At 38.3% G+C, this 72,089-nt stretch overlaps 1 protein-coding gene and 2 non-coding genes across 3 annotated transcripts; all 3 read right to left on the bottom strand.

Moving 5' to 3' along the window:
- Positions 1-20,675: 20,675 nt before the first annotated feature.
- On the bottom strand, positions 20,676-26,506 carry LOC130941119 (uncharacterized). The gene is made up of 5 exons (XM_057869517.1): positions 26,168-26,506; positions 23,961-26,022; positions 22,022-22,174; positions 21,636-21,752; positions 20,676-21,445 (listed from the first exon to the last, which is right to left on the bottom strand). The coding sequence occupies exons 2-5, from the start codon at positions 25,509-25,511 to the stop codon at positions 20,837-20,839; spliced, it is 2,430 nt and encodes an 809-aa protein (XP_057725500.1). The 5' UTR covers positions 25,512-26,022; positions 26,168-26,506; the 3' UTR covers positions 20,676-20,836.
- A 4,301-nt stretch (positions 26,507-30,807) lies between these two features.
- LOC130947578 (small nucleolar RNA R71) lies at positions 30,808-30,911 on the bottom strand. Its single transcript, XR_009072718.1, has one exon. It is a non-coding gene; the product is annotated as a small nucleolar RNA R71 (small nucleolar RNA).
- Positions 30,912-66,155: 35,244 nt separating this feature from the next.
- LOC130954087 (small nucleolar RNA R71) lies at positions 66,156-66,263 on the bottom strand. The gene has a single exon (XR_009076177.1). It is a non-coding gene; the product is annotated as a small nucleolar RNA R71 (small nucleolar RNA).
- Positions 66,264-72,089: the final 5,826 nt, after the last annotated feature.

The raw sequence follows: 72,089 nt of genomic DNA, 5'->3' as shown, positions 1-72,089 counted from the left end.
GTTTGACTGAAGAAGTCAAACCAACCCGGATATGTCTTCAACTTGCTGATGGCTCCATTAAATACCCATCAGGCGTGATTGAAGACATGATCGTCAAGGTTGGGCCATTTGCCTTTCCTACTGACTTTGTGGTGCTGGAAATGGAGGAGCACAAGAGTGCAACTCTCATTCTAGGAAGACCTTTCCTAGCAACTGGCCGAACCCTCATTGACGTCCAAAAAGGGGAAGTAACCTTGAGAGTCAATGAGGAGGAGTTCAAGTTGAATGTTGTCAAAGCCATGCAACATCCAGACACCCCAAATGACTGCATGAGTGTTGATATTATTGACTCTCTGGTAAAAGAGGTCAATATGGCTGAGAGTCTCGAATCAGAGCTAGAGGACATCTTTAAAGATGTTCAGCCTGATCTGGAGGAATCAGAGAGAATAATAGAACCTCTGAAAATCCCTCAGGAAGAGGAGAAACCTCTTAAACCCGAGCTCAAACCATTACCACCATCCCTGAAATATGCATTTCTGGGAGAAGGTGATACCTTTCCTGTAATCATAAGCTCTACTTTAGAGCCACAGGAAGAGGAAGCATTAATTCAAGTGCTAAGGACACACAAGACAGCTCTTGGGTGGTCCATCAGTGATCTTAAGGGCATTAGCCCAGCTAGATGCATGCACAAGATCCTATTGGAAGGTGACGCCAAGCCAGTGGTCCAACCACAAAGGCAGCTGAATCCAACCATGAAGGAAGTGGTGCAGAAAGAGGTCACTAAATTACTAGAGGCTGGGATTATTTATCCTATTTCTGACAGCCCCTGGGTAAGCCCTGTCCAAGTTGTCCCTAAGAAATGTGGCATGATAGTGGTTCACAATGAAAAAAATGAACTGGTTCCTACAAGAACAGTTACAGGGTGGCGTATGTGTATTGATTATAGAAGGCTCAATACAGCCACCAGAAAGGATCATTTTTCTTTACCATTCATAGACCAGATGTTAGAAAGACTAGCAGGTCATGAATACTACTGCTTCTTGGATGGATATTCAGGTTATAATCAAATTGCAGTAGATCCCCAGGATCAAGAGAAAACGGCATTCACATGCCCATCTGGAGTATTTGCATACAGAAGGATGCTATTTGGCTTGTGCAATGCACCGGCAACCTTTCAGAGGTGCATGCTCTCAATTTTCTTTGATATGGTGGAAAATTTTCTGGAAGTCTTCATGGATGACTTTTCAGTATTTGGAGACTCATTCAGCTCCTGTCTTGACCATCTAGCACTTGTTTTAAAGAGATGCCAAGAGACTAACCTGCTTTTAAACTGGGAAAAATGCCACTTTATGGTGACTGAAGGAATTGTCCTTGGGCACAAAATCTTAAACAAGGGAATAGAGGTGGATCAAGCTAAGGTAGAGGTAATTGAAAAATTACCACCACCTGCCAATGTTAAGGCAATCAGAAGCTTTCTGGGGCATGCAGGATTTTATAGGAGGTTTATAAAGGATTTTTCAAAAATCGCCAAACCTCTGAGCAACCTACTAGCTGCTGACACGCCAGTTGTCTTTGATAAGGAATGTCTGCAGGCATTTGAGACTCTGAAAGCTAAATTTGTCACAGCACCAATTATCTCTGCACCAAACTGGACATTGCCATTTGAACTAATGTGTGATGCCAGTGACCATGCCATTGGCGCAGTGTTGGGACAAAGGCATGACAAGCTTCTGCACGTCATTTACTATGCCAGCCGTGTTCTAAATGACGCATAGAAGAATTACACAACCATAGAAAAAGAGCTACTTGTAGTAGTTTACGCCATTGACAAATTCAGATCCTACTTAGTAGGATCAAAAGTGATTGTATACACTGATCATGCTGCTCTTAAATATTTACTCACAAAGCAGGATTCAAAACCCAGACTTATAAGATGGGTGTTGCTTCTGCAAGAGTTTGATATAGAAATCAGAGACAGAAAAGGGACAGAGAATCAGGTAGCAGATCACTTGTCCCGAATAGAACCAGTAGAAGGGGCGCCCATCCCTCTTACTGAGATCTCTGAAAACTTTCTGGATGAGCAACTATTTGCCATCCAGGAAGTGCCATGGTTTGCAGACATTACAAACTACAAGGCAGTAAGGTTCATACCCAAAGAGTACAGTAGGCATCAATCAAAGAAATTGATCACAGATGCAAAATACTATCTTTGGGATGAACCATATCTCTTCAAGAGATGTGCAGACGGAGTAATCCGTAGATGTGTGCCTAAGGAAGAAGCGCAGAAGATCCTATGGCACTGCCATGGATCACAGTATGGAGGACATTTTGGAAGTGAGCGAACAGCCACAAGAGTCCTCCAATGTGGCTTCTACTGGCCTACTCTCTATAAAGATTCCCGAGTGTTTGTACTTAATTGTGACAGTTGCCAAAGATCTGGCAATCTACCTCACAGTTATGCCATGCCTCAACAAGGGATCTTGGAGATTGAGTTGTTTGATGTATGGGGTATTGACTTCATGGGACCTTTCCCACCATCATACTCAAACACTTATATTCTGGTGGCAGTAGATTATGTATTCAAATGGGTGGAGGCTATTACAACACCCACTAATGACACTAAAACAGTGTTAAAATTCCTCCAAAAACACATCTTCAGCAGATTTGGTACCCCTAGAGTATTAATCAGTGATGGGGGCACTCATTTCTGCAATAAACAGCTTTACTCTGCTTTGGTTCGTTATGGAGTTAGTCACAGGGTAGCTACTCCATATCACCCACAGACTAATGGGCAAGCTGAAGTCTCAAATAGAGAACTCAAAAGAATCCTGGAACGGACTGTAATTAACCGTAGAAGGGATTGGGCAAGAAGCTTGGATGATGCTCTGTGGGCATACAGAACAGCATTCAAGACCCCTATAGGGACCTCTCCATACCAGCTTGTGTATGGAAAGGCATGTCACTTGCCAGTGGAACTGGAACACAAGGCCTACTGGGCAACCAGATTCCTAAACCTTGATGCCAAGTTAGCTGGAGAAAAACGATTGCTCCAGTTAAATGAGCTAGAGGAATTTAGACTCAATGCTTTCGAGAATGCAAAAATTTACAAAGAGAAAGCGAAAATATGGCATGATAAGAAATTGTCATCTAGAGTCTTTGAGCCGGGGCAGAAAGTTCTGCTATTTAATTCTAGGCTCAAATTATTCCCCGGGAAATTAAAATCCCGGTGGAGAGGTCCATATGTGATTACAAGCGTATCACCATATGGATACATAGAGCTTCAGGATAATGAATCCAACAAAAAGTTCATTGTTAATGGACAGAGAGTCAAACATTATCTTGAAGGCAATTTTGAGCAAGAATACTCAAAACTGAGACTTGATTAAAAGCTCAGTAATAGTCCAGCTAACGACATTAAAGAAGCGCTTGCTGGGAGGCAACCCAGCCATTCACAAAATTTAATTTTATTTGTTTTTGCTAATTAATTGATTTTTACAGGCATATGTCAAAGTATCTCCAAAAGGTAAAATAGCAATTGATTGAATTCACAGAGTTACAGGGAAATTTGGAAGCTCACTGGCGTGAAAAAGCCAGTAAGAAATATTTTGGGCGTTGAACGCCCAAAAGAAGCACCCACTAGGCGTTCAACGCCAGTAAGGGTAGCCATCTGGGCGTTAAACGCCAGAAATGAGCATCTTCTAGGCGTTGAACGCCAGAAAGAAGCACCTTCTGGGCGTTTAACGCCAGATTGACAGCGTCCTGGGCGTTCAGAAAAATACCCAGTGACAAAGGACTTCCTGGCGTTCAACGCCAGAAAGAAGCATCAGCTGGGTGTTGAACGCCCAGGAGAAGTAACAATTGGGCGTTAAACGCCCAAAACATGCAGCAGTTGGGCGTTTAACGCCAGGATGGTGGGGAGGAGGTAAAATTCGTTTTTCTTCACAAAATTTCTAATTTTTATGTTTCAATTCATGATTTCTTGCATAAACATGTTTCAAAATATCATCCTTCAATTCCAAAATTTTTAATCTTAGTTTCTAAAAATCCTAATTTCTAAAATTCCTTTTCAAAATATCAAATGTAGCTTCATACATAAACATAAATTTTTTCAATCCAATCAAACTCTTTTTCCAATTTCTTTTCAAACTTAATTATCTTTTAAAATCTTTTTCAAATTATAAAATTCAAATTTATTTTTAAATATCATTCATATTTTTTTTTAAATTATATCCTTTTCTTGTCATAATTATCTTTTATAAATCATATCTTTTATCTTATATCTCTTTCTTATTTTCGAAAACCCACCCCCCTCCCTTTATATTCACTTTCGGCGCCCCTCTCATCATCCACCATTCTACACTTGCTCTCCTCCTATTCCTCTTCTCTCTTTTCTTTTGCTTGAGGACAAGCAAACCTCTAAGTTTGGTGTGCTTATCCGTGATCATAAAAACATTCTCACTTTGATCATGCCCCCTAAAAGAAAACAACCCAACCCAAGAGGCAAGAAAGAGAATATTCCAAAGCCACTTTGGAATCAAGGGAAGTTCTTAACTAAAGAACATTCAGACCACTACTACAAAATAATGAATCACAGATCAGTGATCCCGGAAGTCAAATTTGACCTGAAGGAAGATGAATATCCGGAGATCCAAGAGCAAATTCGAAACAGGAATTGGGAAATCCTAGCCAATCCTGAAACGAAAGTGGGAAGGAACATGGTTCAGGAGTTCTATGCTAATCTATGGCAGACAGACAGGCAAAGAATAATTGGAGCTGCTCTCTATGATCATCGGACCTTAGTCAAAGGAAAGATTGTTCATACCCATCCTGACAAAATCAGGGAAATCTTTAAGCTTCCTCAACTGAAAGATGACCCAGACTCCTTTAATAGGAGAATGATGAGGGTAAATAAAGGCTTGGACAAGATTCTAGAGGATATATGCATCCCTGAAGCCAGGTGGACCACCAACACGACTGGCATTCCAAATCAACTCAAAAGAGAAGATCTCAAACCAGTAGCCAGAGGCTGGCTGGATTTCATTGGGCGTTCCATATTGCCCACCAGCAACTGTTCTGAAGTTACCATTAAAAGAGCAGTGATGATTCACTGCATCATGTTGGAAAAAGAAGTAGAAGTCCATCAACTGATCTCGTGTGAACTATACAAAATAGCAAACAGGAATTCCAAGGATGCCAGATTGGCCTATCCAAGCCTAATTTCTATGCTCTGCAGAGATGCTGGAGTGAAGATGGGAATAACAGAGTATATCTCAGTTGAAAGGCCAATCACTAGAATATCAATGGACAGACAACAGCTGCAGGATGATCCAATCAAGAGGAGAGCACAGGAAGTCCTCCCAGAACTTCCTCAATTCGAATATTGGGAACATATTGAAGCATCTATTTCCAAATTGCAAGAAGCTATGAACCAAATAAAGGAAGAACAGAACAACCAAAGTAGCATGCTTTGCAAACTGCTTAAGGAACAGGAAGAGCAAGGGCGTGATCTAAGGGAGCTGAAGCGCCAGAAATTAATCCTTGAAAAGCACCCCACAGATTAGAGGAACATCTACTTCTCAAAACACAGGTTGTTGAGTTCTAATTTTAGCTTTAACTCTGTGATAGTGTTATTATAGAAATTTACCTTAGGAGATATATATAGTAGTAGTAGTAGTAATTAGTATATCTATTCTGATTTTATTTCCAATTAAGTTATAATTTATTTTTCTCATCATCATCAGGCATGAATAAAATAGTAGATAATTAAAATAAAGAAGTAATTTATTTTTTCGAGTTCTTAATAATAAAAATTATAATTAACTATATGTGGTGGCAACACTTTTTGTTCTCTGAATGAATGCTTGAACAGTGCATAATTTGTATCTTGAATTTCATGAATATTAGCTCCTAAAAGAATGAGGAACACGAAAAATATTATTGATGATCTGAAAAATCATGAGATTGATTCTTGAAGCAAGAAAAAGCAGTGAAAAAAAAATTTACAAGAAATCATTGGATCAAGAAAAGGAATAAAAGCCAACAGCCCTTAAAACCAAAAGGCAAGGGTGAAAAGGATCCAAGGCTTTGAGCATCAGTGGATAGGAGGGCCTAAGGAAGTAGTTCCAGGCCTAAGCGGCTAAATCAAGCTGTCCCTAACCATGTGCTTGTGGCATGCAGGTCCAAGTAAAAACTTGAGACTGAGTGGTTAAAGTCGTGATCCAAGGCAAAAAGAGTGTGCTTAAGAGCTCTGGACACCTCTAACTGGGGACTTTAGCAAAGCTGAGTCACAATCTGAAAAGGTTCACCTAGTCATGTGTCTGTGGCATTTATGTATCTGGTGGTAATACTGGAAAACAAAGTGCTTGGGGCCACGACCAAGACTCATAAAGTAACTGTGTTCAAGAATCAACATACTACACTAGGAGAATCAATAATACTATCTAAATTCTGAGTTCCTATGGATGCCAATCATTCTAAATTTCAAAGGATAGAGGGAGATGCCAAAACTATTCAGAAACAAAAAGCTACAAGCCCCGCTCATCTAATAAGAATCTGAGCTTCATTTAAAACTCTAAGATATTATTACTTCTTAATTCTTTTCATCCTATTTTATTTATCTAGTTGCTTGAGGACAAGCAACAGTTTAAGTTTGGTGTTGTGATGAGCGGATATTTTATACGCTTTTTGGGGGTAATTTCATGTAGATTTTAGCATGTTTTAATTAGTTTTTAGTAGAATATTAGTAGTTTTTAGGCAAAAATCATGTTTCTGGACTTTACTATGAGTTTGTGTGTTTTTCTGTGATTTCAGGTATTTTCTGGCTGAAATTGAGGGAGTTGAGCAAAAATCTGAGTTAGGCTGAAAAAGGACTGCTGATGCTGTTGGATCCTGACCTCTCTTCACTCGGAATGGATTTTTTGGAGCTACAAAAATCCAATTGATGCGCTCTCAACGGCGTTGGAAAGGAGACATCCAGGGCTTTCCAGCAATATATAATAGTCCATACTTTGCGAGAGGATAGACGACGTAACTTGGCGTTGAACGCCAAGTACATGCTGCTGTCTCGAGTTAAACGCCAGAAACACGTCATGATCCGGAGTTGAACGCCCAAAACACGTTATAACTTGGAGTTCAACTCCAAGAAAAGCCTCAGCTCGTGGATAACTTTAGTCTTAGCCCCAGCACACACCAAGTGGGCCCCAGAAGTGGATTTCTGCACCAATTATCTTAGTTTACTCATATTCTGTAAACCTAGGTTACTAATTTACTATTTAAACAACTTTTAGAGACTTATCTTGGACCTCATGACATTTTCAGATCTGAATTTTATACACTTTGACGGCATGAGTCTCTAAACTCCATTGTTGGGGGTGAGGAGCTCTGCAGCGCCTCGATGCATTAATGCAATTGTTTCTATTTCTCCACTCAAACGTTTGTATGCTCCTATCTAAGATGTTCATTCGCGCTTAATTATAGAGAAGGTGATGATCCGTGACACTCATCACCTTCCTCAACTCATGAACGCGTGCCTGACAAACACCTCCGTTCTACATCAGATTGAATGAGCTTCTCTTAGATTCTTTAATCAGAATCTTCGCGGTATAAGCTAGAATTGATGGCGGCCATTCTTGAGGATCCGGAAAGTCTAAACCTTGTCTGTGGTATTCCGAGTAGGATTCTGGGATTGAATGGATGTGACGAGCTTCAAACTCGCGATTGCTGGGCGTGATGACAAACGCAAAAGGATCAATGGATCCTATTCCAACATGATCGAGAACCAACAGCTTATTAGCCGTGCTGTGACAGAGCATCTGGACCATTTTCACTGAGAGGATGGGAGGTAGCCACTGACAATGGTGACACCCTACATACAGCTTGCCGTAGACGTGCTTTACAAACAATTGAGTTGAATATTACATTACAGAAATTCAGAGGACAAAGCATCTCCAAAACTCCAACATATTTCTCATTACTGCACAACAAGTAACGATTTTATTTTCTTTTATTTTTCCAATCTAATAATTCCAACTGATAATTTTAATTAATATCCTGACTAAGAATAATAAAATACACATAGTTTGCTTCGAACCAATAATCTCCGTGGGATCGACCCTTACTCACGTAAGGTATTACTTGGACGACCCAGTGCACTTGCTGGTTAGTTGTACGGATTGAAAATTCGTGCACCAATGCCTCTGTCCTAATACTGCACCAATGGCATAGTAACTGGCATCACACATTAGTTCAAATGGTAATGTCCAGTCTGGTGCAGAAATGATTGGTGCTGTGACCAGCTTAGCTTTCAGAGTCTCAAACGCCTGTAGACACTCTGTGTCAAAGACAAATGGCGTATCAGCAACTAGCAGATTGCTCAGAGGTTTTGCAATTTTTAAAAAATCCTTTATAAACCTCCTATAGAATTCTGTATGCCCCAGAAAGCTTCTGATTGCCTTAACATTGGCAGGTGGTGGTAATTTTTTAATTACCTCTATCTTAGCTTGATCCACCTCTATTTCCTTATTCGAAATTTTGTGCCCAAGGACAATTCCTTCAGTCACCATAAAGTGACATTTCTCCCAGTTTAAAACCAGGTTAGTCTCTTGGCACCTTTTCAGAACAAGTGCTAGATGATCAAGACAGGAGCTGAATGAGTCTCCAAATACTGAGAAGTCATCCATGAAGACTTCCAGAAATTTCTCTACCATATCAGAGAAGATAGAGAGCATGCACCTCTGAAAGGTTGCAGGTGCATTGCACAGACCAAATGGTTTCCTTCTGTAGGCAAATACTCCAGATGGACATGTGAATGTTGTTTTCTCTTGGTCCTAAGGATCCACTGCAATTTGGTTGTAACCTGAGTAGCCATCCAAAAAGCAGTAGTATTCATGGCATGCTAGTCTCTCTAGCATTTGGTCTATGAATGGTAAAGGAAAATGATCCTTTCTGGTGGCTGTGTTGAGCCTTCTGTTGTCAATACACACACGCCACCCTGTAACTGTTCTTGTAGGAACCAGTTCATTCTTTTCATTATAAACCACTGTCATGCCTCTCTTTTTGGGGACAACTTGGATAGGGCTCACCCAGGGGCTATCAAAAATAGGATAAATAATTACAGCCTCTAGTAATTTAGTGACCTCTTTCTGCACCACCTCCTTCATGGCTGGATTCAGCCGTCTTTGTGGTTGAACCACTGGCTTGGTATCATCCTTCAATAGGATCTTGTGCATGCATCTGGCTAGGCTAATGCCCTTAAGATCACTTATGGACCACCCAAGAGCTGTCTTGTGTGTCCTTAGCACCTGAATTAGTGCTTCCTCTTCCTGTGGCTCTAAGACAGAGCTTATGATCACTGAAAAAGTGTTATCTTCTCCCAGAAATGCATGTTTCAGGGATGGTGGTAGTGGTTTGAGCTCGGGTTTAGGAGGCTTCTCCTCTTCATGAGGAGTTATCAGAGGTTCTTCTGTTTTCTCTGATTCCTCCAAATTAGGTTGAACATCTTTAAAGATGTCCTCTAGCTCTGATTTGAGACTCTCAGTAATATTGACCTCCTCCACCAGTCTTTTGATGTGTCTGGATGCTGCATAGCTTTGACAGCATTCAACTTGAACTCATCCTCATTGACTCTCAGGGTAACCTCCCCTTTTTGGACATCAATGAGAGTTTGTCCAGTTGCTAGGAAAGGTCTTCCTAGAATGATAGTTGCACTTTTGTTCTCTTCCATTTCCAGTACTACAAAGTCAGTGGAAAAGGCAAATGGCCCAACCTTGACAATCATGTCTTCAATTACGCCTGATGGCATTTTAATGGAGCCATCAGCAAGTTGGAGACATATTCGGGTTGGTTTGACTTCTTCAGTCAAACCAAGTTTTCTAATAGTGGATGCAGGTATTAGGTTGATACTTGCCCCAAGGTCACATAAAGCTGTCTTGGTACAAGCACCCTCTAATGTGCATGGTATCATAAAGCTTCCGGGATCTTTAAGCTTTTCTGGTAAGCTTTTTAAAATGACTACACTGCATTCTTCAGTGAGGAAAACTTTTTCATTTTCTCTCCAATCTTTCTTATGACTTAAGATCTCTTTCATGAACTTAGCATAAGAGGGTATTTGCTCAAGTGCCTCTGCAAACGGAAGCTTTATCTCAAGAGTCCTGAGATAGTCTGCAAAGCGGGCAAATTGTTTATCCTGTTCTGCTTGGTAGAGTTTTTGAGGATAAGGCATCTTGGCTTTATATTCTTTAATCTTAGTTACTGCAGGTTTATTTCCTACAGAGGTGGTTGGAGAAGCCTGCTTAAGGGGGTTGTTATCAGCACCTGCAGGTGTCTGATCCCTTATTGGCATTTGAACACTAGGATTGGGGGTTAGATGGGCATTTAACGCTAATTTTCCACCCTTTTCTGCCATTTGGATGCCAGAATTGGCCATTCACTGGGCGTTTAACGCCAATTTTACACCCTTTTCTGGCGTTTGAACGCCAGAATCTTTCCTCTCTGGCCTCTTACTGTCATCAGAGAGATTTTAGGCAATGGCTTGGTCATCCTCTATCAGTTGTTCCTTTCTTGGCTTCTTGCTACTTTGAGTTGAGGCATTTAATGTCTTTTCACTCCTCAAATGAACAGCTTGGCACTCTTCTATTATTTGTTTAGATAATTGCTGTCTTGTCTGATCCAATTGTGCTTCCATATTCTTGTTAGCATTTTGAGTGTCTTGTAGCATCTCTTTAAATTCTGCTAACTATTTTGTTAGAGCAAGTAATTGCTGATTGAGTTCAGCAACTTGTTCTGGAGGACTAAGTTCAGTGGATACTGCTTTAGCCTCTTTTTTCATGGAGGACTCACTACTTACGTACATATGCTAATTTCTAGCAACTGTATCAATGAGCTCTTGAACCTCCTCAATTATCTTTCTCATGTGTATAGATCCTCCAACTGAGTGGTCTAGAGATATCTGGGCCTTTGCTGTAAGCCCGTAGTAGAATATGTCTAACTGCACCCACTCTGAAAATATTTCAGAGGTGCATTTCCTTAGCATCTCTCTGTACCTCTCCCAGACATCATAAAGAGATTCATTATCCTCTTGTTTAATGCCTTGGATGTTCAGCCTTAGCTGTGTCATCCTTTTTGGAGGAAACTCTTGATTCAGGAATTTGTATGACAAATGTTTCCATGTTCTTATGCTGGCCTTGGGTTGGTTGTTTAACCACCTCTTAGCTTGGTCTTTTACAGCAAATGGAAATAGCAATAATCTGTAGACATCCTGATCCACTTCTTTATCACGTATTGTGTCAGCAATTTGTAAGAACTGTGCCAGAAACTCAGTAGGTTCTTCCTGTGGAAGACCGGAATACTGGCAATTTTGCTGCACTAAAATAATAAGCTGAGGATTTAACTCAAAATTACTGGCTCTGATGAAGGATATACAGATACTACTTCCATATGAAGCAGTAATGGGGTTAGCATATGACCCCAGAGTCCTTCTGGATTGTTCATTCCCACTTAGGTCCATGATGGAGAAAGGAAAATGATGTGAATTATGAATAAACAATTTTCTCTCCCTTTTTTTATATATATCGAAAATAAAATAAAATAAAATAATTAAAAAAATTGAATATATGTTCGAAAAATGAAGAGAGAGAAAGTGGCTAGGATGTTTTAAAAAAGATATTTCCTAAAAAGATATATGAAAATTACTACTTGCAAGATAATAAATAAAAGAAAAGATTTGAAAAAGATATGATTTTAAAATTTTAAAGATTGAGATTTTCTTAACAAGAAAACACCAAACTTAAAATTTTTCACTCAAATTAAGAAAGTGGGAAAAGGAATTCGAAAAAAAAAAGAAAGAGGATTTTGAAAAATTTTATCAAAGATTTTCGAAAAATAAAAATAGAAAAAGAAATTCGGAAAAGAATTTGTTTTGAAAAAGATTTAAAAAGATAAATTTTTAAAATTGAAATTTTGACTTGACTAATAAGAAACTACCAAATTTTAAAATTTTGACTAAGTCAACCTAAGGAATTTCGAAAATGATGAGTAAAATAAAGCAAAAGATATTTTTTGAATTTAATGAGGAAAGAGAAAAACAACAGAATGACACCAAAATTATAATTTTTAGATCAAAACAAAGGAAACAAACAAGAAAACTTTGAATGTCAAGATGAATACCAAGAACAGATTTTGAAAATTTTTAAGAAAAATAAAAACACAAAGGACAACAAACTTAAAAATTTTTATACTTTGGACACTAATAATTCGAAAATGCACAAGAAAAACAAGGAGAGACACAGAACAAGAAAAACTGAAGATCAAACAAGGAACACAAAAATTCGAAAATATGAAGGAAAATAAAAACATGCAATTGACATCAAACTTTGAACATGAAACTAGACTCAAACAGAAAACTCTAAACCAACAAAAATAAATTATTCCTAATCTAAGCAACAAGATGAACCTTCAGTTGTCCAAACTTGAACAATCCTCGGCAACGGTGCCAAAAACTTGGTGCACGAAATTGCAATCACACCTTTGCAACCCCGCACAACTAACCAGCAAGTGCACTAGGTCGTCCAAGTAATACCTTACGTGAGTAAGGGTCGATCCCACGGAGATTGCCGGCTTGAAGCAAGCTTTGGTTATCCTGTAACTCTTAGTCAGGAGTTTAATGATAAAAAGAGTTTTGTTTGCAAAAAGTAAAAGAACCTGAAATAAATGATACTTGTTATTCAGTAATAGAAAACAGGTTGGGGTTTCAGAGATGCTTTGCCCTCTGAATTTTTGCTTTCCAACTGCCTTTTTCTTCAAATGCACATGGCTCTGTCTATGGTAGGCTTTATGTTGGTGGATCACCGTTGTCAATAGCTACCATCCGTCCTCTCAGTGAAAATAGTCCATGCACAGTTTCTGTACATGGCTAATCATCTGTCGATTCTCACTTGTGTAAGAATAGGATACATTTATCCTTTTGCACACTGTCACTGCGCCTAACAGTCACAAGTTTGAAGCTCGTCACAGTCATCCCTTCCCAAATACTACTCGGAATACAGACGATTGGATTTTTGATGGTATAGAATTTTACAATTGAAATCTCGTCGAAGTATAGTCTCTAAACCAACAATAATCCTCTCATACAAAAATTTGTTTGTCACAAGTACAAACCCCTAAAATCTATAAACCGAAGTATTTAAACCTCGGGTCGTTCTCCCTAGGATTTACAATAAAGTGTCTTGTTATTGGTTGTGAGTTATTTTGGGGTTTTAGATGAGAAACATGAATAGTAAATGGTAAGAAAACTTTATTAACAAAATGGTCTTGGCAAGATTTGGTTGTCAAGGGTCTTCATCATTATCACTAGCCACAAGTATGGTAGTTGCAAGGATTAATCCCACTTAGTCATCCTTAAATCAATTAACAAAGGAAAGTCAAGTGAGTTATATCAATCCTAGTCCATAAGTCCTAGCTTTCCACTAATTGGATTAATGAAGGCTAGAGTTAATGGCTATCAACTAGCAATCAATTGGACACTAGTGACTCAAGAAATCCTAAGTTACCTTCTCAAGCCAAGAACATAAAATTCTAGTCTAACATTCTTCCAAGCATTTCATCAAACACTTGGAAGGCACAAAAGGAAAGTATAGTAAACCACAACAAGAAAGAATTCTAACAACAATTGAATACAAAGAATTAACAACAACAATCAAGGAAATCACAATTATCATGAATTACCTCAATTTGCATTATTGGAAGAAAACAAAAGAACAAAAATATCTCAATTATAAAACCTACAAACAAGATAAGAGAAATTACAACAAGAGAAGAGGGATAGAGAGAAGAACCAAAGTGTATCAATCACCAATTGAAGGTAGAAGTAGAAGGAGACTTGAATTAAACCTAGAATTATGAGATCCTAATCTAACCCTAATTCCTAATCCTAGAGAGAAGTGAGAGCTTCTCTCTCTAAAACTAACTCTAACTCCTAAAACTAAGCTAATGATCAAAAGTATCTAAAGTATCTAAAGTATATTGATTCCCCTTCAATACTTGACTTAAATAGTATCAGAAATGAGTTGGATTGGGCCCACAAGGCTCCTAAAACCGCTGGGGACGATTTCATTAAAGTGGGCCACAGACAGAATCGGCGCGAGCGCGCAAAGTGCGCGTGCGCGCCCCTGAACGCGAAGCAACATATGGCAAAATTTATATCATTTCGAAGCCCCGAATGTTAGCTTTCCAACCCAACTGGAACCGCATCATTTGGACCTCTGTAGCTCAAGTTATGGTCAATTAAGTGCGAAGAGGTCAGACTTGACAGCTTTTTGGTTCCATCATTTCTTCATGAGTTCTCCAACTTTACATGCTTTTTCTTCATTCCCTTGATCCAATCTTTGCCTCATAAATCTGAAATCACTTAACAAACATATCAAGGCATCTAATGGAATCAAGGTAAATTACATTTAGCTATTTTAAGACCTAAAAAGCATGTTTTCACTCTTAAGCACAATTAAAGGAGAATATACAAAACCATGCTATTTCATTGAGTAAATGTGGGTAAAAGGTGATAAAATCCCCTAAAATCAATACAAGATAAACCCTACAAATGGGGTTTGTCAAATACCACAGACAAGGTTTAGACTTTTCGGATCTCAGGAATGCTGCCAATTGATTCTAGCCTCTACCACGAAGATTCTGATCTCACAGATTTGAATGCTCTGTTGTTAGGAGAGGCAATCAAACTCATGAATCAGGAGCCTAAGAGATACGCACTCAAGCTGTCGCCCAATGACTACGTTGAGCTCATATAGAATGAAAGTGGTTGTCAAGCACGCGTTCATAAATTTGAGAATGATGATGAGTGTCACGAATCATCACATTCATCATATTGAAGTACGAGTGAATATCTTAGAACAGAAACAGCGTGATTGAATAGAAAACATTAGTAATTGCATTAATCCATCAAGACACAGTAGAGCTCCTAACCCCCAAACATGGAGTTTAGAGACTCATGCCGTCAAGAATACAATATGAAAAGTAAAAAATGTCATGAAGTCCAAAATGAATCTCTAAAAGTCGTTTTTATACTAAACTAGTAGCCTAGGTTTACAGAAAATGAGTAATTAAGTGCAGATAGTGCAAAAATCTACTTCTGGGACCTACTTGGTGAGTGTTTGGGCTGAGCTTTGAAGCTTTCACGTGCATAGGCCATTCTTGGAGTTAAATGCCAGCTTTGGTGCCAGTTTGGGCGTTTAACTCCAGTTTTGGTGCCAGTTCTGGCGTTTTACGCCAGAAAAAGGGTTTCTGGCTGGCGTTAAACGCCAATTTGGCCAATCAAATCTCAGGCAAAGTATGAACTATTATACATTTCTGGAAAGTACAAGATGTCTACTTTCTAACGCAATTGAGAGCGCACCAATTGGGCTTCTGTAGCTCCAGAAAATCCATTTCGAGTGCAGGAGGGTCAGAATCCAACAGCATCTGCAGTCCTTTTTCAGCCTCCGAATCAGATTTTTGCTCAGGTCCCTCAATTTCAGCCAGAAAATACCTGAAATTACAGAAAAACACACAAACCCATAGTGAAGTCCAGAAATGTGATTTTTGAATAAGAATTAACAAAAACACAACAAAAAGTGAATAAAACATGCTAAAAACTATATGAAAATACTACCAAAAAGCGTATAAAATATCCGCTTATCAGGGGGGTTGAGGAAGTAGTGGAGAAAGATCTTATCGAAGAAATGAGGGAGATGGATCATCTGTCAGAAATTGCGTTGAAACAAAGGGTGGCCTTAAGGTACAAAGCCAGAGTGCTAAAAAGGAGTTTCAAACCAGATGATCTGGTGCTATAACGCAACGATATTGGGTTACCAACCCCAGGAGAAGGCAAAGTAGCAACTAATTGGGAAGGACCATACAGAGTAAGGGAAGTACTTGGTAAAGGGGCTTACAAGTTAGAACACTTGGACGGAAGCGAGGTGTTGAGAACGTGGAACGTTCTTTCATTACCATGTTTTTTCTTCCATTTTGCTTAGTTGTCATATTTTGTCAAAAATACCATGAACGTATGTATTACTTATGTTATTTTGCCAACGTTGCAATCACATTGCTCGTACTTCATTTTTCTTTTTACAGTTTCCGGGACTGATCACCTCAGAAACCAACGCCGGTGCGATAAGTACCAAACAAGCAATAATCAGGGCCTACCAGTCAAACGATAAAACTATGAATATTTTCTAAAGGCAACTCATCGGCCCAAGAACAATATAAAAGCAAGTCGTGATGATAGTCTTACAAAACAAGGGCATCACATCAGCCCGACAAGACAAAACAACAGAAATTAAAATAACGTAGAGGGGGGTCTTCACAATCCTGCCGTCCTGAACCATCTTGAAAGCCCCAACCAAGGAGGTATCAAGATCGGGAGCCAGGATAGAAATCTGGGCCATGATCCCGTCCTCGGTGGCCTTAACGACCTTTCGGGCATCCTTCACAAGGTCTTTATTCTTCTTCTTCTGGGAAGCAGACTCCTGTTGGGCAGCTTGGGCCGACCTTATGACCTCGTTGTGTTTTTCCTCCAGCTCTTTAACCTTGGCTTCAGCAGAAACAGCTTGACCTGAACAGTGTTCAACTCCTTAGAGAGAGAAAGGTCACCTTCCACCAACCTGTTGATCTCGGAGGCATCCTTCTCTGCTTTCTTCTCTCTCTCATCAAGACGGGTCTTCAGGGACTCTTCCCGAGTTTTCAACTCAGTGATGTCTTTTTGAGAGGCCTGAAGTTTCCCCTCCAAAACCTGACACTGAGCTAGAAGGGGCTTGACCTTCCAAGCAATAGCTACGGCTCGGAGGAGGCTACGATAAGTCCACCTCGCTTGAGCGGTGAGGTCCTCCTCTTGAAAGAACTCCTTAGTTCCCAAGAGAAGTTGAGAATCGATAAAATACCCAGCATCAAAATTCTTCTCCATCACTGTCAAAGTCTTGCCAGCAGGACCTTTTGTTTTCTTGGGGTTGGTCACAATGATTAGGTCGGGGTTAGCATCAAAACCAGGCACCTGTTCCTGAATCGACTCTTCCACAACAACATCCTTCGGAGGGTGCTCGGGCTGGGCATTACCAGAAGGCTGAGAATCACCTTGATCCTCAGCAGGAGCCCGACTACTCCTCTCACCGATGATGTCAGGACCCGGGACCTCTGAATGAGTTGTTGAGGAATTGTCGTCGTCACTGCCAGTAAGGAAGTGGGCCATCAGCTCCGCCATCGTAGTCTTCCGATCATCCATGGAAACCACAAGGAAAATGCAAGTAAAGAAGTCAGCAACCCAATAATTAATAAAAAGCTCAAGTGGGAACAAAAAGGAAAGACAAATCGAGGAAATGGGGAAATAGCTTACCGACATGGGCTTGACCAATTTTCCGATCACCTATTAAGAAGTGAGGATTAAGGTTTCGAAGACCAAAGATCGCCAACAAGATGTCGGTTATTCGGCGGTCCTCCTCATGTAATGCATCGTAAGTCACTTTTATTAGGTAGTCAGAGCCAGCTCCAAAGCTCCAATAGGTCGGTATCCTCCTCTCCCCTTCTAGGTTCAGCCAGAAGGGATGATGGTCATGGACCGGCCTAACCTTAAAGAAGGTACTTTTGAAGTCGTGGAAGGAATATTCGAAAAGTCCAAAGATCCTCCGGCCTTGCACAGCCTGAAAGGACATGTACCCTTTTTTCGTCTTACCCTCTCGGGAAGGGTTTGTTAATAAAAAGAGGTAAAGAAACACGTTTACGGAGACCGGGAGCTCCAAGTATCCACACACCAGCTCAAAGCAACGAATCGCGGCCCAGCTGTTAAGGTGCAGTTGCTAAGGAGCAACATCGCAATGATTCAACAAAGACATGACAAAGGGAGAAAAGGGAAGCCAGATGCCCAGGGGGTCGCCATGTTCTTATGGCAGACATGTTCCCACTTGTCCGGGACGAAGACCTGGTAATTGGCTTCCTCTGGACCCCCTACACACAAGGACCCGGAATCCTGAAGTGCCTGTAAATCTTCTCGGGTGACCCGGGAAGTCGTATCCTTTACGTCAGAAGTCACCCAGATGTAGCGATCAACAACGTTTGGCGCTACGGGGCACTGAGCCATACCTACAGTGGGGGCACCACTTAAGTTAACCCGGAAGGTCGGAAGCATGGAAGAAGATGAAAAAACAAGGAACAACTACGCTAGGTCATTTGCACTAATCTAACGGCCACATCCAAAAAGCAAAGCCCTAATGATACCCTTTACTAGCTATCTAATTGATGTTATGTCAAACTACCTAGTGTAAATCAAAGCAAGGAATATCGCATGGCGATCAACAAAAAGGCAGGTACGACAGGGATAAAAAGAACAAAGGCAAATGCTTACCAAAAGAGATGCAGCAGATTGAAGGTGCGTATGAGAGAAAGGCAGAGAATCCTTTAGCAAATCACGAACAAAAGGCAGAAGTAAGGAGAGAATGCAGTACGCCAGGAGGAAATTGGTAAATGAAGGAATGAAAGATATGAGAGTAAAGGAATGAAGGGTGATAATTCTCGGTGGGAAGCACGAAAGGTCAGGTGAAAAAGGGTTCAAATCGGCCATAATGAGCATTAAATGCTCGACGCAGGAATCGAGGCGACTCTTCCAATGACGAACGAAGGTGACTCGTGCGTTGCGGTCACGAACTCTAGAATGGACTCTCGAACTCGAGAGACCTTAGCCAAGTGGCTCGAAACGCACCAGCCACGAGCTTCTACGCATCTGGCTGGAACGTTAGGAGCACTGTTCCACCCCAGCCCGTTAGTGACCCGGGTTCAAGCGAGATCAGCCGACCCGACGGGTCGCTCGACCCAAACCAAGAGTTGATCCGCACATCACCTCATCCACATAGAATCTAGACAGCTAGCAGAAGCTTCCGAAAAGTTGGGCCTGGTCACAGGGGGCCCACCCGAAGTACGGACTATAGAAGGGGAGGGACCTACCCCTCCCGGAGGTACGTCACCTGCCCTAACCCTAATAACCGCCTTTGTACGGACATTGACTTGAGTGTTGGAGTCCTTGCAGGTGGTCCTATCGCATCGTCACCCGGCGAGTCTCAACAGGCGACCCTCTCCATTTCCTTACACCCAGTTCCTAACCCCCTCAAGCCTCTGCTCCATCAAGCGAACCAGCCTAATCTGTTGGACCAACGAGAACCCGAGCAGACAAACAAATATTTTCTTCCAAAATTAATAAAATCCTTTTCTAAATTCTCTCATTTATCTCTCTCCTTTTTTTTCTATTTCTCTCTACCCTTCTCACTCTATATATAATTTATAATTTATGTTTTATATTGGTAAATTTGAAAAATCAAAATATGTCACTTGATATTTTTATTATAATAAAAATAAAATTTTTTTTTTCAAAATTAACAAATTCTCTCTCTTAGTCTTCATCTTTATCTTTCTCTCTCTTCTCTCTCATTCTCTATTTTTTTCTTTTTGTTCTACAAAAAAAAAATTTTAACAAAATAATATAATTCAAATAAAAGATATTATTATTATATACATATTTTTTTAGTTTTTTTATTTAGTTTTAAATTTTCAGTACTTATCTTTTTAATTTATATTTTTATTTTTCTTCTTTCAAATATTTATTAAATATGTAGAGAAAATACTAATGTTATGATAAAAGTTAGAATCAAATATTCAATTGTTTAAAAAAAATTAATTTTGAGTTAATTTTATAACTATCAATATAATTTCTTTTATACTAATATCTAATTATATTTTTATATATATAGAGAGAAAAAAATATTATTTTTAAATTATAAGTATAAAAATTAATTATTTATATTTGTGCAACAGACTTAACACCTAATTAAAAGTATACAAGTTAAATCGTTTCAAATTTTAGATAACGAATATTGAAATAATTATTAGTAATAAATTAAACTCTATCATATTAAAATAATAACTAAAAATTTTATTATCTAATTTTTTATCTATGAAAACCCTAGTCTTCTTAGTCGACGGAGACTTTTCTTCCCTACAATCTTTTTGTAAAAATAATTTGATTCTATAAATTTTTTGTATCATAATTTATAATATTAAAACAATCAATATAATTTTAAAAAAATTATATTTCTGTACTATAATCACGGATAAAAATACTAGTGGGACTCTAATTTCCTTTCATATCCTCATTCTTTACTCTCCATACACATATACAAGGCCCATCCATAGAAACATCTATCCATACATATCGGCTCATCTATAGAAACATCGTCATCTCAATTTCACTGAATTCTTGTTCGCAATTTGCCACCAGCACTTCATAAATTTAAAAAGTTTAATTATTCAATTGATCTCTATAATTTTGTAAAATTTTTAATTATGTCTTTATATTTTTTTTTATTTAAATTTTTATATCAATTTTTTTTTTAATTAAATTCCTATATAACTAAAAAAGACTTAATTGAAAAAAAAATTAATGCAAGAACCCAATTAAAAAAAATATAAAAATTTAATTAAAAATTTTACAAAACTATAAGACCAATAGAATAATTAAATTATTTTAAATTTATGTTTTCCTCTCATAAATCCCAAAACACTGCGAACCAATCTCAATACAAAAATTTTTATATTCTTAGAGACAAAATTTAGAATTATTAACCATAAAGTAAAATGGAAAATAAATTGGATTTGCAACTGCACATACCCTTTATAGAAGGAAGGACTGAATTTTTTTCCTTTTTTTGACTTTTTCCTTTGGCCAAACAAAAAACTTATTATTTACAGAGCAGAAACTGAAAAAAAAAAAAGGGAACAAACCTCGGCACTTTCTACACTTCTCTGTATACCAACATCCAATTCATATTCTTCACTACATGCTATACAAAACTCGTATGATTTTTTTCAATATGCTAAATGAACCATATAAAACCAAAACCATTACAAATTTCTTGGAGGCCAGTACCCTTAGGTTCACCCTCAGACCACATCTTCGCATCAAACCCAAACAGCCAGCACCAACAAAGAAAAGCCAAGACACAACTGCGCAGAAAAAGACCTTCAGGGCCTCCGAAGGGCCACAGACATGGGCAACATCAGGTGTAAATTCCACATAGGGGATGGCGGGGCTTATTTGAGTCCCCTCGGCCGCTTGATTCAGTCCAAGACTCTCATTCATCCAATCAGACAACCTAATCAGCACTTTTGCAAGCCATGCAATCTCGTCGTTCGATATTGGACGTCTCATCCAGTCGCCTTTATACTTAACATCTACATACGCATGGTTGCCAGCTCTTCTTGGCTTGAATATGTCATCACGACATTGTTGATGATGGATTGGCTCTGGGGAAGTTGGGGATGATATCATTGTGTGTCCATCAAATAAGTACCCCAACTTTTCCTTCAATGAATCTATGCATTGAAGGCTTGATACATGCCCAGACATAGCTTGCAACTCAGCTTCTGCACGTAGTATAAACAGCTGCAGGGACCCAAAAAAAAGAACAAAGGATGAAAACCTAGTACCATCAACTATATATATCATTTTAGTTTGAAACACGAGTCTGGTTGACTTTTTTACCCAAAAAAAGGTACAACTTAGATAAATACACTTTTGACTGTTGTAATCTAGTTAGATAATATGTATATATTTGATAGCAGAATTAAAGGACCTGAAGAAGCTGTTGTCCGCCATCCTCCCCCTCCGCAAACAGTCGCAAATCCTTGTTCCAATTCTCATGTAAGAATGAGCCATCAGCATCAGTCTCACATAAACCATCTTCCCAGTCCTGAAAAACCAGTATTATTCTTTTTAACAATTGTAAAGGTAAGAGGTCAAACTTAATACAGCGCTTAGGTGAGAAGCAAAATTGATCAAGTTCAGATGCACATGACAAAATATATTAACTGTGGGAAAAGTCGCATAATTCAAAATAGTCATCCTATACCAACAGTAAGTATAGAATAAACTTTTAGCTCAAACAGAGGGCAAATAACTACTAAACTGAAAGATGCTACTTGCAGGAACTGTAAAAACAGAACAAAAAAATAAGCCCACCTGCAACTGCTCATGGATACTAGGAACATATCTGTACAAGTTGTTCAACATTGGTTTGCCTGGTCCAGGTCCAGCCTGTTTGGAGTGGAAAAGCGTATCCACATTCTTCAGAAGGTCGATGAGCTCTTTTGATGACGTCAACATGTCTAACACCTGAAAGTTCCAGTCAAGTAGACATAAAAGATATATTATCACTATAATAAGATCCCATAAGCCTCAAAAGTCTACAATAACAGCAACAATACACACATAAGGGAAAAACTTAACTAGATCACAGAAACTTTCTAAATGTTATAGCAGCAATCTAAATGTATTTTCAACAGTTAACCAGTTCACAGATATTACTACCAAAACACTAAATGGATTATTTTCCTTGTAAACTTTCACAAACTAGATAAAATATTTACTAGCAATTTCATATATGGTTAGGTGAATAGTATTCTGTGCCTCAGACCAAAATGCCAATTAAACAATAAACCATTGCATTTACTTTAGATGCAAGGTTTACAGTTACTAATATTACTAGAACAACAACAAACAATAACGAAAACAAAATCTTATCCTACTAACTGGGGTTAGCTTTATCGATCAAATAATGCTATTGCTTCCTATGTATCACGTCTGAGATTGTTCATCAGAAATTTTGCTTAAAACACTTCACACAAAGCCTCTTTAGATCTTTCTCTACCTCTAACTATTGGTCTATCTTCCATATGATCCACTACTCTCATCGGATGTTCTAACGGCCTTCTCTCCACATGTCCAAACCACCTAAGACAAGATTCCATCATCTTTTCAACAATGGGTGCTACCTATAACTTTCTCTTTTATATTCTCATTCCTGATTTCATCCATAAGTCTATGACTAAATCCATTGAAGAATCTTCATTTTGGCCATCCTGAACTTGTGTACAGGTTCATCCTTTGCCGGCCAAAACTCCATTGCGTACAACATAGCTTATCTAAACAGTGCAATAAAAATCAGGAAAGACCAGCAATGATTTGGAAACTAAAATGACTTGGTTAACCCATGCATGCCACTGCTAGAAACTATAAAGCCTTGCCAATGTGTTGCAGGGCCGAAGGGAAAATTGACATAGACTTCAACATCAGTTAATAGCCATGTTTGAATGCATCCAGCATTCCTAGATTTTAACTTCCTACTCACCCCACCCACTGGGCCATGCCGCCAGGGATGGGGGCGGCATGGTAAAGCAAGAAAATTGAAAAAGACTTCCATAACATCTAAAAGCACCACATTTCAATGCTTCCAATATTCCTATGTTTTATATCACAATCATGATGGACAAAAACTCCTGGTCTGAACAAACTTCATTGCACTGAGCTGTAAATATTATTTACCACCGGGGATAATTCATACAGATCCAACTTAGTAGCCACTTTTAAAAATCTGATTTTGCTATGAGACTATAACATGCAAGGACCTACAGCCATTATAACTAAGAACATGCAAATCACCCAGTCACTCACTACAACCCGTAAACATGAAACAATGGAATACAATTTTCTGTAACATGAAAGGAACCGAATATAGCTTGTTATACAGTTGCTAGTGTGCTCAAGAATCAGCTGCAGTTTCAGACTTTCAGTTCCACCATATGTCCTAAACATGAAACACTCTACAAGTAAATACCCACCTCCCTATCAAATTCATAAGCAAGTCAAATAAACATAAAACATCCCACCCCACAACATTGACTTACGAAAGAAAGGCATAGATGGCCCAACATTGTCCTAAACATGAAACACTATACAAGTAAATACCCACCTCCCTATCAAATTCATAAGCAAGTCAAATAAACATAAAACATCCCAGCCCACAACATTGACTTACGAAAGAAAGGCATAGATTGCCCAACATTGGAAATTCTGACAATATGGAACAATGAAAAACATAAAAGAAGGTTGAGAAAGAAACCTTGAGCACCATCTGGATTATAAGCTCAACATCATTATGAAGAAATCTGTGAGCAAATCCAATAAAATGCATAACCAGGGAACTGAAGTATAGGTAGTTAGACAGCACATAATCCTGCCACTGTGGAGTATAACCACGGCTTCTGGCAACATAATTCTCCTTCCTTTCATTCACCAGAGCAGAAGCAGACCCATTGGCAATAGCTTCAAGCTCAGAGAGCTCATCCTCAGTTACATTCCAAGGCTCCAAGTAACTAATCCAGACCGAGAAAACCTGAGAAACATTCTTCACGGAAGCTGCCACAGGGCAGAACAAGAACGTTCTCAGCAGGTATCTATACAGAGGCCTCTGCACCCATGGGTTCCAACACCGCAGAGAATTGTACTTCGAAACCAATTCCTTCGCCCTCACTGCATCAAATGAGGAAGAAGAACCCAAATTCCTCCATCTAGGGCTCCCACAACACTCGCTGGCACCTCCACCGTCGCGAGCTTCAATCACCGCTACGGTGCTCAAATTCAAATACCTCACAAAAACTTTCACCACCTCACCGAGCCCTGGAGTCGGTGGAGTCTCTCCCAGCACCGACCGGAGCCGGAAAGAGACGCCAAGGAACTTGCAATCTTTCAAAGGAAACGGCGAGAAATCGTTATCAACAAGCCAGAAATGAATCAAGGCAGAAACCAGAAACTGAGCACGCGCCACAACCTTGGCATCAAAACCGCCAGCGTAGTGAAGGATCGAGCTACGGTAGGGTTGGTGTGCGTTGAGGTCGTAGGTTGGGACATACGCGCTCAGATACGACCGTAGAATACGTATATACAAATTCGATTCAGTTTTCTGTTCGGCATTACCAGAACGTTTAACGGCGCTGGCAAAAACTGGAATCGAATGAGCCCAATTCTCTAACCGAAACTTTTTCACACTCTTAACCTCGACAAGGTGTGAATTCTCCGATTTGCCCCTGCAAACAGGGTAATACGCGAACCAGAAGAGGAAGTACTCGAAAACATTGAGCTGGATTTGGGAAGAAGGTGGTGATTCTTTAACCCTAGATTGGAAGAGAGAGGGGCAGAGTTCGGAGAGTGCGCCGGGGCCGCCGGAGGCTACACCGGTGGGAGAGGAAGAGGAGGAGATTAGAAGGAAGCGGGCCCACTCCGGAAGGCGTTCGGCAGGGAAGACGTATTTGACGAGGGAGAGGTTGTCGACGGCGGAGATAGCGGATGAGAGGGTTCCGGCTGGGGAGAGGAGACTGGAGAGTGCGGCGGAGAGGTCGGAGTCGTTGGAGGAAATGGCGACATCGATCCAGCCAGCGGGGGAGGGAGGTTTGTTAGGGTTGCTTGGGTCGTCAAAGCCGAAGAGTTTGCAGATTAGGGTTGGGAAGGCGAGGGAGAAGAAGTGGCGGGACTGATCGGGTGTGTGGGAGTGCAGGAAGGAGTCGATGGAGGCGCAGGTGGAGACGATTTGGGAAGGTGTTGATGCGGCGGCGATGGTTGAAGCGAGGTCCTGGGATTTAGAGTGGGAATCGAGGGTGTAGGAGTGAGGGACCATCGTAAGGGGTTACGGTGGGGGCGCGATAAGACCGATTTGATATCGAGTTTTAGGGTTTTAAAGGAAAGAGAAGGGAGAAGCAGGGTTTTTTGTTTGTGTGATTGGGTTTGGGAAGTTTTTTCAAAATGAGAGAAGAGGCAAAGGCAAATGGCGCCCTTTTATGGGGGTGAGAGTGTGTATAACGTGGCGAAGTAATAGAGTCACTGTGATCGCATACGGTGGGGCACTCTTTCATTTGATTTGAAAAATTGTAAAAAGGAAGTGGACATAGAAGTAAGAAAGAGCTCGAGGTTCTTTGGTGAGTTTTAGGAAGTGCCTGTCACAATGAGGCGCAGCATTAGCCTGTCCTCTCTGGCAGAGGTTGCTGCTTTGTTAGTGGGTCTTCTTTAAAATTTCATTTTGACCCTATCTAATGTTAAATATCATGTTGTAGTCTTTAAGTGAGATGAATTTCATTTCTTCCCCTTTTTTGTGTTGATGGGCCCATTCATTCCATGCATTGCTTTTGAAGCTGAGAACAAACAAACCAAAAAGACAAGGATGATAAAAGGTATTAAGTGACGGGCCAAAACATTGCTTGAATGCTGGTTAAGTTATAAATAAAACAAACACTGAGACTTAGACTAAAAAACCCACACCCATGAAAGGATGAATACCATCGTTCGTTGGATCCGAGTCAATTATCGCCGCTGCTCCCTGCTCTTCGGAGAGATATAGATGGTTGTTCCGGCCTCGCTCGGCTTGCACCGCCGCCGCCGCTCACTCGGCTTGCACCCCTATTCGCTGCGCTGCGTTGCGCGTCTTCGATTCCTGCAACTTCGGAGGTCCGTCATCGCTAGCCCGGAGGAGGGCCATGGTTTTGTTGATGAATCAAAAACCTCTACCCAGTAGCCAAACTTCACGCTCGGATATCTACCTCGCTGCCGGAGGAGCACGGCGAACCAGAGCGGGGAGCTAGTACAATCAATTTTTTGGTATACAACAACGGCGAAGTTCATTCACAAAAATTGCCCTTCAGAAAATAACAGGCCCACGACATATTTAGATCTACAAGCCTAGATATTAATCACCAAAAAAATGTCCAGATAATAAGACTTTTCATTTTGTGAAATAATGATTTGAAAAAAAAAACTGTAAATTAATCATTCAATTACAAACATAAGCAAATTATAATTAGATTAATAGTCATAATTAAATTGTTAAAATTAAAATTTTAATTTTTTATATTCATTTAAATAAAAATTCTCATAAAAGATACATACAAGTAATTAAATGATATGAAATCACTAAAATAGAATGTAAAAATGTCTTTGTTCATCCAAATTACTATATTATATTAGGTGTTATAGGCTTATAGCTTTATTCTAAAATGCATATTTTTCTACTTATTCATTAAAAATTTGAAAAAAATATGTTTGTAGATTAGTATTAGTTATTTAGTTTTACTTTATGATTATGATATTATGATTCTGTTAATAAATTTTTTTTTGTGAAAGTCATTCTAACTTAATAAGACTTTAAAAATTTCGTACTTGATAATCCTTTATAATAATAATAATAGAAATGCATCTTATTTTTATTTTCAATTTTGAGGGATGAAATAACAGTTGTTTTTTTTTTTTTTTGTTTAGAACCATTGTTTATAATGGTTGGTCTTTTTTTAAGTAACAATAAGGATGTGGTCCTTATTTTCTGAAGCTTACATCAAAAGCCCAAATTTCATTCCTCCAAAATCCTATTCCATGAAAAACAAATTTTAGCATATATAATTTGGATAATTATGAATTGTCCCCCAAACATGGGTAACAGTAACAATTTCACTAGAAACGTAGACTCTCCTTTGACAGTGAACTCATACGTCACTTATTTACAGGTGTGAATAAAGCGAGCCATGCGTTACAATCTCCACGTGACAGCAAGCCCAAAAGGACGAGGCTAATGCTGCGCCTCATTAGGCCAAGCTCAGGCTAAAACTCACCGAGGTTTGTAGTTTATAGCGTGGAGCCGTGGACTGCTTTTGTTACTTTGTCTGTTTCCACTGTAGTTATAAAAACTGAATCGGGAATCGAAAATGGATCATATTTTTAATTTATTCGTTTATTAATTCAACTAATAAATTATTGGTTAGATTAATAAAATTAATCTTACATAAATAAAAAATATAAAATAATAAAAAATTTAAAATTTAAATTTAAAATAAATATTTTTATTAATATTAAAAAAATAAAAAATTTAACAAATTATAATTAATAAATTATAATTTAATTATTATTAAATAAATATATAAAATTCTAATATCTAATAAAAAAAATTTAATTTTATTTTCATACTAAAGTGACTTTTTATTTTCATGACTAACTAATTAATTTATATTTGTTATATTATTTTTATTAAAAAATAATATTTAATAGATATTATAAAATTATAAAAAAATAATGATATTGTAATTAATAAAAATATTTAATTTTTTTATTTATATATTTAATAACATTTATATTAATAATCATGATATAATTAATTTAAATATAAGTGAATATAAAATTAAAATAATATTAATAAAATTATTATATATTTTTATTATATAATTAATAATTGACAAATAAAATAATATAAAATAACATAGCTCAATAATAAAAGAAATATAAGATAACAAAAAAACTTGAATTTAAACTATATTTTTAATCATTTTAGAATTTTTTTTTTAAAACAGTTCGATTAGACTAATTTTTTATCAATTCTATTTCTTAAAAGGTCATATTATTTGACTGAATGATTAAAAGTCTAGTCTTATAATAATTTCCGCTTTTCAATTGAAAATTTATTGTGAATTTGAAGCGTTTGTTTGGTTTATTATTTTATTGTTTTATATATATTTTTAGTTTTTTACTTACAAAATCTTAATAATAAAAATATTAAAAATTAAAATAAAAATATTTTTACAAATTAAACAATCTCAACTAAATTGGTTGAGCTAAATTAATTAAAAGTTTTATTTAAATATAGAATAAAATATATTTTTTTATTTTTAATAATTTTAAAAAATAAAAAATATGTAAAATTTAATTTGTTTTAATTTTATCTTTAATGTTTTCAATAAATTTTAATTTTATTCCTACTTTTAATTTTTTTTACTGTCAAAATGTGGTCCATATTTTTTTTTCAATTTTGTTAAACCAATTAAAATGTACAACCAACTGTAACAAGTTAGTAAAAAAATCCATTAAAAAAATAGAATTGGACCCTTTTTCTGGATTTTTTTAAATTTAATGTAAATTTAAATTATCATGAGAAACATAAAAAATCTAAAACCAAATGAAAATAAATATTTAAAATTATTGTAAAACAAATATCCAAAACCTAATATAAAAGAAATCTGAAAACGGAACAAAAGAAACATTTAAAATCTAACAAAAAATAGAATTTTAAAATCATTTTAAAAATTTCAAAACCTAACAAACGATACATCCAAAAAATTGAAAAAAGAACATTCGAAAACTAAAAAAAACATCTAAAACTAATAAAATGATAATCCATAATTTAAAAAAATCCAAAACATAAGAAAAAGAAATATCTAGAACATATAAAAAAATACATCTAAAACTTAGGAAAAAAATCCAAATTTTATTAAACAATTTTGGATTTGGTGTCTTGCATGTTTTTCTTTTCTTGAAAATTTTCAAAAATAAGTCTTGATGTTCATCTTGATCTTTAAAGTGTTCTTGGTGTTCATCTTGACATTCATAGTGTTCTTGCATGCATCATGTGTTTTGATTCATAATTTTCATGTTGTGAGTCATTTTTGTTGTTTTTCTCTCTCCTCATTAAAAATTCAAAAAAATAAAAAAAAATATATTTTTCTTATTTTGCTCATAGTTTTCGAAAATTTGAGTTGGCTTAATAAAAAATTTTAAAACTTAGCTATTTCTTATAAAGTCAAGTCAATTTTTCAATTTTAAAAATCTTATCTTTTCAAAATCTTTTTCAAAAAATCAAATCTTTTTTATTTTTTTATTATTTTCGAAAATTTTTTAAATTTATTTTCAAAATCATTTTCTTATCTCTATTTCAAAATTTCGAAAACTTTACTAATAATTAATGTGATTGATTCAAAAATTTGAAGTTTGTTACTTTCTTGTTAAGAAAGGTTCGATCTTTGAATTCTAGAATCTATCTTTTAGTTTCTTGTTAGTCAAGTAATCAAATTTTAATTAAAAAAATCAAATCTTTTTCAAAATATCTTTTTCAATCATATCTTTTCAAAATATTTTTTTCAAATCATATCTTTTTCAAAATCAATTTCAAAAATCTTTTCTAACTTCTTATCTTTTCAAAATTGAGTTTCAAATCTTTTTCAACTAACTAATTGACTTTTTTGTTTGTTTTACTATTTCTTATCTTTTTCAAAATCACCTAACTACTTTCCTCTCTCTAAATTTCGAAAATTACCTCCCTCTTTTTCAAAATTCTTTTAATTAACTAATTGTTTCAAATTTTAATTTTAATTGTTTTTCCTCTTAATTTTCGAAAATCACTAACCCTTTTTCAAAATTTATTTTTGAATTTCTCCCTCTCTCATCTCTTTCTATTTATTTATTCATTTACTAACACTTCTCTTCATCTAAAAATTCGAACCCCCTCTTCCTCTCTGAGTTCGAATTTTCCTCTTTTCCTTCTTCTATTCTTTTCTTCTTCTACTAACATAAAGGAATCTCTCAACTGTGGTAAAGAGGATCCCTATTATTATTTTCTGTTCTCTTCTTTTTCATATGAGCAGGAGCAAGGACAAGAATATTCTTGTTGAAGCAGATCCTGAACCTGAAAGGACTCTGAAGAGGAAACTAAGAGAAGCTAAATTACAACAATCCAGAGACAACCTTACAGAAATTTTCGAAAAGGAAGAGGATATGACAGCCGAAAATAATAATGCAAGGAGGATGCTTGGTGACTATACTACACCCACTTCCAAGTTTGATGGAAGAAGTATCTCAATCCCGCCATTGGAGCAAACAATTTTGAGCTGAAACCTCAACTAGTTGCTATAATGCAACAGAACTACAAGTTCCATGGACTTCCATCAGAATATCCCTATCAGTTTTTAACTGAGTTCTTGCAGATCTGTGAGACTATTAAGACTAATGGAGTAGATCCTGAAGTCTACAGACTCATGCTTTTCCCTTTTGCTGTAAGAGACAGGGCTAGAACATGGTTGGACTCACAACCTAAAGATAGCCTGGACTCTTGGGATAAGCTGGTCACGGCCTTCTTGGCTAAGTTCTTTTCTCCTCAAAAGCTGAGCAAGCTTAGAGTGGATGTTCAGACCTTCAAACAAAAAGATGGTGAATCCCTCTATGAAGCTTGGGAAAGATACAAGCAGTTGACCAAAAAGTGTCATTCTGACATGCTTTTAGAGTGGACCATTTTGGATATATTCTATTATGGTCTATCTGAGTTCTCTAAGATGTTACTGGACCATTCTGTAGGTGAATCCATTCACCTAAAGAAAACGCTTACAGAAGCTCAAGAACTCATTGACATGGTTGCAAATAACCAATTCATGTACACTTCTGAGAGGAATTCTGTGAGTAATGGGACACCTCAAAGGAAGAGAGTTCTTGAAATTAATGCTCTGAATGCCTTATTAGCTCAGAACAAAATGTTGACTCAGCAAGTCAACATGATTTCTCAAAGTCTGAATGGATGGCAAAATGCATCCAACAGTACTAAAGAGGCATCTTCTGAAGAAGAAGCTTATGATCCTGAGAATCCTGCAATGGCAGAGGTAAATTACATGGGTGAACCTTATGGAAACACCTATAATTCCTCATGGAGAAATCATCCAAATTTCTCATGGAAGGATCAACAAAAGCCTCAACAAGGCTTTAATAATGGTGGAAGAAATAGGCTCACCAATAACAAGCCTTTTTCATCATCTTCTCAGCAACAGACAGAGCATTCTGAACAGAGCTCTTCTAGCTTAGCAAACATAGTCTGTGATCTGTCTAAGGCCACTTTAAGTTTTATGACTGAAACAAGGTCCTCCATTAGAAATTTGGAGGCACAAGTAGGCCAGCTGAGTAAGAAAATCACTGAAACTCCTCCTAGTACTCTCCCAAGCAATACTGAAGAGAATCCAAAAAGAGAGTGCAAGGCCATTGACATAATCAAAATGGCCGAACCTAGAGAGGAAGGGGAGAACGTGAATCCCAATGAGGAAGACCTCATGGGACGTCTCTCAGACAAGAAAGAGTTCCCTATTGAGGACCTAAAGGAATCTGAGGCTCATATAGAGACCATAGAGATCCCTTTAAACCTCCTTCTGCCATTCATGAGCTCTGAAAACTATTCTTCCTCTGAAGAGGATGAAGATGTAACTAGAGAGCAAGTTACTCAATATCTAGGAGCTATCATGAAGCTGAATGCCAAGTTGTTTGGTAATGAGACTTGGGAAAATGCACCTCCCTTGCTCATTACTAAACTAGATACATGGGTTCAGCAAACTTTACCACAAAAGAAACAAGATCCTGGTAAATTCTTAATACCTTGTACCATAGGCACCATGACCTTTGAGAAGGCTCTGTGTGACCTGGGGTCAGGCATAAATCTAATGCCACTCTCTATAATAGAGAAACTAGGGATCTTTGAGGTACAGGCTGCCACATTCTCATTAGAGATGGCAGACAAGTCAATAAGACAAGCTTATGGATTGGTAGAGGACGTGTTAGTGAAGGTTAAAGGCCTTTACATCCCTGCTGATTTCATAATTTTAGACATTAAGAAGGATAAGGATGAATGTATCATTGGTAGGCAAAATTGTGATCTCTAATAATGGCATTCAACTTGGTATGCGTATCTACTAACTCAGCACTTTCTTTACAACTTCGCACAACTAACCAGCAAGTGTACTGGGTCGTCCAAGTAATAAACCTTACGTGAGTAAGGGTCGATCCCATGGAGATTGTTGGTATGAAGCAAGCTATGGTCATTTTATAAATCTCAGTCAGGCGGATAATAAATGGTTATGCAGTTTTCGAATAATAATAATAAATAAACAGAAATTAAAGATAGAAATACTTATCTAAATCATTGGTGAGAATTTCAGATAAGTGTGTGGAGATGCTTTGTCTCTGTTGGATCTTTGCTTTCCTATTGCCTTCCTTCAATCCCTCTTACTCCTTTCCATGGCAAGCTTTATGTAGGACATCACCGTTGTCAATGGCTACTTCCCATCCTCTCAGTGAAAAAGGTCCAAATGCTCTGTCACAGCACGGCTAATCATCTGTCGGTTCTCGATCATGTCAGAATAGAATCCATTGATTCTTTTGCGTTTGTCATCACGCCCAACAATCGCGAGTTTGAAGCTCATCACAGTCATTCAATCCCTGAATCCTACTCGGAATACCACAGACAAGGTTTAGACTTTCTGGATTCTCATGAATGCCGCCATCAATTCTAGCTTATACCACGAAGATTCTGATTAAGGAATACAAGAGATATGCGCCCGGCCTAAGGTAGAACGGAAGTGGTTGTCAATCACGCGTTCATAGGTGAGAATGATGATGAGTGTCACAGATCATCACATTCATCATGTTTAAGTGCAACGAATATCTTAGAACAGGAATAAACTGAATTGAATAGAAAATAGTAGTAATTGCATTAAAACTCGAGGTACAGCAGAGCTCTACACCCTTAATCTATGGTGTGTAGAAACTCCACCGTTGAAAATACATAAGTGATGGTGGTCCAGGCATGGCCGAATGGCCATCCCTCAAAACGTGATCAATAGTCTCCTAAGATGAACAATAGAATAAAACTGAGACCAAAGATGTCTAATACAATAGTAAAATGTCCTATTTATACTAGACTAGATACTAGGGTTTACAAAAGTAAGTAATTGATGTGGAAATCCACTTCCAGGGCCCACTTGGTGTGTGCTTGGGCTGAGCTTGATCTTTACATGTGCAGAGGCTTCTTTTGGAGTTGAACGCCAAGTTGTAATGTGTTTTTGGCGTTCAACTCTGGTTCATGACGTGTTTCTGGCGTTTGACTCCAGAATGCAACATGGAACTGGCGTTGAGCGCCGGTTTGCATCGTCTAATCTCGAATAAAGTATAGACTATTATCTATTGTTGGAAAGCTTTGGATGTCTACTTTCCAACGCCGTTAAGAGTGCGCCATTTTGAGTTTTGTAGCTCCAGAAAATCTATTTCGAGTGCAGGGAGGTCAGATTCCAACAACAGCAGCAGTCCTTTGTTAGCCTTCTATCAGAGTTTTGCTCAGGTCCCTCAATTTCAGCCAGAAAATACATGAAATTATAGAAAAACACACAAACTCATAGTAAAGTCCAGAAATGTGAATTTAGCATAAAAACTAATGAAAACATCCCTAAAAGTAGCTAGATCCTACTAAAAACTACCTAAAAACAATGCCAAAAAGCGTATAAATTATCCGCTCATCACAACACCAAACCTAAATTGTTGCTTGTCCCCAAGCAACTGAAAATCAAATAGGATAAAAAGAAGAGAATATACTATAAATTTCAAAATATTAGTGAATATTAGTTCTTAATTATATGAGCGGGACTTGTAGCTTTTTGCTTCTGAACAGTTTTGGCATCTCACTTTTTCCTTTGAAGTTTAGAATGATTGGCATCTATAGGAACTTAGAATTTCAGATAGTGTTATTGATTCTCCTAGTTAAGTATGTTGATTCTTGAACACAACTACTTTTATGAGTCTTGGCCGTGGCCCTAAGCATTTTGTTTTCCAGTATTACCACCGGATACATAAATGCCACAGACACATGACTGGGTGAACCTTTTCAGATTGTGACTCAGCTTTGCTAAAGTCCCCAGTTAGAGGTGTCCAGAGCTCTTAAGCACACTCTTTTTACTTTGGATCACGACTTTAACCACTCAGTCTCAAGCTTTTCACTTGGACCTGCATGCCACAAGCACATGGTTAGGGACAGCTTGATTTAGCCGCTTAGGCCTGGATTTTATTTCCTTGGGCCCTCCTATCCATTGATGCTCAAAGCCTTGGATCCTTTTCACCTTTGCCTTTTGTTTTTAAGGGCTATTGGCTTTTTCTGCTTGCTTTTTCTTTTTCTTTCTCTCTTTTTTTCGCAAAATTTTGTTTTTAGCAAGCTTTGTTCTTCACTGCTTTTTCTTGCTTCAAGAATCAATTTTATGATTTTTCAGATTATCAATAACATTTTTCTTTGTTCATCATTCTTTCAAGAGCCAACAATTTTAACATTCATAAACAACAAGATAAAAAATATGCTCTGTTCAAGCATTCATTCAGAAAACAAAAAGTATTGTCACCACATCAATATAATTAAACTAATTTCAAGGATAAATTCGAAACTCATGTACTTCTTGTTCTTTTGAATTAGGAACATTTTTCATTTAAGAGAGGTGAAGGATTCATGGAATTATTCATAGCCTTAAGACATAGTTACTAAATACTAATGATCATGTAATAAAGACACAAACATAGACAAACATATAGCATAAAATCGAAAAACAGAGAATTAAGAACAAGAAAGTTAAGGAATGAGTCCACCTTAGTGAGGGTGGCGCCTTCTTGAAGGACCAATGGTGCTTTTTGAGCTCCTCTATGTCTCTTTCCTTGCCTCTGTTGCTTGATCCCTAGTGATTTTGGTGCTTCTATCCTTAGTTGCTCCCAATAATTGTGTAGAGGAAAATGTATTCCCTAAGGTATCTCAGGGATTTCTTGATGAGGGAATTCTTCATGCTCTCTTGATGTGCAGTCAAATGCTTTTCTACTGAGCTATGGACCCTTGAGATAAATCTCTCCATCTCCCATGACTCAGAGATGAAAGCAATTGTCTTCCCTCTCCTCTTTCTTGAGGTTTCTCTGGCCTTAGGTGCCATCAATGGTTATGAAAAAACAAAAAAGCTATGCTTTTACCACACCAAACTTAGAATGTTGCTCGCCCTCAAGCAAAAGAAGAAAGAATAGAAGAAGAAGAAGAAGATATGGAGGAGAGGAAGAGATGGTTGTGTTTCGGCCATATTGGGTAGGTTGGGTGGGAAAAGGGATTTTGAATTTTGAAGGTAGGTGGGGTTTATGGGGAAGAGTGGATGGATGTGAGTGGTGAAGAGGTGATGGGGAAGAAAGATTGAGGTGATTGGTGAAGGATTTTTGGGGAAGAGTGTTATTGGATTGTGTGAAGAGGAGAGAAGGTGAGTTGAGGTAGGTGGGGATCCTGTGGGGTCCACAGATCCTGAGATGACCCTGTGGGGTCCACAGATCCTGGTGTCTAGGATTATCATCCATGCACCAATGAGGCGTGTAAAATGCCTTCTGCATGCAATCCTGGTGTTCAACGCCAGATTGATGCTTGTCTCTGGTGTTGGATGCCAGCTTCATGCTTGTTTTGGGCGTTCAACGCCCATTTGCAGCATGTTTCTGGCATTGAACGCCTGTTCCATGCTTGTTTCTGGCGTTCAGCGTCAGCTCTCCTCGGGGTGTATTCCTGGCGTTTAAACGCCAGGATGCTACTTGCTTCTGGCGTTCAACGCCAGATCCATGCTCTGTTCTGGCGTTGAACGCCAGCCAGATGCTCCTTACTGGCGTTTAAACGCCAGTAAGCCCTTCCTCCAAGGTGTGCTTTTCCTTCTGCTATTTTTTTATTCTGTTTTTAATTTTAGTATTTATTTTGTGACTCCACATGATCATAAACCTAATAAAACATAAAAGAACAATAAAAGAAAAATAAAATTAGATAAATTAAAATTGGGTTGCCTCCTAATAAGCGCTTCTTTAATGTCAATAGCTTGACAGTGGGCTCTCATGGAGCCTCACAGGTGATCAGGTCAATGTTGTAGACTCCCAACACCAAACTTAGAGTTTGGATGTGGGGATTCAACACCAAACTTGGAGTTTGGCTGTGGCCTCCCAACACCAAACTTAGAGTTTGATTGTGGGGGCTTTGTTTGACTCTGTACTGAGAGAAGCTTTTCATGCTTCCTCTCCATGTATACAGAAGAACACCCTTGGGTCTTAAACACAAGGTAGTCCCCATTCAATTGAAGGACTAATTCTCCTCTGTTAACATCTATTACAACTCCTACTGTGGCTAGGAAAGGTATTCCAAGGATGATGCATTCATCCTCCTCCTTCCTAGTGTCTAAGATTATGAAATCAGCAGGGATGTAAAGGTCTTTAACCTTCACTAACATGTCCTCTACCAATCCATAAGCCTATCTTACTGACTTATATGCCATTTATAATGAGAATATGGCACGCTGTACCTCAATGATCCCCAGTTTCTCTATTACAGAGAGTGGCATAAGATTTATGCCTGACCCTAGGTCACACAGAGCCTTCTCAAAGGTCATGGTGCCTATGGTACAGGGTATTAAGAATTTGCCAGGATCTTGTCTCTTTTGAGGTAAAGTTTGCTGAACCCATGTATCTAGTTCACTAATGAGCAAGGGAGGTTCACCTTTCCAAGTCTCATTACCAAACAATTTGGCATTCAGCTTATGATGGCTCCTAGATATTGAGCAACTTGCTCTCCAGTTATATTTTCATCCTCTTCAGAGGAAGAATAGTCTTTAGAGCTCATGAATGGCAGAAAGAGGTTTAATGGGATCTCTATGGTCTCTATATAACCTTCAGATCCCTTTGGGTCCTCAATAGGGAGCTCCTTCTTGCTTGAGAGATGTCCCATGAGGTCTTCCTCATTGGAATTCACGTCCTCTCCTTCCTCTCTAGGTTCGGCCATTTTGATTATATCAATGCCCTTGCACTCTCTTTTTGGATTCTCTTCAGTATTGCTTGGGAGAGTACTAGGAGAAGTTTCAGTGACTTTCTTACTCAGCTGGCCCACTTGTGCCTCCAAATTTCTGATGGAGGACCTTGTTTTACTCATGAAACTTAAAATGTCCTTAGACAGATCAGAGACTAAGTTTGCTAAATTAGAAGTGCTCTACTCAGAATTCTCTGTCTGTTGCTGAGAAGATGATGGATAAGGCTTGCTATTGCTGAGCCTATTTCTTCCACCATTATTAAAGCCTTGTTGAGGCTTTTGTTGATCCTTCCATGAGAAATTTGGATGATTTCTCCATGATGAATTATAGGTGTTTCCATAAGGTTCACCCATATAATTTACCTCTGCTATTGCAGGGTTCTCAGGATCATAAGCTTCTTCTTCAGAAGATGCCTCTTTAGTACTATTGGATGCATTTTGCCATCCATTCAGACTTTGAGAAATCATGTTAACTTGCTAAGTCAACATTTTGTTCTGAGCTAATATGGCATTCAGAGCATCAATTTCAAGAACTCCCTTTTTCTGCGGCGTTCCATTATTCACGAAATTCATCTCAGAAGTGTACATGAACTGGTTATTTACAACCATGTTAATAAGTTCTTGAGCTTCTGCAGGCATTTTCTTTAGGTGAATGGATCCACCTGCAGAATGGTCCAGTGACATCTTAGAGAACTCAGATAGACCATAATAGAATATATCCAAAATGGTCCACTCTGAAAGCATGTCTGAAGGACACCTTTTGGTCATCTTCTTGTATCTTTCCCAAGGTTCATAGAGGGATTCACCATCTTTTTGTTTGAAAGTCTGAACATCCACTCTAAGCTTGCTCAGCTTTTGAGGAGGAAAAAAGAACTTAGCCAAGAAGGCTGCGACCAGCTTATCCCATGAGTCCAGGCTATCTTTAGGTTGTGAATCCAACCATATTCTAGCTCTGTCTCTTACAGCAAAGGGGAAAAGCATGAGCCTGTAGACTTCAGGACCTACTCCATTAGTCTTAACAGTCTCACAAATCTGTAAGAACTCAGTTAAAAACTGGTAGGGATCTTCTGATGGAAGTCCATGGAACTTGCAGTTCTGTTGCAATAGAGCAACTAGTTAAGGTTTCAGCTCAAAATTGTTTGCTCTAATGGCAGGGATTGAGATGCTTCTTCCATCAAATGTGGAAGTATGTGTAGTATAGTCACCAAGCATCCTCCTTGCATTATTATTTTCGGCTGCCATCTCCTCTTCCTTTTCGAAAATTTCTGTAAGGTTGTCTTTGGATTGTTGTAATTTAGCTTCTCTTAGTTTCCTCTTCAGAGTCCTTTCAGGTTCAAGATCTACTTCAACAAGAGTATTTTTGTCCTTACTCCTGCTCATTTGAAAAAGAAGGGAACAGAAAATAATAATAGGGATCCTCTTTACCACAGTAGAGAGATTCCTTTATGTTAGTAGAAGAAAAAGGGAATATAAGAAGGAAAAGGTAAGAATCCAAACACAAGGGTGAAGATAGGTTCAGATTCTTGAGATGAAGAGAAGTGTTAGTAAATAAATAAATAAATAGAAGAAGATGAGAGGGAGAGAATTCAAAAATTAATTTGGAAAAAGAGTTAGTGATTTTCGAAAATCAAAAGAAGAATTAAAATTAAAATTAAAATTTAAAACAATTAGTTAATTAAAAGAATTTTGAAAAAGAGGGAGGTAATTTTCAAAAATTAGAAAGAGGAAAGCAGTTAGGTGGTTTTGAAAAAGATAAGATATAGTTAAAACAAACAAAAAGTCAACTGGTTAGTTGAAAAAGGTTTGAAATTTAATTTTGAAAAGATAAAAAGTTAGAAAAGATATTTTGAAGTCAACTTTTTGAAAAAGATAAACTTTTGAAAAAGATATGATAGAAAAGATATTTTGAAAAAGAATTGATTTTTAAAATTTGATTACTTGACTAACAAGAAACTAAAAGATATGATTCTAGAATTTAAAGATTGAACCTTTCTTAATAAGAAAGTAACAAACTTCAAATTTTTGAATCATTCACATTAATTGTTAGCAAAGTTTCGAAAATTTGAAATAAAATTAAGAAAAAGATTTTGAAAAATGTTTTCAAATTTTCAAAAATCATAAAAAATGAAAAAGATTTGAATTTTGAAAAAGTTTTTGAAAAGATAAGATTTTTTTTTAAAATGAAAATTTGACTTGACTTATAAGAAATAGCTAAGTTTTAAAATTTTTTGACTAAGTCAACTCAAATTTTCGAAATTTTTGAGAGAAATAAGGAAAAGATATTTTTTTATTTTTAAATTTTTAATTATGAGAGAGAAAAACATAAAGATGACTCACAACATGAAAATTATGAATCAAAACACATGATCCATGCAAGAACACTATGAATGTCAAGATGAACACCAAGAATACTCTGAAGATCATGATGAACATCAAGAACACATTTTTGAAAAATTTTTGATGCAAAGAAAACATGCAAGACACCAAACTTAGAAATTTTTAATGTTTAGACACTATGGATTAAAAAATGCATATGAGAAACAACAAAAAGCACAAAACAAGAAAATATTAAGATCAAACAAGAAGACTTACCAAGAACAACTTGAAAATCATGAAGAACACATGCATGAATTTTCGAAAAATGCAAAAATTTTTAAAGCATGCAATTGACACCAAACTTAAAATTTAACTCAAGACTCAAACATGAAACACAAAATATTTTTTATTCTTATGATTTTATTAATTTTTTTATTTTTATTATTTTTTTTCGAAAACATATAGGAAAAATAAAATAAGAAATTCAAAATTTTTAATAAGAATTCCAGGAATCTATGCAATGTTAGTCTAAAGCTCCGGTCCAGGAATTAGACATGGCTTAGTAGCCAGCCAAGCTTTAGCATACAAATCAGACATACAACAGCTGATACTTCATCCAACTTCATATACTGATAAGGGGAAGCCTCAATCCAATTGAATTAGACATGGCTTTACAGCCAGCCAAGCTTCAACATGCTTCATGAAACACTAGAATTCATTCTTAAAAATTTAGAATAATTTTTCGAAAACAGAAGTAAAATTTTTTGAAAGATTTTTGAAAAATTTTTGAAAATAAAACAAAAAGAAAATTACCTAATCTGAGCAACAAGATGAACCGTCAATTATCCAAACTCGAACAATACCCGGCAACGGTGCCAAAAACTTGGTAGGCAAAATTGTGATCTCTAATAATGGCATTCAACTTGGTATGCGCATCTACTAACTCAGCACTTTCTTTACAACTTCGCACAACTAACCAGCAAGTGCACTGGGTCGTCCAAGTAATAAACCTTACGTAAGTAAGGGTCGATCCCTCGGAGATTGTTGGTATGAAGCAAGCTATGGTCATCTTATAAATCTCAGTCAGGCGGATAATAAATAGCTATGGAGTTTTCGAATAATAATAATAAATAAACAGAAATTAAAGATAGAAATACTTATCTAAATCATTGGTGAGAATTTCAAATAAGTGTGTAGAGATGCTTTGTCCCTGTTGGATCTCTGCTTTCCTATTGCCTTCCTTCAATCCTTCTTACTCCTTTCCATGGCAAGCTTTATGTAGGGCATTACCGTTGTCAATGGCTACTTCCTATCCTCTCAGTGAAAAAGATCCAAATGCTCTGTCACGGCACGGCTAATCATCTGTCGGTTCTCGATCATGTCGGAATATAATCCATTGATTCTTTTGCGTTTGTCATCACGCCCAACAATCGCGAGTTTGAAGCTCGTCACAGTCATTCAATCCCTGAATCCTACTCGGAATACCACAGACAAGGTTTAGACTTTCCGGATTCTCATGAATGCCGTCATCAATTTTAGCTTATACCACGAAGATTCTGATTAAGGAATCCAAGAGATATGCGCCCGGCCTAAGGTAGAACGGAAGTGGTTGTCAATCACGCGTTCATAGGTGAGAATGATGATGAGTGTCACAGATCATCACATTCATCATGTTTAAGTGCAACGAATATCTTAGAATAGGAATAAACTGAATTGAATAGAAAATAGTAGTAATTGCATTAAAACTCGAGGTACAGCAGAGCTCCACACCCTTAATCTATGGTGTGTAGAAACTCCACCGTTGAAAATACCTAAGTGATGGTGGTCCAGGCATGGCTGAATGGCCAGCCCCCAAAACGTGATCAATAGTCTCCTAAGATGAATAATAGAATAAAACTGAGACCAAAGATGTCTAATACAATAGTAAAATGTCCTATTTATACTAGACTAGCTACTAGGGTTTACAGAAGTAAGTAATTGATGCAGAAATCCACTTCTGGGGCCCACTTGGTGTGTGCTTGGGCTGAGCTTGAGCTTTACACGTGCAGAGGCTTCTTTTGGAGTTGAACGTCAAGTTGTAACGTGTTTTTGGTGTTCAACTCTAGTTCCTGACGTGTTTCTGGCGTTTGATTCTAGAATGCAACATGGAACTGGCGTTGAGCGCCAGTTTGCGTCATCTAATCTCGAATAAAGTATGGACTATTATATATTGATGGAAAGTTCTGGATGTCTACTTTCCAACGCCATTTAGAGCGCGCCATTTCGAATTTTGTAACTCCAGAAAATCCATTTCGAGTGCAGGGAGGTCAGATTCCGACAACATCAGCAGTCCTTTGTCAGCCTTCTATCAGAATTTTGCTCAGGTCCCTTAATTTCAGCCAGAAAATATCTGAAATCACAGAAAAACACACAAACTCATAGTAAAGTCCAAAAATATGAATTTAGCATAAAAACTAATGAAAACATCCCTAAAAGTAGCTAGATTCTACTAAAAACTACCTAAAAACAATGCCAAAAAGCGTATAAATTATCCGCTTATCAATCATCCTTGGAAGACCCTTCCTAGCCACAGCAGGAGCTGTAATTGATGTTGACAGAGGAAAGCTAATCCTTCAATTGAATGGAGACTACCTAGTGTTTAAAGCTCAATGATCTTCCTCTGCAACCATGGAGAGGAAGCATGAAAAGCTTCTCTCAATATAGAGTCAAACAGAGCCCCCACAATCAAACTCAAAGTTTGGTGTTGGGAGGCCACAATTAAACTCTAAGTTTGGTGTTGAACCCCCACATTCAAACTCTAAGTTTGGTGTTGGGAGGTCCCAACAATGCTCTGATGATTTGTGAGGCTCCATAAGAGCTCACTGTCAAGCAGAATCTGGCGTTTAAACGCCAGTAAGGAGCATGAATCTGGCGTTGAACGCTAGAACAGAGCATGAATCTGGCGTTGAACACCAGAAACAAGTAGCAGTCTGGCGTTCAAACGCCAGGATTGCACCCTGAGGAAAGCTGGCGTTAAACGCCAGAAACAAGCATGGAATTGGCGTTTAACGCCAGAAACATGCTGCATATTGGCGTTGAACGCCAGAAACAAGCATCAATCTGGCGTTGAACACCAGGATTGCATGCAGAGGGCATTTTACACGCCCCATTGGTGCGGGGATGATAAATCCTTGACACCTCAAGATTTGTAGACCCCACAGGATCATCTCAGGATCTGTGGACCCAACAGGATCCCTACCTACCTCAACTCACCTTCTCTCTTCTTCACACAATCCAATAACACTCTTCCCCAAAAACCCTTCACCAATCACCTCAATCTCTCTTCCCCATCACCTCTTCACCACTCACATCCATCCACTCTTCTCCATAAACCCCACCTACCTTCAAATTCAAAATCCCTTTCCCACCCAAAACCTCCCTAATGACTGAACCTACTACCCTCTCCCTCCACTATATAAACCCCTTTATCCTTTTTCATTTTCACACACCACAACCCTCTCTTCTCCCCCTTGGCCGAAACACACCCCTCTCCCTCTCCTTCATATCTTCTTCTTCTTCTTCTATTCTTTCTTTTCTTTGCTCGAGGATGAGCAACATTCTAAGTTTGGTATGGTAAAAGCATAGCTTTTTTGTTTTTCCATAACCATTGATGGCACCTAAGGCCGGAGAAACCTCTAGAAAGAGGAAAGGGAAGACAAAAGCTTCCACCTCCGAGTCATGGGAGATGGAGAGATTCATCTCAAAAGCCCATCAAGACCATTTCTATGAAGTTGTGGCCAAGAAAAAAGTGATCCCTGAGGTCCCTTTCATGATCAAGAAAAATGAGTATCCGGAGATCCGACATGAGATACAAAAAAGAGGTTGGGAAGTTCTTACCAACCCCATTCAATAAGTCAGAATATTAATGGTTCAAGAGTTCTATGCTAATGCATGGATCACTAGGAACCATGATCAAAGTATGAACCCGAATCCAAGGAATTATCTTACAATGGTTCGGGGGAAATGCTTAGATTTCAGTCCGAAAAATGTAAGGTTGGCATTCAACTTGCCTATGATGCAAGAAAATGCACGCCCCTACACTAGAAGGGTCAACTTTGATCAAAGGTTGGACCAAGTTCTTATGGACATATGTGTTGAAGGAGCTCAATGGAAAAGAGACTCAAAAGGCAAGTCGGTTCAATTGAGAAGATTGGACCTTAAGCCTGTGGCTAGAGGATGGTTGGAGTTCATCCAACGTTCCATCATCCCCACTAGCAACCGATTCGAAGTTACTGTGGATCGGGCCATCATGATCCATAGCATCATGATTGGAGAGGAAGTAGAAGTTCATGAAGTCATCTCTCTAGAACTCTACAAAGTAGCGGAAAAGCCTTCCACCTTGGCAAGGCTAGCTTTTCCTCATCTTATTTGCCATCTATGCTACTCAGCTGGAGTTGTCATAGAAGGAGACATCCTCATTGAAGAGGACAAGCCCATCACCAAGAAGAGGATGGAGCAAATAAGAGAGCCCATTCATGGATCTCAAGAGACACATGAGGAAGCTCATCATCAAGGAATCCCTGAGATGCCTCAAGGGATGTATTTTCCTCCAAACAACTATTGGGAACAACTCAACACTTCTTTAGAAGACTTGAGTTATAACATGAACCAATTAAGGGTGGAGCACCAAGAGCACTCCATCATTCTCCATGAGATTAGAGAAGATCAAAGAGCAATGAGGGAGGAGCAACAAAGGCAAGGAAGAGACATAGAAGAGCTCAAGGACATCATTGGTCCTTCAAGAAGAAGATGCCACCATCACTAAGGTGGACTCATTCCTTGTTCCTATTTCTCTGTTTTTCAGTTTTTAAGCTTCATGTTTATCTATGTTTGTGTCTTTACTACATGATCATTAGTATTTAGTAACTATGTCTTAAGGCTATGAATAATTCCATGAATCATTCACCTCTCTTAAATGAAAAATGTTTAATTCAAAAGAACAAGAAGTACATGAGTTTCGAATTTTTCCTTGAAATTAGTTTAATTATATTGATGTGGTGATAATACTTTTTATTTTCTGAATGAATGCTTGAACAGTGCATATTTTTTATCTTGTTGTTTATGAATGTTAAAATTGTTGGCTCTTGAAAGAATGATGAAAAAGAGAAATGTTATTGATTATTTGAAAAATCATAAAATTAATTCTTGAAGCAAGAAAAAGCAGTGAAGAACAAAGCTTGCGAAAAAAAATATAAAAGAAAAAGAAAAAGCAAGCAGAAAAAGCCAATAACCCTTAAAACCAAAAGGCAAGGGTAAAAAGGATCCATAGCTTTGAACATCAATGGATAGGAGGGCCCAAGGAAATAAAATCCAGGCCTAAGCGGCTAAATCAAGCTGTCCCTAACCATGTGCTTGTGGCATGCAGGTCCAAGTAAAAAGCTTGAGACTGAGTGGTTAAAATCATGATCCAAAGCAAAAATAGTGTGCTTAAGAGCTCTGGACACCTCTAACTGGGGACTTTGGCAAAGCTGAGTCACAATCTGAAAAGGTTCACCCAGTCATGTGTTTGTGGCATTTATGTATCTGGTGGTAATACTGGAAAACAAAGTACTTAGGGCCACGGCCAAGACTCATAAAAGTAGCTGTGTTTAAGAATCAACATACTTAACTAGGAGAATTAACAACACTATCTGAACTCTGAATTCCTATAGATGCCAGTCATTCTAAACTTCAAAGGATAAAGTGAGATGTCAAAACTGTTCAGAAGCAAAAAGCTACAAGTCCCGCTCATCTAATTAGAACTAATATTCATTGATATTTGGAGATTTATAGTATATTCTCTTCTTTTTATCCTATCTGATTTTCAAGCAACAATTTAAGTTTGGTGTTGTGATGAGTGGATAATTTATACGCTTTTTGGCATTGTTTTTAGGTAGTTTTTAGTAGGATCTAGCTACTTTTAGGGATGTTTTCATTAGTTTTTATGCAAAATTCACATTTCTGGACTTTACTATGAGTTTGTGTGTTTTTCTATGATTTCAGGTATTTTCTGGCTGAAATTGAGGGACCTGAGCAAAAATCTGATTCAGGCTGAAAAAGGACTGCTGATGTTGTTGGATTCTGACCTTCCTTCACTCAAAATGGATTTTCTGGAGCTACAGAACTCCAAATGGCGCGCTCTCAACGACGTTAAAAAGTAGACATCCAGAACTTTCCAGTAATATATAATAGTCCATACTTTATTTGAGATTAGATGACGCAAACTGGTGTTCAACCCCAGTTCCATGCTGTATTCTAGAGTAAAACGCCAGAAACACGTCACAAACCAGAGTTAAACGCCAAGAACACGTTACAACTTGGCGTTTAACTCCAAGAGAAGTCTCTGCACGTATAAAGCTCAAGCTCAGCCCAAGCACACACCAAGTGGGCCCCAGAAGTGGATTTCAGCATCAATCACTTATCTTTGTAACCCTAGTAGCTAGTTTTAGTATAAATAGAACTTTTTACTATTGTACTAGTGTCTTTTGACCATTCGGTCTTTTGACCACATCTTAAGTCCTTTTCCCTTATTTTTGATTTCATATGCCATTTTAGAGAGGCTGGCCATTCGGCCATGCCTGGACCATCACTTATGTATTTTCAACGGTGGAGTTTCTACCCACCATAGATTAAAGTGTGGAGCTCTGCTGTACCTTGAGTATTAATGCAATTACTACTATTTTCTATTCAATTCATGCTTATTCTTATTCTAAGATATTCGCTGCACTTCAACATGATGAATGTGATGATCCGTGACACTCATCATCATTCTCACCTATGAACGCGTGACTGACAACCACTTCTATTCTACCTTAGAACGAGCGTGTATCTCTTGGATTCCTTAATCAAGATCTTCGTGGTATAAGCTAGAACCCGTTGGCGGCCATTCTTGAGAATCCAAAAAGTCTAAATCTTGTCTGTGGTATTCCGAGTAAGATTCAGGGATTGAATGACTCTGACGAGCTTCAAACTCGCGATTGTTGGGTGTAGTGACAGACGCAAAAGAATCAATGGATTCTATTCTGACATGATCGAGAACCGACAGATGATTAGGTGTGTTGTGACAAGAGTATCTGGACCATTTTTATTGAGAGGAAGGGATGTAACCATTGACAACGGTGATGCCCTACAGCTTGCCATGGAAAAGAGTAAGAAGGAATGAAGGAAGGCAGTAGGAAGGCAGAGATTTAACAGGAACAAAGCATCTCCATACACTTATCTGAAATTCCTACCAATGAATTACATAAGTATCTCTATCTTTATTTTATGCTTTATTTATTATTATTTTTGAAAACTCTATAACCATTTATTATCCGCCTAACTGAGATTTACAAGATGACCATAGCTTGCTTCATACCAACAATCTCCGTGGGATTGACCCTTACTCACGTAAGGTATTACTTGGACGACCCAGTGCACTTGCTGGTTAGTTGTGCGAAATTGTGACAAAGTGTGATTCACGTTTGAGAGCGCTACCAAGTTTTTGGCGCCATTGTTGATGATCACAATTTCGTGCACCACTTATGCTTGAACTCTTCTAAGAATCTCCACCAATGCTTGCAATTCTAATAGCCACCGGGATCCCAAAATAGGCGCATAAAGCCTTCAAGCAAGTTGAAGCAAGTGACAAGGCCCCAAGAGTGTTGATTGCTAGAATAAATTCCGGGTCCCAAACCTTACTTTTGCACCCGTCTTCTTGTTGATAATCATTTTTCCACTTGGATGGTGAGCAATCAGAATTCTCACTGAGATATCCAAACAACTTCCTAGACCCATTCAATTGAGCTCTACACCAATCCTTGCACTTCAACTTTTGAGCATGCAACTGTATTGAACCTTGCCTGACAACTCCAACCACTACCCATCTCCCTCTTACTCTTCAATCCGCAAAGAGCTCTAAGTTGACCATCCGTCTCAAGCAAACTATATTCAAGTGGGAAAGTAAAGGTTAAGGATAAGAATTTTACCCACTTGAATGTTGTATTGGATGGTAATGACTTAGGGGGAGGGGTCTCTAACAACGTTGGCAAGGTGATTTCAAGCTCCGCTCCCTTATGTTCTTTCTTGACAACTTCCACCTCTTTGCAAGCTTCTTCAATTTCAACATCTTCCTCTTGGTAGTTTTCTTCCAATTCAATCTCCTTTTCATTGCTTACCAAGGTTATGGGAGAGTATTCAATTGTAGATAAGGATTCATCAATGATTGAATCCATCTCTTGATCAACCTCGTCAAAGTCTTCAACCATGATATGCCTTGGAGGTTGTACACCCTCCTCAACATCAATTTCAAACATCTTGGAAGGGGACTCTATGACTTGACTTTCCCATGGAGGTTCCACATCTCCTAAGTCTTCAACCACTTCATCTTCTTTGATAATTTCGGCCTTCGCCACTTGCTCTAATACAAAATCAAACTCCTCCTTAATGTCTTCCTTCATTAATTCTTTAACTACTCCTTTGTCTTCAAGGGTCTCTCCTACCTCTACCTTTTGGGCCTCCTCTTTCTTCTTTTGAAGTATGAATTCGTGAAACCGATCCATTACGTCTCTAAGACGACCCCTTCTCTCTTGTTCCATGTCACTAGCATAATTGGGATCGTGTTGCTCTTGGATTGATGGATGTGGGTGATTTTCCATGGAGGGTGGTGATGTGATGGAGAGATCATAATGTGGTTAAAAAGGAAGTGCACTAGAGCTTGAAGGTTGAATATTGGGGGTAAATGATGAATCCATGCGGGATATAAGAGCTTGGAGACTAGAGGTGAGACTAGTGAGAGTAAAGGTAAGTGTGGGTTGAAGCTCTCTTTTTCCTTGGTGAATAACACTAAGGGTATCATCTACAGGAGCTTGGGGTGGATAGGAGGGTTCATTTATTGGGAGAAATGGCTCATAATATGAAGGTGATTCCTCTTGATAAGGATATGAAGATGGTGTGTATTGAGGTGGTGGTTCTTGGGGGTAATTGTTTTGGAATTGGGGGTGGGTCTAAGTATAGCTCGTAAGGTTCTTGGTATGGTGGGTAAGGATTAGGGTCATATGAGGTGTTTGGTGGTAAGGGGCTTGTGAGTATGGTGGTTCAAAATTATGTTGATGAGGGGGTTCATAGACATGTGGTGGTGGTTGGTGACACGTACAACTAGGACTACCACATCCATTCGATTGGTATGCATTAGGATTGGAGTTAGACCTATATGAAACCGGAGGAGGTTGTTGCCAAGAAGGATGTCTATAAGCTTGTGGCTCCTCCCAATCTTGATTATTCCATCCTTGATGCATATCCTCATTGTAGCTTCCATTCCCTACCACAAAATTTGAACCAAACTCATAGCCAAGGGGGTGAGAATTTATAGTAGCAAATAAAAACAAAAACTAATAAAAATAAGAAACTAAGTCCTAAGAACTAACAAAAACTAACAAACAAGCAAAAAATAAATATTTACAATAACCAATAATAAGGCACACGTTTGCAATTCTCCGGCAATGCCGCCATTTTGATGAACGGACTTTTGCTAGTAAAGAATTCATAATAAATCCTCGTTGCTAGTATAGTTTCTAAACCAACAAAGAATCCTTTCATACAAAAATTTGGTTGTCACTAAAGTAACCCCAATAAAATAAACCGAAGTATTTAAACCTCGGGTCGTCTCTCAAGGAATTACATGGAAGTGTAGTTTATTATTGGTTGTGGAAAAGTATCTTTTTGGGTTTTTGAAATAAGGAATAAGGAAATAAAATGGCAAGAAATTAATTAACAACTAAGAAAACTCTTGGCAATGTATGAAAATTAGAAGTCCTATCCTAGTTATCCTTATCAATTGTGATTAGAATTGTCCATTGCTCCCACTTAGTTAACCTCTAACCATGGAGGAAAGTCAAGTGGATGAATTAATTTGATTCCTCAAGTCCTAGTCAACTCCTAAGGAAAGACTAGCTTTAGGGGAATCCAAATCAACTAGCAACTTTCAATTATCAATCAACAAGGGAGTTTGATAACTCAAGTGTCACCAATTACTCAACCAAAGCCAAGAGGAGAAAATCTACTCTAACATCCTTCCAAGCATTTTATCAAACACTTGGAAGACATAAAATAAAAGCATAGAAAAGTAATAAGAGAATATAAAACCTAAAACCAACAATTGCAAAATCAATGATAACAAATAATAGAAGAAGCAATAAACATGAAATACTTCAAATTGTATTAAAAGAAAAATCAATCTAACATGAGGAGTTCATAAACTAAATTGCAGAATAAATAGATCAACAAGAGAAGATAGATAAACTAAAATACTAGAACAAATAAGAGTAGAAGAAAACTAAATTAAAGTATAATAGAAAACTAAAATTGAAAAGGAATAAAACTAAGAATCCTAAAACCTAAAATTATGTGAATGAGAAGTCCCCCTAGATTCTCCTACTCTGCAGCCTCTAATTTGTGTTTTTTGGGCTTAAAACTGGGCTAAAAACAGCCTAGAAATTGCCCCAGCGATTTCTGATACGTACAGCACGTGGCTCCGTCACGCGTATGCGTCGCTTGTCTGCGCACTATCCATGCGTACGCGTCATGAATGCGTACATGTCTTTAAACGCCAGGCAATTATGGGAAATTTTATATCATTTTGAATCCCCGGATGTTAGCTTTCTAATGCAACTTGAACCGCCTCATTTGGACCTTTGTAGCTCAAGTTATGATCAATTTAGTACGAAGAGGTCAGGCTTGACAGCTCAGCAATTCCTTCAATTTCTTGTATTCCTTCCGCTTTTGCATGCTTCATTTCTATCCTCTAAGCCATTCTTGCCCTGGAAAACCTAAAATCGCTTAACACACATATCAAGACATCAAATGGTAATAAGAGAGGATTTAAATTAGCTAATTTAAGGCTAAAGAAGCATGTTTTCAATCATAGCATAAAATTAGGAAAGAAAATGTAAAACATGCGAATTCTATGAATAAGTGTGAGAATAGTGGATAAAATCCACTCAATTAAGCAAAAGATGTAGCACAAAATAATAGTGCATCAACGTGCAATTTTTTCAGCCTAGGATCTAGAAAATAAATTGCTATAACTGAGAGTTAAATAAATTCTAATGCTAGTAACCTAAGCATATTTCAGAACCAACTCAATCAGCCAAATTAAGGTGTATATATATATATATATATATATATATATATGCAAATTAATAAAGCTTTACAATGATACTTCAAGTAATGATTCAATTTGCATATGCATTGCATGCGATTCAATATGGAAAAATAATACCTGGCCATGACCACGGGCGAAGAGCGACAGAACAGGGCTTTGAAGGATTTAAAGCTATCAGATTTAAAATTATCAGATTACAATTTAATAAAACCCTAAAGCTCAATTTGCTTTTTCGCATACGAATTTGGTTCATTGTTGGGTGAAGGGGTTAGAGGAAGAGGGAACAAATATACCTGAGTATGCAGACAGCGACGGAATGGAGCAGCAGCTCCGACAGTGGCGCGAACAGCCATGGCTCCTTTCGGTTACTATAGAAACAACGGAGACGGCGAGGGAGCAACAGTGACGGGAGGCACGAATGGCGGCAACTCCTCCGCCTGGGCCACTGGCCTGCGTTCTCTTCTCCCTCTCTTCTTCAATGGTGACACGACGGTGACAATGCTCGACGACGGCGGCAATCTTGACGGCAGAGCGATGTGCGATGATCCTTCCAGCACCGGTGTGGATTGCGGTGGCCCCTCCTCTCTCGTGTTTGGCTAGACGACGTTCCTTTCTCTCAACGTCTCCTCCCTCTCCTTCTCGGTTATGACAATAATGACGGCGACGGCGATATCCAACCTCGCCGACGCTGTCACCTCCCTCTCTTCTTCTCCCTGCTCCTTCTCTTTCTCTTTTTTTCCTTTCTTTCTTCTTTCCTTTCTTTCTTTCTTTCTAACAGTGGGTGTGAGTGAAGGGTAAGGGTTAGTGGATAGGGTTGTGAGGGTTAGTGTGTAATTTGAATTTTAGGGTTAAGATTTGATAATTTTAATTAAATTAGGATATAGAATAATTTAAGAGTTAGTTTAATATTTTAAAATTATTTTAAAAATATTATTGAATTATCAATTTATTCATTAATTTTTAATTAAGTATTTTAACTTAAAATTTTAATATTTAAATTAAATTATATAAATTTTTTTATTAATTTTTAATTATTAACTTATTAAGTAGTTTTAAGTTTTAAATAATTTTTTAATTTAAAGTTAAAAGATTTTTACTTAATTTTTTATTTATAAAATTAAATTTAAAATTTTAATATTTAAAATAAATCATATAAATTATCATTAGTTTTTAATTATTAAAATTTTTAAATTTTAAATATATGAAATACCTAAAATTATAAAAAATATATAATAATCTTAATTAATTTATATTCAGATGATCAAAATTCGATTTAGTTACAAAAATATTTTTGAATAGTAATTAGAGTTAGGGTTAGGATTAGGACTAAAGTAGTTTAGAAATTTTAATAAAATTAAAAAGTAGAATAGTAATTAAAAATCAATCATAATTTATTTAAATTATTTTAAAAATATAATATTTATTTGTCAATTTACTAATTAGCTTTAAGTTTTAAATAATTTTTTAATTTAAAATTAATAGTATTCAACTTAATTTTTTATTTATAAAATCAGATTTAAAATTTTAATATTTAAACCAAATCATATAAAATATTTATTAGTTTTTAATTATTAAAATTTTTAAAATTTATATATATAAAATATTTAAAATTATAAAAAATATATAAAAACTATGACCATAGAACATTTTAGGTCACTATTTCGAAAAACTGTGACCATAGACCCTTTTAAGTCACCCTAAAAAATCGTGACCATAGACTTCTTTAGGCCATCCCCAAAACCGTGGCCATAGACCCCTTTTGGTCACTCCCCAACACCGTGACCACAGACCCTTTTAGGTCACCCTTTCGAAAAACCGTGACCATAGACCTTTTTAGGTCACCCCCCAAAACCGTGACCTAAACCATAGACCCCTTTAGGTCACCCTCCAAAACCGTGACCCTAGACCCCTTAAGGTCACCCCCCAAAACCATAACCATAGATCCCTTTAGGTCACCCCCAAAAACCATGACCACAGACCCTTTTAGGTCACCCTTTTTTGAAAAAACATGACCATAGATCCTTTTTAGTCACTGTAAAAAATTGTGACCATAGACCCCTTTAGATCACTCTCCAAAACTGTGACCATAGACCCTTTTAGATCACCCCCCAAAACCGTAACCATAGACACTTTTAGGTCACCCCTTTTTGAAAAGACGTGACCATAGATCATTTTTAGTCAATGTAAAAAATCGTGACCATAGACCCCTTTAGGTCACCCCCAAAAACCGTGACTATAGACCATTTTAGGCCATCCTTTTTTAAAAAACCATGACCATAGGTACTCTATGGTCACCCTTTTTTCAAAAACTATGACCATAGACCCTCTATGGTCACGATTTTTTACCGTGACAAAAAAACGTGGCCATAGACCCAAAATATTGTAGTGAAAATTCTCAAACCCTAAGTATGCAAGATTCAACAAGGATAAGAGAAGCTGAATGTAACCGCAAGGATTATCATAAATCCCAATTTTTGAAATTTAAAATTTGCAAACTCTTCAATTCTTTTCACTTAAGATAAACTCTATTTATTTTTCTTTTTTTTGTTTGAGGACAAACAAACTTTTGAGTTTCGTGTTGTGATGACACATCATCATAAGCCTTTTTAGGGTCCTTTTTCATTTATTTTCTTAGATTTTTAATCAAATTTCGTATGTTTTCTAGTAGATTTTTGGTGCACGAAATTGTGATCACACTTTTCACAACTCCGGTACAACTAACCAGCAAGTGTACTGGGTCGTCCAAGTAATAAACCTTACGCGAGTAAGGGTCGATCCTACGGAGATTGCCGGCTTGAAGCAAGCTATGGTCATCCTGTTAATCTTAGTCAGGTGGATTCAAATGGTTATGAGACTTTGATAATTAAAAGATAAATAAAACATAAAATAAAGATACTTATGCAATTCATTGGTGAGAATTTCAAATAAGCATTTAGAGATGCTTTGTTGCTTCTGAACCTCTGCTTTTCTATTTTTTTCATCCAATCATGCGTGCTCCCTTCCATGGCAAGCTGTATGTTGGTGGATCACCGTTGTCAATGGCTACCATCCGTCCTCTCAGTGAAAATGGTCCAAGTGCGGTTTTTGCACGGCTAATCATCTGTCAGTTCTCACTTGTGTAGGAATAGGATCTCTCTATCCTTTTGCACACTGTCACTGCGCCCAACATTTGCAAGTTTGAAGCTCGTCACAGTCATCCCTTGCCAGATCCTACTCGGAATACCACAGACAAGGTTTAGACTTTTTGAATCTCAAGAATGCTGCCAATTGGTTCTAGCTTATACCACGAAGGTTCTAACCTTATGGATTTGAATGCTTTATTGTCAGGAGAGGTGAGTCAAATTTGTGGATCAGAGACCCAAGAGATTATACTCCGGCTATCGTCCAATGACTACGTTGAACATCATGTAGACCGCTTGTGGTTGTCAGGCACGCGAATCTTGGCTAAGCGAGTAACGAAGATAGTAGGTGATTATCACGGGTCACCCCTTCATTCTGACTTAACTGAATTAAGTACGAGAGTATATCTTGGAGAAGAAGTAAGCATAAATTGAAAGAGAAACAATAGTACTTGCATTAATTCATGAAGAACAGCAGAGCTCCTCATCTTAATTTATGAGGTGTAGAAATTTCACCGTAGAAAATACATAAGAGAAAAAGGTCTAGGCATGGCCGATTGGCCAGTCTCCTAAATGTGAAAATATGGCATAAGCTCTAGATACAATAGTAAAAAGTGCTATTTATACTAAACTAGTTACTAGGGTTTACAGAAAATAAGTAACTAAGTGCAGATAGTGCAGAAAATCCACTTCCTGGGCCCACTTGGTGTGTGTTTGAGCTGAACTTTGAAGCTTTCATGTGCATAGGCCATTCTTGGAGTTAAACGTCAGCTTGGATGCTAGTTTGGGTGTTTAACTCCAGTTCTGGTGCCAGTTCTAGCGTTTAACGCTAGAAATGGGTCTCTGGTGGGCGTTTGGATGCCAGTTTGGGCTGTCAAATCTCGGGCAAAGTATAGAGTATTATATATTGCTGGAAAGATCAAGATGTCTACTTTTCAACGCAATTGAGAGCGCACCAATTGGGCTTCTATAGCTCCAGAAAATCCACTTCGAGTGCAGAAGAATCAGAATCCAATAGCATCTGCAATCCTTTTTCAGCCTCTGAATCAGACTTTTGCTCAGGTCCCTCAATTTCAGCCAGAAAATATATGAAATTACAAAAAAACACACAAACTCATAGTAAAGTCCAGAAATGTGATTTTTGCATAAAAACTAATAAAAATATATTAAAAAGTAACTAAAACATTCTAAAAGCTACCTAAAAACAATGCCAAAAAGCGTATAAATTATCCGCTCATCACAACACCAAACTTAAATTGTTGCTTGTCCCCAAGCAACCAAAAAAAATAGGATAAAAAGAAGAGAATATATAATAAATTTCAAAATATCAGTGAAGCTTAGTTCTAATTAGATGAGCGGGACTAGTAGCTTTTTGCTTCTGAACAGTTTTGGCATCTCACTTTAACCTTTGAAGCTCAGAATGATTGGCATCCATAGGAACTCAGAATTCAGATAGTGTTATTGATTCTCCTAGTTTAGTATGTTGATTCTTGAACACAGCTACTTATGAATCTTGGCCATGACCCTAAGCATTTTGTTTTCCAATATTACCACCGGATACATAAATGCCACAGACACATAACTGGGTTAACCTTTTCAGATTGTGACTCAGCTTTGCTAGAGTCCCCAGTTAGAGGTTGATGTTCAGATTTCTATCGGTAAAGAAATTTAAAAATATAATCGCGTTGTAAGTATAGTTTCTAAACCAACAAAAATCCTTTCGTACAAAAGTTTTGTTTGTCACTTAAGCAAACCCAATAAAAATAAATAACTGAAGTATTCAAACCTTGGGTCGTCTTCTCAAGGAATCGCAGGGAAGTATGATTTATTATTGGTTATGAAAAACAATATTTTTGGGTTTTTGAAATAAAGAGCAAGTAGTTTGAATGACAAGAAAAATAAAATAATAATAATTAAATCTCTTGACAAGGTATGAGAACTGGAAATCCTATCCTAGTTATCCTTATCAGGTGTGATGAGAATTGTTTATTGCTCCCACTTAGTCAACCTCTAACTATGAAGGTAAGTTAAGTGGATAAATCAATATGAATCCTCAAGTCCTAGTCTTTCCCTTGGAAATGCTAGAGTTAGTGGAATCCAAATTAATTAGCAACTCCCAATTTCAACCACTGCTTTATTTTGACAACTCAAGCGTTACCAATTACTCAACTAAAGCTAAGAGTGTAAAAAGCTAAATTAAAATCATAAATATGAAATACCTCAAATTGTATTAAAGAGAAAATCAATCTAAACATAAAGAGTTCATAAACCAAGTTGAGAAAATAAGTAAAAGGAACATTGAACCTGTGATTGAAGAAGAAGAAATCCTAATTCCTTTAAGAGGAATCCTAATCCTAAATCCTAAGAGAGAAGAGAGAACCTCTCTCTCTAAAAACTACATCTAAATTATGAAAGTGAATTATCAGCTTATGCTAAGTATGAATTGAGTCTCTGCATATTCCCTGGCTTTATTTTGTGTTTCTGGACCGAAAACTGGGTCAAAACATAGCCCAAAATCGTCTTCAGCGTATTTTGTAATTTCTGTAGATCGCGCATGTCACGCGTGCGTGTCATTCAGCGATTTTCCTCTCCACGCGTGCGCGTCAGGTACGCGCTCGCGTTGTTTGTGCGAACTCCAATCCACGTGTACGCGTCCATCACGCGTACGCGTCGCTGTGAATTTGTCCAATTCGCGTGGTCGCGTGAGCTATGCATCCGTGTTGGTGTTCGCTGGTCATCTCTTTAGTTTCTTGTGTTCCTTCCATTTTTGCAAGTTTCGTCTCCATTCTCTAAACCATTTCTGCCCTATGAAGCCTGAAACACTTAACACACGGATCTTGGCATCGAATGGTATAAAGGGAAATTAAAATACGTAATGAAAAGATCTCTAGGAAGCAAGTTTTCAACCATAGAACTAAACTAGGAAGGAATTGTAAAATCATGCAAATCATATGAATAAGTGGGCAAGAATTTGATAAAATCCACTCAATTAAACACAATATAAACCATAAAATAGTGGTTTATCAGAGGTGCCCAGAGTTCTTAAGCACACTCTTTTTGCTTTGGATCACGACTTTAACTACTCAGTCTCAAGCTTTTCACTTGGACCTTCATGACACAAGCACATTGTTATGGACAGCTTGATTTAGCCGCTTAAGCTAGGATTTTATTCCTTTGGGCCCTCCTATCCATTAATGCTCAAAGCCTTGGATCCTCTTTACCCTTGTATTTTAGTTTAAAGGGTTACTGGCTTTTTGCTATTGCCTTTTGGTTTAAAGAGCTATTGGCTTTTTCTGTTTGCTTTTTCTTTTTCTTTCTTTTTTTATTTTTCGCCATTTTTTTCGCAAACTTTGTGTTTTTCACTGCTTTTTCTTACTTCAAGAATCAATTTTATGATTTTTCAAATTATCAATAACATTTCTCTTTTTTCATTATTCTTTCAGGAGCCAACAATTTTAACATTCATAAACTTCACTATAAAAAATATGCACTGTTCAAGCATTCATTCAGAAAACAAAAAGTATTGCCACCACCTCAAAATAATTAAACTAATTTCAAAATAAAATTCGAAATTCATATACTTCTTGTTCTTTTGCAAATAGAAACATTTTTTCATTTAAGAAAGGTGAAAGATTCATGGAATATTCATAGCTTTAAGACATAAACACTAAATACTAATGATCATGTAATAAAGACACAAACATAGTCAAAATATAAAACATAAAAAAATGAAAAATAGAAGAACAAATAACAAAGAAATTAAAGAACGGGTCCACCTTAGTGATGGCGGTTAGTTCTTCCTCTTGAAGATCTTATGGAGTGCTTGAGCTCCTCAATATCTCTTCCTTGCCTTTGTTGTTCCTCTCTCATGGCTCTTTGGTCCTCTCTAATTTCATGGAGGATAATGGAGTGCTCTTGGTGCTCCATCCTTAGTTGCTCCATGTTGGAACTCAAATCTTCTAAAGAGGTATTGAGTTGCCCCCAATAGTTGTGTGGAGGAAAATGCATCCCTTGAGGCATCTCAGGGATTTCTTGATAAGGAACTTCCTCATGCTCTTACTGAGGTCCATGAGTGGGCTCTCTTGTTTGCTCCATCCTCTTTTTAGTTATCGGCTTGTCCTCTTCAATGACGATGTTTTCCTCTATGACAATTCCGGCTAAATTGCATAGGTGACAGATGAGATGAGGAAAGGCTAACATTGCCAGAGTAGAGGGCTTGTCAGCCACCTTGTATAGTTCTAGAGGTATGATCTCATGAACTTCCACTTCCTCTCCAATCATGATACTATGGATCATGATAGCCCGATCCACAGTTATTTCGGACCGGTTGCTAGTAGGAATGAGGGAGCGTTGGATAAACTCCAACCATCCTCTGGCCACGGGTTTGAGGTCAAGCCTTCTTAGTTGAACCGGCTTGCCTTTGGAGTCGCTCTTCCATTGGGCTCCTTCCACACAGATGTCCATGAGGATTTGGTCCAACCTTTGATCAAAGTTGACTCTTCTAGTGAAAGGATGAGAATATCCTCTCATTATTGACAAGTTGAATGCCAACCTTACAGTTTTCAGACTAAAATCCAAGTATTTTCACCAAACCATTGTGAGCCAATTCTTTGGGTTCGGGTTCATACTTTGATCATAGTTCTTAGTGATCCATGCATTAGCATAGAACTCTTGAACCATTAAGATTCCAACTTGTTGGATGGGGTTGGTGAGAGCTTCCCAACCTCTTCTCCGAACCTCACGTCGGATCTCCGGATATTCACTCTTTTTGAGCATGAAAGGGACCTCGGGGATCACTTTTTTCTTGGCCACAACTTCATAGAAGTGGTCTTGATGGACCTTTAAGATGAACCTTTCCATCTCCCATGACTCAGAGGTGAAGGCAACTGCCTTCCCTTTCCTCTTTCTAGAGGTTTCTCCGGCCTTAGGTGCCATTAATGGTTATGGAAAAATAAAAAGCAGAGTTTTTTCCCACACCAAACTTAAAAGGTTTGCTCGTCCTCGAGCAAAAGAAGAAAGAAGGGAGTAGAAGAAGAAGAAATGGAGGAGATAAAAGTGTATTAGTGGTTCGGCCAAGGGGGGAAGAATTATTTGTGATGTGTGAAACGGAGGGTGGTAAAGAGGGGGTATTTATAGGGTAAGGGGGGGTAAGGAATCCGTGTGAGAATGGGTGGATTTGGGGGAAAATGGTTTGAATTTGAATGGTGAGGTAGGTGGGGTTTTATGAGAGGTTTTTGGGGAAGAGTGAATGGATTTGATAGGTGAATGGTGTTTGGGAAAGAGTGTTATAGAGAGGTGTGAAGAGGAGAGAGAGTGTGTTGGGGTAGGTAGGGATCCTGTGGGGTCCACAGATCTTGAGGTGTCAAGGATTTCTCATCCCTGCACTTTCTGGCGCTTAAACGCCCTCTGTGTGTGGTGCACGAAATTGCAATCACACTTTTGCAACGCACAACTAACCAGCAAGTGCACTGGGCCGTCCAAGTAATACCTTACGTGAGTAAGGGTCGAATCCCACGGAGATTGTTGGCTTGAAGCAAGTTATGGTTATCTTATTAATCTTAGTCAGGATACCAATTATAGTTATCAATTGACTTGCAAATAAACAAGAGAGCACGGATTAAATAATACTTATTATGCAGTAATGGAGAATATATTGGAGTTTTAGAGATGCTTTGTCTTCTGAATTCCTGCAACATAATGCTTTCTCACTTTCATAAATGCAAGGCTCCTTCCATGGCAAGATGTATGTAGGGCATCACCGTTGTCAATGGCTACTTCCCATCCTCTCAGTGAAAATGGTCCAAATGCTCTGTCACAGCACGACTAATCATCTGTCGGTTCTCGATCATGTCAGAATAAGATCCCTTGATCCTTTTGCGTCTGTCACAACGCCCAACACTCGTGAGTTTGAAGCTCGTCACAGTCATCCAATCCTAGAATCCTACTCGGAATACCACAAACAAGGTTTAGACTTTCCGGATTCTCAAGGATGCTGCCAATGGATTCTAGCTTATACCACGAAGATTCTGATTAAGGAATCTAAGAGATACTCATTCAATCTAATGTAGAATGGAGGTGGTTGTCAGGCACACGTTCATGGATTGAGGAAGGTGATGAGTGTCACGGATCATCACCTTCTTCATAGTGAAGCGCGAATGAACATCTTAGATAGGAACAAGCGTGTTTGATTAGAAAACAGAAATAATTGCATTAAGTCATTGAGACGCTGCAGAGCTCCTGACCCCCAACAATAGAGTTTAGAGACTCATGCCGTCAAAAGATACAAAATTCAGATCCAAAAATGTCATGAGATACAAAATAAGTCTCTAAAAGTTGTTTAAATACTAAACTAGTAGCCTAGGTTTACAGAAAATGAGTAAACTAAGATGGATAGTGCAGAAATCCATTTATGGGGCCCACTTGGTGTGTGTTGGGGCTGAGACTTAAGCTTCTCACATGCCTGGGCTGTTTCTGGAGTTGAACACCGTGTTGTAACCTGTTTCTGGCGTTGAACTCTAACTTGCAACCTGTTTTTGGCACTGAACACCAGACTGCAACATGAAACTGGCATTAAACGCCAGTTTACGTTGTCTATCTTCGTGCAAAATATGGACTATTATATATTTCTGGAAAGCACTGGACGTCTACTTTCCAACCCAATTGAGAGCACGCCAGTTGGACTCCTGTAGCTCTAAAAAAAATCTATTCCGAGTGCAGGGAGCTTAGAATCCAATAGCATCAGCAGTCCTTTTTCAGCCTAAATCAGATTTTTGCTCAGCTCCCTCAATTTCAACCAGAAAATACCTGAAATCACAGAAAAACACATAAACTCATAGTAAAGTCTAGAAATATGAATTTTTCTTAAAAACTAATAAAAATATACTGAAAACTAACTACAACACACTAAAATCTTCATGAAATTACCCTCAAAAGCGTATAAAATATCTGCTCATCACAACACCAAACTTAAACTGTTGCTTGTCCCCAAGCAACTAGATAAATAAAATAGGATAAAAAGAAATTAAGAAGCAATAATATCTCAGAGTTTCAAGTGAAGATCAGTGATGAGCGGATAATTTGTACGCTTTTTGGCATTGTTTTTAGTATATTTTTAGTATATTTTAGTTAGTTTTTAGTGTAATTTTATTAGTTTTTAAATAAAATTCACTTTTCTGGACTTTACTATGAGTTTGTGTATTTTTCTGTGATTTCAGATATTTTCTGGCTGAAATTGAGGGACTTGAGCAAAAATCTGATTCAGAGACTAAAAGGACTGCAGATGCTGTTGGATTCTGACCTCCCTGCACTCAAAGTAGATTTTCTGGAGCTACAGAAGCCCAATTGGCGCGCTTTCAACGGCGTTAGAAAGTAGACATCCTGAGCTTTCCAGCAATATATAATAGTCCATACTTTGCCCAAGATTTGATGGCCCAAACTGGCATTCCAAATCAGCTCAAGAATGCCCGGCGTTTAACGCCGGAACTGGCACAAGAATGGGAGTTAAACGCCCAAACTGGCACAAAAGCTGGCGTTTAACTCCAAGAAGAGTCTCTACACGAAAATGCTTCAATGCTCAGCCCAAGCACACACCAAGTGGGCCCGGAAGTGGATTTTTATGTCATTTACTCATCTTTGTAAACCTTAAGCTACTAGTTCTCTATAAATAGGACCTTTTGCTATTGTATTTTCATCTTTTGATCATTTTAGATCTCTAGATCATCTGGGTAGCTATCTTTAGTCTTATGCTATCTTAGATCATGGGGCTGGCCTCACGGCCATGCCTAGACCTTGTTCTTATGTATTTTCAACGGTGGAGTTTCTACACACCATAGATTAAGGTGTGGAGCTCTGCTGTACCTCGAGTATTAATGCAATTACTATTGTTCTTCTATTCAATTCAGCTTGTTCTTATTCCAAGATATTCATTCGCACTCAAGAACTTGATGAATGTGATGATTATGTGATGCTCATCATCATTCTCACTTATGAACGCGTGCCTGACAACCACTCCCGTTCTACAAGCAAACAAGGCTTGAATGTTTATCTCTTGGATTCTTTAACCGTAATCTTTGTGGTATAAGCTAGAATTGATGGCGGCATTCAAGAGAATCCGGAAGGTCTAAACCTTGTCTGTGGTATTCTGAGTAGGATTCAATGATTGAATGACTGTGACGAGCTTCAAACTCGCGATTGTGGGGCGTTAGTGACAGACGCAAAAGAATCACTGGATTCTATTCCGACATGATCGAGAACCGACAGCTGGATAGCCGTGCCGTGACAGGGTGCGTTGAACATTTCCACTGAGAGGACGGGACTGTAGCCATTGACAACGGTGATGCCCAACATACAGCTTGCCATGGAAAGGAGTAGGAAGGATTGGATGAAGACAGTAGGAAAGCAGAGAGACGGAAGGGACAAAGCATCTTCATACGCTTATCTGAAGCTCTCACCAATGAAATACATAAGTATCTCTATCTTTATCTTTTAGTCATATATCATCCATAACCATTTGAGTCTGCCTGACTGAGATTTACAAGGTTACCATAGCTTGCTGATGAGCGGATAATTTATATGCTTTTTGGCATTGTTTTTAGTATGTTTTTAGTATCTTTTAGTTAGTTTTTAGTATATTTTTATTAGTTTTTAGTTAAAATTCACTTTTCTGGACTTTACTATGAGTTTGTGTGTTTTTCTGTGATTTCAGGTATTTTCTGGCTGAAATTGAGGGATCTGAGCAAAAATCTGATCCAGAGACTCGAAAGGACTGCAGATGCTGTTGGATTCTGACCTCCCTGCACTCGAAGTGGATTTTCTGGAGCTACAGAAGCCCAATTGGCGCGCTCTCAACGGAGTTGGAAGGTAGACATCCTGGGCTTTCCAGCAATATATGATAGTCCATGCTTTGCCCAAGATTTGATGGCCCAAACCGGCGTTCAAAGTCACCCTCAGGAATTCCAGCGTTAAACGCCGGAACTGGCACCTAAATGGGAGTTAAACGCCCAAACTGGCATAAAAGCTGGCGTTTAACTCCAAGGAGAGTCTCTACACGAAAATGCTTCATTGCTCAGCCCAAGCACACACCAAGTGGGCCCGGAAGTGGATTTTTATGTCATTTACTCATCTATGTACACCTTAGGCTACTAGTTTCTATAAGTAGGACCTTTTACTATTGTATTTGAGAGCTTTTGATCATGTTTTTATGATTGAACCCTCTTTGGGAGGCTGGCCATTCGGCCATGCCTAGACCTTGTTCTTATGTATTTTCAACGGTGGAGTTTCTACACACCATAGATTAAGGTGTGGAGCTCTGCTGTACCTCGAGTATTAATGCAATTACTATTGTTCTTCTATTCAATTCCGCTTGTTCTTTGTCCAAGATATCACTTGTTCTTCAACTTGATGAATGTGATGATCCGTGACACTCATCATCATTCTCACTCATGAACAAAGTGACTGACAACCACTCTTGTTCTACAAGCAATCAAGGCTCTAGTGAATATCTCTTGGATTCCTGATACACGATGCATGGTTGATCGCCTGACAACCGAGTGCTCGTCTGACAAACGAGCCAGCCATTCCGTGAGATCAGAGTCTTCGTGGTATAGGCGAGAACTGATGGCGGCATTCAAGAGAATCCGGAAGGTCTAACCTTGTCTGTGGTATTCTGAGTAGGATTCAATGATTGAATGACTGTGACGTGCTTCAAACTCCTAGCAGGCGGGGCGTTAGTGACAGACGCAAAAGGATCGATGGATTTTATTCCGGCCTGACCGAGAACCGACAGCTGATTACCCATGCTGTGACAGAGCATAGGCAACGTTTTCACTGAGAGGATGGGAGGTAGCCACTGACAACGGTGAAACCCTACATGAGCTTGCCATGGAAAGGAGTAAGAAGGATTGGATGAAGACAGTAGGAAAGCAGAGAGACGGAAGGGAAGGCATCTTCATACGCTTATCTGAAGCTCTCACCAATGATATACATAAGTATCTCTATCTTTATCTTTATGCTTTATTCATCATCTATACCCATTTGAGTCTGCCTGACTGAGATTTACAAGGTGACCATAGCTTGCTTCATACCAACAATCTCCGTGGGATCGACCCTTACTCGCGTAAGGTTTATTACTTGGACGACCCAGTGCACTTGCTGGTTAGTTGTGCGAAGTTGTGCTTATGCCATGGTATTGTGCACCAAGTCTTTGGAGCCATTACCGGGGATTATTTGAGCTGTGAAAAGTATTGATCACAATTTCGTGCACCAAGTTTTTGGCGCCGTTGCCGGGGATTGTTCTTGAGTATGGACAACTGACGGTTCATCTTGTTGCTTAGATTAGGTATTTTTCTTCAGAGTTCTTAAGAATGAATTCTAGAGTTTCATGATGATCTGCTGAAATCTGGCTGGCTGAGAAGCCATGTCTAATCTTATTGGACCGAGGTTTCAACTGATCATCACAATAGCTTGTTGATCTCTATCAATCTTGCTATTGGAGCAATGATCTGCTAAGGCTTGGCTGGCCATTGGCCATGTCTAGTGTTTTGGACCGAAGCTTTCTTTGAAAGCTTGGCTGGCTGTGAAGCCATGTCTAATTCCTGGACCGGAGTCTTAGACTAACATTGCAATGATTCCTGGAATCCAAATTGAGAATTCTGAAACCTTTATTTTCTATTTTCATATAATTTTCGAAAAAACACAAAAAAAAATTTTTAAAAATCATAAAAACCAAAAATACTTTATGTTTCTTGTTTGAGTCTAGTGTCTAATCTTAAGTTTGGTGTCTTGCATGCCTTGTTTATTTGATCTTGGTTCTATTTTCAAGTCAATAGTACAGGGGACTGAAGATTCAGAACATGCAGCAGAGGAATTACACAGAAAAGCTGGGCGTTCAAAACGCCCAGTGAAGAAGGACAGACTGGCGTTTAAACGCCAGCCAGAGTACCTGGTTGGGCGTTTAACGCCCAAAAAGGTAGCATTTTGGGCGTTAAACGCCAGAATGGATACCATTCTGGGCGTTTAACGCCAGGATGGCACAAGGGGGAGGATTTTGTTTTCAAAATCAATTTTTTTTAAGTTTTCAAAGTTTTTCAAAATCAAATCTTTTTCAAATCATATCCTTTCAATCAAATGTTTTCAAAATCAATTTCTTTCCTTTTTCAAAGATACTTGCTAACAATTAATGATTTGATTGAACATTTCAAGTATATTGCCTTTTCTGTTGAGAAAGGTTTAATGTTTGAATCATATCTTTTCTTGTTAGGCAAGTCATTAATTTTTAAATCATATCTTTTAAAATTGTTTTCAAATCAAATCTTTTTAAATGTTTTTCAAATCATATCTTCTCAATCACATTTTTTAAAAACCAATCATATCTTCTTAACCACATCTTTTTCAAATTAGTTTTCAATCAAATCTTTTTAATTTCTAATTTCAAAATCTTTTTCAAAAATCACTTGATTTCTTTCCCACTCTTATTTTCGAAAATCAAGTAGTGCTTTTCAAAATGTTTTCAAACTTTTTAACTTAATTTTCGAAAATTCTCTTCCCTCCTTCTCACATCCTTCTATCTATGGAGTATCACTCCTTCTTAATGCACAATTCGAACTCCATCTAATCAAAGTTCGAATTTTTCTCCTTCTTCTTTCTTCTATTTTTCTTTTCCTCTGACACCTCAAGGAATCTCTATACTGTGACATAGAGGATTCCACATTTTCTTGTTCTCTTCTCTTTCATATGAGCAGAAGCAGAGACAAAGGCATTCTTGTTGAAGCTGACCCTGAACCTGAAAGGAACTTGAAGCGAAAGCTAAGAGAAGCTAAGGCACAACTCTCTGTAGAGGACCTAACCGAATTCTTCAAAGAAGAAGAAGACATGGCAGCCGAAAACAACAACAATGCCAACAATGCAAGGAAGGTGCTGGGTGACTTTACTGCACCTACTCCCGACTTCTATGGGAGAAGCATCTCTATCCCTGCCATTGGAGCAAACAACTTTGAGCTTAAGCCTCAGTTAGTTTCTCTAATGCAACAGAATTGCAAGTTCCATGGACTTCCATTGGAAGATCCTCATCAGTTTTTAGCTGAATTCTTGCAAATCTGTGACACAGTCAAGACTAATGGGGTTGACCCTGAGGTCTACAGACTGATGCTATTCCCTTTTGCTGTAAGAGACAGAACTAGAGTATGGTTGGACTCTCAACCTAAGGAAAGCCTGGACTCTTGGGAAAAGCTAGTCAATGCCTTCTTGGCAAAGTTCTTTCCACCTCAAAAATTGAGTAAGCTTAGAGTGGAAGTCCAAACCTTCAGACAGAAGGATGGTGAATCCCTCTATGAAGCTTGGGAAAGATACAAACAATTAATCAGAAAGTACCCCTCAGACATGCTTTCTGAATGGAGCATCATAGGTATTTTCTATGATGGTCTCTCTGAACTATCCAAGATGTCTTTGGATAGCTCTGCTGGAGGATCTCTTCATTTGAAGAAGACGCCTACAGAGGCTCAAGAGCTCATTTAAATGGTTGCAAATAACCAATTCATGTACACTTCTGAAAGGAATCTTGTGAACAATGGGACAAGTCAGAAGAAAGGAGTTCTTGAGATTGATGCTCTGAATGCCATTTTGGCTCAGAACAAGATATTGACTCAACAAGTCAATTTGATTTCTCAAAGTCTGTCTGGAATGCAAAATGCACCAAGCAGTACTAAGGATGCTTCATCTGAAGAAGAAGCCTATGATCCTGAGAACCCTTCAATGGAAGAGGTGAATTACCTAGGAGAACCCTATGGAAACACCTATAATTCTTCATGGAGAAATCACCCAAATTTCTCATGGAAGAATCAAGAGAGACCTCAACAAGGTTTCAACAATAATGGTGGAAGAAACAGGTTTAGCAATGGCAAGCCTTTTCCATCATCTTCTCAGCAACAGACAGAGAATTCTAAGCAGAACCCCTCTGATTTAGCAACCATGGTCTCTGATCTAATTAAGACCACTCAAAGTTTCATGACTGAAACAAGGTCCTCCATCAGGAATTTGGAGGCACAAGTGGGACAGCTGGGCAAGAAAGTTACTGAACTCCCTCCTAGTACTCTCCCAAGCAATACAGAAGAAAATCCAAAAGGAGAGTGCAAAGCCATAACCATGGCCGAATCTAGAGAGGGAAGAAAGGAAGTGAACGCTACTGAGGAAGACCTCAATGGGCGTGCACTGACCTCCAATGGGTTCCCTAATGAGGAACCATGGGAATCTAAGGCTCAAAATGAGACCATAGAGATTCCATTGGACTTACTTCTGCCTTTCATGAACTCTGATGAGTATTCTTCCTCTGAAGAGGATGAGTATGTCACTGAAGAGCAAGTTGCTAAATATCTTGGAGCAATCATGAAGCTAAATGACAAGTTATTTGGAAATGAGACTTGGGAGAATGAACCTCCTTTGCTCACCAAAGAACTGGATGACTTGTCTAGGCAGAAATTACCTCAAAAGAAACAAGATCCTGGGAAGTTTTCAATACCTTGCACCATAGGCACCATGACCTTCAAGAAGGCTCTGTGTGACTTAGGGTCAAGTGTAAACCTCATGCCTCTCTCTGTAATGGAGAAGCTAGGGATCTTTGAGGTAAAAGCTGCAAGAATCTCACTAGAGATGGCAGACAACTCAAGAAAACAAGCTCATGGACTTGTGGAGGATGTTCTGGTGAAGATTGAGGACCATTACATCCCTACTGATTTCATAGTCCTAGAGACTGGGAAGTGCATGGATGAATCCATCATCCTTGGCAGACCCTTCCTAGCCACGGAAAAGGCTGTGATTGATGTTGATGGAGGTGAACTAATCATTCAAGTGAATGATGAATCCTATGTGTTTAAGGCTCAAGGATATCCCTCTGTCACCATGGAGAGGAAGCATGAAGAGCTTCTCTCAAATCAGAGTCAAACAGAGCCCCCACAGTCAAACTCTAAGTTTGGTGTTGAACACCCACATTCAAACTCTAAGTTTGGTGTTGGGAGGTTCCAACATTGCTCTGAGTATCTGTGAGGCTCCATGAGAGCCCTCTGTCAAGCTACTGACATTAAAGAAGCGCTTGTTGGGAGGCAACCCAATGATTATATTTTATATATTTTCTTTTGTTATTTTATGTCTTTTGTAGGTTGATGATCATAAGAAGTCACAAAATCAATTGAAAAAGCAAAAACAGAATGAAAAACAGGAAGAAAAACAGCACACCCTGGAGGAAGAACCCACTGGCGTTTAAACGCCAGTGAGGCTAGCAGTTGGGCGTTTAACGCCCAGTCTGGCACCATTCTGGGCGTTTAACGCCAGAAATGGGCACCAGACTGGCGTTAAACGCCAGAAAAGGGCAAGAACCTGGCGTTAAACGCCAGGAATGGGCACTAGCCCGGCGTTTAACGCCAGAAATGGCTCAAAACGTGATTTTGAGTGCCATTTGGTGCAGGGATGACTTTTCCTTGACACCTCAGGATCTGTGGACCCCACAGGATCCCCACCAACCCCACCACTCTCTCTCTTCTTCACCCATTCACCAATCACCTCAATACCTCTTCCCCAAAAACCCTTCACCTATCAACTCCCATCTTTCTCTTCACCATTCACATCCATCCTTCATAAAACCCCACCTACCTCACCCTTCAAATTCAAACCACTTTCCCTCCCAAACCCACCCATAATGGCCGAACCCCATCTCCCCCCTCTCCTATATAAACCCTTCTTCACCCCTTCATTTTCACACAACCTAAACACCACTTCTCCCCCTCCTTGGCCGAATACATAAGCCACTCCCTTCTTCCTCATTTCTTCTTCTTCTACTCTCTTCTTTCTTCTTTTGCTCGAGGACGAGCAAACCTTTTAAGTTTGGTGTGGTAAAAGCATTGCTTTTTCATTTTTCCATAACCATTTATGGCATCCAAGGCCGGAGAAACCTCTAGAAAGAGGAAAGGGAAGGCAAAAGCTTCCACCTCCGAGTCATGGGAGATGGATAGATTCATCTCAAGGGTGCATCAAGACCACTTCTATGATGTTGTGGCCTTGAAGAAGGCGATCCCCGAGGTCCCCTTTTCACTCAAAAAGGGTGAATATCCGGAAATCCGCCATGAGATCCGAAGAAGAGGTTGGGAAGTGCTTACCAACCCCATTCAACAAGTCGGAATCTTGATGGTTCAAGAGTTCTATGCCAATGCATGGATCACCAAGAACCATGATCAAAGTGTGAACCCGGATCCAAAGAATTATCTCACTATGGTTCGGGGGAAATACTTGGATTTTAGTCCGGAAAATGTAAGGTTAGCATTCAACTTGCCCATGATGCAAGGAGATGAACATCCTTACACTAGAAGGGTCAACTTTGATCAAAGGTTGGACCAAGTCCTCACAGTCATATGTGAAGAGGGCGCACAATGGAAGAGAGATTCAAGAGGGAAGCCGGTTCAATTGAGAAGGCATGACCTCAAACCCGTGGCTAGAGGATGGTTGGAGTTTATCCAACGCTCAATCATTCCCACTAGCAACCGGTCCGAAGTTACTTTAGACCGGGCCATCATGATTCATAGCATCATGATTGGAGAAGAAGTGGAAGTTCATGAGGTCATAGCTCAAGAACTCTACAAGGTGGCGGACAAGTCTTCCACCTTGGCAAGGTTAGCCTTCCCTCATCTCATTTGTCACCTCTGTTATTCAGTTGGAGTTGACATAGAGGGAGACACCCCTATTGATGAGGACAAGCCCATCACTAAGAAGAGGATGGAGCACACAAGAGACCCCACTCATCCTGAGATCCCTGAGATTCCTCAAGGGATGCACTTTCCTCCACAAGACTATTGGGAGCAACTAAACACCTCCCTAGGAAAATTGAGTTCCAACATGGGACAACTAAGGGTGGAGCACCAAGAACATTCCATCCTCCTCCATGAAATTAGAGAAGATCAAAGAATCATGAGAGAGGAGCAACAAAGACAAGGAAGAGACATTGAGGAGCTCAAGCATTCCATAAGACCTTCAAGAGGAAGAACAAGCCGCCATCACTAAGGTGGACCCGTTCTTTAATCTCCTTGTTCTTTATTTTTCTGTTTTTCGAAAAAAAAATTATGCTTTATGTTTATCTATGTTTGTGTCTTATGATCATTAGTGTCTTAGTGTCTATGCCTTAAAGTTATGAATGTCCTATGAATCCATCACCTTTCTTAGAGATTGTTCTTAATTGAAAAGGAAAAGAATTGCATGAATTTTGAATTTTATAACAGTTTAATTATTTTGATGTGGTGGCAACACTTTTGTTCTCTGAATGTATGCTTGAACAGTGCATATGTCTTTTGAATTTGTGGTTCATGAATGTTGGCTCTTGAAAGAATGATGAAAAAGGAGACATGTTACTGAGGATCTGAAAAATCATAAAAATGATTCTTGAAGCAAGAAAAAGCAGTGAATATAAAAAAAAAGAGAAAAAGAAGAGGCGAAAAAAAAACGAAAAAAAGGAGAAAAAGAAAGAAAAAGAAAGAAAAAGAAAGAAATAAAGTTGTGATCCAAGGCAATAAGAGTGTGCTTAAGAACCCTGGACACCTCTAATTGGGGACTTTAGCAAAGCTGAGTCACAATCTGAAAAGGTTCACCCAATTATGTGTCTGTGGCATGTATGTATCCGGTGGTAATACTGGAAGACAGGGTGCTTTGGGCCACGGCCAAGACTCATGAAGTAGCTGTGTTCAAGAATCATCATACTTAACTAGGAGAATCAATAACACTATCTGGATTCTAAGTTCCTAAAGAAGCCAATCATTCTGAGTCCCAAAGGATAGAGTGAGATGCCAAAACTATTCAGAGGCAAAAAGCTAAAAGCCCCGCTCATCTAATTAATACTGATCTTCATAGATGTTTTTGGAGTTCATTGCATATTCTCTTCTTTTTATCCTATTTGATCTTCAGTTGCTTGGGGACAAGCAACAATTTAAGTTTGGTGTTGTGATGAGCGGATAATTTATACGCTTTTTGGCATTGTTTTTAGTATGTTTTTAGATTCTTTTAGTTAGTTTTTAGTATATTTTTATTAGTTTTTAGTTAAAATTCACTTTTCTGGACTTTACTATGAGTTTGTGTGTTTTTTTGTGATTTCAGGTATTTTCTGGCTGAAATTGAGGGATCTGAGCAAAAATCTGATCCAGAGACTCGAAAGGACTGCAGATGCTGTTGGATTCTGACCTCCCTGCACTCGAAGTGGATTTTCTGGAGCTACAGAAGTCCAATTGGCGCGCTCTCAACGGAGTTGGAAGGTAGACATCCTGGGCTTTCCAGCAATATATGATAGTCCATGCTTTGCCCAAGATTTTATGGCCCAAATCGGCGTTCAAAGTCACCCTCAGGAATTCCAGCGTTAAACGCCGGAACTGGCACCTAAATGGGAGTTAAACGCCCAAACTGGCATAAAAGCTGGCGTTTAACTCCAAGGAGAGTCTCTACACGAAAATACTTCATTGCTCAGCCCAAGCACACACCAAGTGGGCCCGGAAGTGGATTTTTATGTCATTTACTCATCTATGTACACCTTAGGCTACTAGTTTTCTATAAGTAGGACCTTTTACTATTGTATTTAAGAGCTTTTGATCATGTTTTTATGATTGAACCCTCTTTGGGAGGCTGGCCATTCGGCCATGCCTAGACCTTGTTCTTATGTATTTTCAACGGTGGAGTTTCTACACACCATAGATTAAGGTGTGGAGCTCTGCTGTACCTCGAGTATTAATGCAATTACTATTGTTCTTCTATTCAATTCCGCTTGTTCTTTGTCCAAGATATCACTTGTTCTTCAACTTGATGAATGTGATGATCCGTGACACTCATCATCATTCTCACTCATGAACAAAGTGACTGACAACCACTCTTGTTCTACAAGCAATCAAGGCTCTAGTGAATATCTCTTGGATTCCTGATACACGATGCATGGTTGATCGCCTGACAACCGAGTGCTCGTCTGACAAACGAGCCAGCCATTCCGTGAGATCAGAGTCTTCGTGGTATAGGCGAGAACTGATGGCGGCATTCAAGAGAATCCGGAAGGTCTAACCTTGTCTGTGGTATTCTGAGTAGGATTCAATGATTGAATGACTGTGACGTGCTTCAAACTCCTAGCAGGCGGGGCGTTAGTGACAGACGCAAAAGGATCGATGGATTTTATTCCGGCCTGACCGAGAACCGACAGCTGAT

This window comes from Arachis stenosperma, chromosome 1 (genome assembly GCF_014773155.1).
Source record: "Arachis stenosperma cultivar V10309 chromosome 1, arast.V10309.gnm1.PFL2, whole genome shotgun sequence".
Taxonomy (NCBI): Eukaryota; Viridiplantae; Streptophyta; class Magnoliopsida; order Fabales; family Fabaceae; genus Arachis; species Arachis stenosperma.
This window is presented reverse-complemented; position numbering and strand designations above follow the sequence as displayed.

What these genes read in the sequence shown, in the direction of transcription:
- LOC130941119 (XM_057869517.1), bottom strand. Translation starts at nt 25,511, where the DNA reads ATGGTCCCTCACTCCTACACCCTCGATTCCCACTCTAAATCCCAGGAC. An exon ending in TAATCCAGATGGTGCTCAAG is followed by an intron (nt 22,175 to 23,960) that starts GTTTCTTTCTCA and finishes TGGAACTTTCAG; the next exon opens with GTGTTAGACATGTTGACGTC. An exon ending in GTATCCATGAGCAGTTGCAG is followed by an intron (nt 21,753 to 22,021) that starts GTGGGCTTATTT and finishes CTGGTTTTTCAG; the next exon opens with GACTGGGAAGATGGTTTATG.